We start from the raw sequence: 72,089 nt of genomic DNA, 5'->3' as shown, positions 1-72,089 counted from the left end.
ACACCCAGGACATCAAAGATGACATCAGAAGATCCAACCAGGGAAAAACAACAGCGAACGACTGCACTGCAACAGTTTGCTTTTTTTTAAAAGTTCAAATTTTAATTCTATAATCTTTACAATAAAAAATGGCTTCCCAGTGGCAGGGAGGCTAGCTAATGCGTTTCGGCACACACCTGTGGCTTGTTCAAAGTAACTCTGCCCTGTTCTGGGAGTTCTTTTAACCCATGACACCTCAATGAACACAGAAAAGGTGACTTACACAGATGCTATTGTTTACATTCCGCCATCTTGGAAAGTGCAAGGTGCAAAATATCTCATATTACCTTCATGGATAACATTCATATGGAGCTCTATTACTTTTCACAAGAGAATCTTTAACTGATATGCAATACAAGTTTAGTTGCAATTTCATCAAGAAGATATTTTTAAATGATTTAAAACTACCGTGCGGTCAGCATGGACAATTCGAACAGTAGTTATACTATTAACGTCGCAGTGACGCTACATATGATGATATAAACATGACTAAAATCCTGTGACTTTAATTATAAACAAGACAGTTAAGTCAGAAAATTAATTATGTAATAGTATAGGGCAACGGTGTGACGTTTTGTAGTTTTATATGCAGAAACAATGTTATAATAAAGTGCTAGTGCTTGGTGCAAACATTATAGCAGCATAATGCGATGGCCAAAATTACATTATAGTCATCAGTTAAAGTGCAAGTGCTTTACTAAAACCATGTTTCTGCATAGCCATATATATATATATATATATATATATATATATATATATATATATATATATATATATATATATATATAGTGATATAGTGACCTGGAGTGTGTTGCCGTGTGGGACCTCTGCTTTTCGAGTCTACTTTGGCTTTCTATTGCCTGGAGGCAGTCTAACTCCATCAAAAACCCTTTCCCCAAGCAGAGTCACACTGAGTGACCTGGAGTGTGTTTCCGTGGGCTCCTGGAGCTTGGGAGTGTGGGCAGACTGTGATTGCCGAGTGTCGGGTGCAGAATAAACTGTGGTAAGAGCCTTCTATTCGTACGACTTGCACGACTTGTATGACTTGTATCGTTGCATGCCTGCATGAGACGAGAGTTTGGGCCTCATTACGACCCAGGCGTTAAGGGTTAACGCCGTCGTTAACCCTTAACGCCTATTCTGATTTTAACAGCTGCTTTTAGCAGCCGTTAAAATCCATGGCGCTAACCTGCCATGATGCTAATTACGCCACCGTAATTTACGGTGGCGTAATTAGCGCCTTCCCCACTCCCATTATGCCCTATGGGGCAAAAATGAGAATGGGGAAGGGAAAATGGGAAATGGGGATTTACCGCCCCACTCACCTTGGAATGGGGCGGTAAATCCGCCATACACCATGGTGTAAACATAGTTTACACCATGGTGGTAAAGTTGGCGCAATTAGTGCCTGGGTTGTAATGACCCCCTTTGTCTATTTGGTTTGTCGCGTTTACTTCTTTGCATACTTTTTTTAAAACTCAACTTTCGAAGTTTCTACTCCCATTGCAACCAAAACCCTTTTATTTTATTTGAACTTCCAAAATATTTTCAAAATCAATATCAACTCCGGCCCGTCGGCATAATGAGTGGCACACAAACAACAATACCGGCAACACTGTGACTTAACACACGTCCTGCTAGGATTAGGGCCGGTGCCAGTATGTTAAGAGACTGACCCTTTTGTCTTCTTTTGGATCGAGTGCAATTAAGTGAATCAGTCAGTGAATCGGGAGCAGAGGCTTTCTTCAACCACATTTCCCTCGCCTCGATCTTATTCAGAACCTTTCCATCGAACGGTTGTAAAAACAAGTAAAATCTGCAAACCTGCTGCAACTTGCCGCAATCATCCCAAACCCTTTCTTCACATAGGACTGATTGCCTGACTCTAAAGCGCCAAGCGGAGACTGCGGGGCTAGGCCCTTTAATCTGCTTCTGATCTGCCGTACGCACCTCTTGTGCACACACAGCAGCAGAATGAGATATTAAAAAAACTTCACAGTGTTTTGCAACTGCTACCTTAATTTGGAGCAACTGTGCTCCTTCAACAAAGCGCCAAGTGTAAACTGTGAGGCTAAGCCCTTTGATCCACCCACGCACATCTGAACGCCTTTACTGTGGCCAATTAACCTCTGATCATCAGTACATATGGCCTCATTAACCTCAGACAAAAATGATGGTCAGGGTGATTCTAGCCAATTGCCCTCAGAAGAGATTACCTTCTGCCCGATCCACGTGCACGTAGAAATTGGACAGAAAACCATCTCCCCCATAAACATCCTGGAAAGCCAGCAGGAAAAGGACTGCTGCCTTGACCCAGCAAGCACAACAGTAACATACACATCAGAGATTAGTTTACATCCTGCGCCCACACTGGAGATCCTAGCCATTTTATCAAATCCTACAGACCTCATTAACGCCAGTAATCCGAAACCAATCTCAGCGACCGATGATACCCCCCTTCCTGATGCTATTGAAAACCTGACTTCTCCTTCTCAATCTTACATGTTTGGTCACTCTATCCCGATGGCCTGCAATACTTCAAACAGCACGCCTTCAAGCCGCATACCATGGAAACCGAGAGGCCCTAGTTTCAGCCCCCTTCAAGGGGAGCAACATCCGACTTACAGTGGCATACGTCTCTGCTCATCAATGAGCCTGCAAATCACCACCATGGACAGCATCCCCCAACTAAATGGCAGTAAACAAAGTCAGCAGGCAAAGTCTTTGTCAAACCACTTACATCGGTCTCCAACGCACGTGGCTTGCCCTGTTCAATCAAGACAAACCACGATTTTACAGCACACAGTGCCCAACAGTCTGAAGATTAAAATAAGAAGCCCTAGAACACATAAAATCAGGGCCATGGTGATGCCAAACGATAACAAAAGGAGTGCGGAAGGCAAAAGCATGGATCTTGGCCCTAATATAGGGGCTATCCAGGTCCCCGATAACAGCGAAGTAGAGGGACTGTGTCCAACTGACAGAAGCACCTCTATCCATCTGAGGGCCCCTTCATGACCCATAACCACTCAAACAGATCCTGTGGTTCACTCAGGCTTCTCTCGTAAACGCTGAAGACTGTCCACACATGATCACGAAGAAATGAGAGCTAATTTGGCACTATCAGACGAAGATCTGTTATTGGATCTGGTGGCGGCACAGGTTGAGGAAAAATACTCCCTCGGATCTCTGTTAGATGCTAATGTGATTACAGCCTTCTCAGTTACTATGACTCCATTCATGAAGCTCTACGAGAACATTGCAGACAAATTAAAAGATCAATCAACTCTCATAGCAATGTTACACTCAAAAATGGTCTTCATTGAAGGGTTCATTTTGTCACTTAAGGACAACACGAATTAGCAGGAAGAAAACATAGCTATGTTTCTAAACTTCCATTTTGGACCCAATAATAAAAGATAAAGAAAAAAGAAGACTATCCATGTCAAGTAACAATCAGAATGGCCCAGTACTGAGCACAAATCTAACAGAGCACAGTGAAAGCTCTAAACCAAATAAGGACTTCTTGGGAAATGTCAAAAGTCCTATTGATCCAGCCGTCCATACAATTACACCAGCAGAAGATATGGACAACGAGTAAACGTCTTTACCTGAAGTTAACACTGTAACCCTAAGACTGGTAACTTGCTCACGAAGTAAAGACTCCTTAAATGTAACATTCCCTTCATCTGGAGAGTGGGGTAGAAACAGGGTGGAAGACAACCTGGCACCAGGAACTTCCAAGGAAATCCGTGCTCACAATCTGAAGGGATTAGGCAGCAAAGATCAGAGGGTAACACTTGGGCCTGATGGACTGGGAACATTTTTCAAAAAACCTCTGACTACTTCTGCTACCGAAAGACTGAAGCACTTTACATTACCACCCACAAAATCTTATGATATCTTTTAAAATGCCTCTGTCTCCCCTTTTGAAACTTGGGAGAGAAGAAAAGCCTTAACAGTGAGTAAAATACCTAGGATCGATAAGCTACCATAGCAAGTATTTTTTGCCTTAAAATCTGCGCTGCAGAACCAAAGACATCAAGTCACTGTGATAAAGAACATCAGGGAACCGGTCCAGCAGCCTATAAATAAGCAACATAAGGAGTTGGCACCTCAGATACCAAGAAAGTCCACTGAGTACTTTCATATAAGTCTGGATTCCGAAAATGACTCACAGAGTGCCATGAATACCTCAGATGCGGCTCACAAAACAGAGCATCAAAATAAAATACGTTCAACAGATTCCATAAGTGACACAGAGGATCTGATGAACCTTTCAACCTACTCCGACGATTAGGAAAAAGTTTTACAAGTTGAAACTTCATTAGAAGATCGCTTGAAAGCCTTGCAAACTAATAACATCACCAATACCCCTCCCGGCTTCATATTAGAAGCGGTGAATTTCGAGATATTGACAACGACATTATGAGTTTGTCTGAATATGAGGAGCAGGTTGAAATGTCGCCACCTGGTACTTCACCTCAGACCCCAAATCTTCGATTAAGAACACAGGTTGTATCCCGGGTCCATAAGGGTAAATCTCCTTGGCATGACAAATCTCCCAGCCCACTGAGAAACTTCAAGACACTTGAAGAAAAAAGCAGGGCCAAATGTGAGCAGGTCTGTTGGTCTTATCAACACCCTGACTTGACGGCTCACAAACAAGATAAGTCAAATCACTTGAAGGGAGCCCCAGAAGAAAGAAATAAAGAGGTTATCTGTTTGCAATTGGAGAGAACCTTATATATTCAAGACAATCTTATCCTTAACAGGGCGAATATCTTAAGACTCTTTCAGAGAATCAACACACTCCATGGCATAGATTCTAGGGACTTGCTCTTAGTAGACTTCCCGGAGGATTATAGGAAAGATCTGGTGGTACCCCATCTTGCTTCTGCGAAAATGAAATAGCTGCTGGTGCAGGAAACCAGTCAGCTGAAAACCATGGGGTTCTCATTAAAAGCAGTAACCATCCTTAACTTCGGTAATAGCAAAGAAGATGACAACCCAGCACACATTCCCTGCAAAACTCAGTAAATACACTAAAACTAATAAGAACACGGAAGGATCAAGACCATCCTGAAGTGCTTACACCACAAGTGGAAACAGAGATGAAGCTGGGCCTTATAAACTCAACCAACTTAAAAGGGACGAACTAGGCCTCAGCAACTTAACAAATTCAAAGTAGTGATAGATAATTTGAATCCAATCATAAATAAAACCTGCCCTACAAGGGGTAAACAGGTAATGAAGGTTGACGGAAATTGGGATTGGCTGGCTGGAGTGCTTGCATCAAAATCATAATGCCAAAATTTGGGAACCAAGACTATCTCACCCTATGTCATTTAGGATGCTGGAATACACAAGGTTATAAACATTTACTGGGGAAGGGAGCCTGCAATTTGAAGAATTTGACATGTTATATTGTTGGGTGTCCTGACCCATGTTTGAGCTATCATGCTGCAACATCTGGTGCTGTGGGCTTAGAAAATCCAAGATGGCCAAAAAGCCCACATGTGCGCCAGAATCCAGGAGAACCACGCAGTTTGTGCGCACACCAAAATGGTTACCTAACTTGCCACCCACCAGTGTAAAGACAGTTCTTTGTTAACAAAATCCACTGTTACGGATGTCAAAAAGTTGCTGAAATCGTGGCTCATCGGACCACTTTAAAGATTCAACCCTTTTGTGGGGTTCCACATAACCATTTTACTGTAAGGAGCCCCATCAAAACAATGTTAAGCAAGGATTATTTACTACCATGTAAGAACCATTCCTGTTTAGAATGCATTAATCCAAGAAAGATCCCGAAAATGCATGCAGTACCCTCTTTTGACTGAGGGCGGCGCTAGCGGTCTAAATTCTGACAGGGAAACTGCATGTCAGGAGTTGCAGGAGAGGCCTTTACATCAAAGGCTGGGAGTTAATTAAAATCTTAACCACATGCTGTTCCCAGAAGACAATCTGATTTAATTAACAGGTCAAAGGCTGGGAAACCTCTCACCTCCAGAGATTCACACCAGGAGTTAGAATCTCACATGACCTCTTGATTGATAGAAGGCAGACTGGCTGGGAGCCTCCTGGAGACCACACAATAGGCTCTTGCACTTGAATAGGATATGTTGATTTTGACTGTTTCCTGTCAACAAAGGCCTGCCTGCCAGAAGACACATGTGATCACTGACCCACCCAAGTCATGGAGGCGGACTCCAACACTCTGAGAACTGAATTGAAAGCAAAATATATATTTTACAGAAACACTGATAACTCTTTGTAATCAAATGACAGGAATGTATAACTTTGAGAGCCTTCATTTAAAAAATTTACCTTCGATTCAAGCCCAAACTCCAATTTGTGTGATGTTCTGGGGCAAAACCCTGCTTTCTATGTATACTACAGACTCTGTGTTTAAGCTAGAGACATGGGAATTTACTGGAGTATGTATGGACAGGCCGTGTATATGTGTATAATTTGTAATGAAGAACCAATGTTGCATAACCCACTAAAATCAAAAATAAGTTTCCTTTTCTGAATGCAAGCTCTTAGAAACATCAGAGTTTGAACAGAGTATACCTCATGCGATAGGTAATATGTACATGCAATGACAAACCACTATGTATTTGAGAAATGTGTATTTTGGGTCAAATATAAATTTGTGTGCAATTTGACAGGGGAGTATCCTTTCTGAAAGCCATTAAATGACATCATTCTGACACACAATCCTGCTCTCCAGTGAGAACGCAAAGAATTCCCCAACCTATCAGAACTCTGAAGGGGTTGGGCCTAGAAAGCTAGCCTCTCCACCCACTTTCAAAACACATAAAAAGAGACTGCTGGGACAGGTAGAGACATTCAAATCCTGTTGCTGCAACACGCTCTGCTGGACCATACACCATCCAGAAGATACCAGATTCAACACTTAGACTTTAAAACTCCAAAGAACTTGATTCAGAACTCAAAGCAAGGGCCTAAACCCACAAACTGAGAACTTTTCTCAGTAGGCCTCAGCATCCAGCAAACCTAACAGCGGTAGCAGCATCCAGGAGCCGTGCAGATCAGCGCTGGGTCCAGAGAAAGCCGTGCAGAAAGACCCAGAAGCAGTGCTGTACCCAGAGAAAGCAGAGCAGTATCCAGAACCAGAGGCCAGAGATCCAGAGTGACCCAGACCGCTGTTAGCAGAACCAGAGAGCTGGCCCAGATCACTGTGAAGTGCCGAGACCAGAACCGGAGTCCAGTCCAAAACCTGACCAGATCTGTGGGGAGGCCTATTTCAAAATATATTGTGAGTACCTAGCAGAACTGTGCAGAACCAATCTCTTAGTTAAAATAATATAATTCAATCTATTTTAATCTAACCAGAACTGCCTCCTAACTTTCACCTGTCATTTGCAAAGCTGTCACCTGTCATTTTCTAGCTGCAAGCTGTAACCTGTCGCTTTGAACTTTTAAAATGTTAAATCCGAAAAACTACCTTTATTTAATCGTCCGTATCTCTGGAACCGTTTGGGCTAGGAACTTGGTTTAACTTTCCCCTGAACCGACTTGCTACTCCTCATACTTTTGCCCTAATCGTGATTCACGCATTCGCAAATTTTGCCGCGATTTGGTTAAAAATCCAGCCACGTGTGAAAACAGCAGCTTCCTTGCTTTCCTTTGCCAAAAATTAGTTTAACCTGCTAGTTACTCCTAGATCCTTGCTAAAGTGAGCCTGAACTCATCCCAAGTATATTTCACTCACCCTGAACCTCCTGAAGGGAATTAAAAGCATTTTCAGCATATTTCTCACTGCATTATCACCATATTCAAGCATTTTTCCTGTGTTTCAAAACTCCTATCTGTTGTATAAGCTGCTGGGGGGGAATTGTCCAAGAAAGTGATTACATTGTCTTTTGCTGAAACCCTATCAAGTTATTTTCTGTACTGCATTTTCATTCCACCTTGCATCTGTTTGAAACCATAAAAGTATTGTTGCTATCTTATCCATCCTATAACCACTCATCATTGATTATAAAGAAGTGTGCTAGTGCCAGACTATCCATTATTGATTAGTGCTCAGATTAAGTGTGATATTCAATTATTAATTTATTATAAAGTGTGATATATATATATATATATATATATATATATATATATATATATATATATATATATATTGTTTAAATTCTCAAATAAACCTTTTAACTTGCAAAACAGAACTACTTCTTGGCTCAGTGGGGTCAGGGGGATTCCAAGAGAGGGGTGTTATATAGGGGTAGTCATCCAGAACTCATGAACTGGACATAAAGATATATCAATAAGGGTTTCCATCCCAGACTAGGCATTGACTTAGCTGTAGTATTGAATTGAATCCTATTACAAGTGGGGGCTCGAGCCGGACGTTTGGGTTAGATCTATCACTTGTGCAGATTAATACAGTGTGCCAGCTGACCAGATACACATATCCGGTCGGATCACCACGCTGTGTTACGCTGTAAAGCACTCCTCAAAGGAACGCTCTAAGGAAAAGGTCTGTTTTGCAAAAATAAAATACAAACTTCTGTAAGTCAGGAAGGAACTCAAATTCCAGAATGACGACCTTGGTAGATATGAAAATAGCCAGAGAACACTTCTTACATAAGCTATTAGTGAGAGGTGAGTGGACTCATCAGGACCAAACGGTCTGGTTGCAGGCAATCGCACAACAGGTCACTGAAACAGGGTCAGATACATGGGGAGATCAGGGTCCCCTACATGTGGCCCTGAGTGAACTATATATGGCCCCTAAGGCCAAGGATGAGCACCACAAGATTGCAAGGGTAGCGGCATATTTATATTTACATATGGGAGCCATGCAGGACAAATGTGCTGAAGGCCAAGATCTGGTGAGTAGGCAACTGCTGGCACTACAGAAGGCCCAATCTGATCTGGACTCTTCTGAGCAGAGGCTGCTCAGGAGCCAGGAGTCAGAAAATGACAGCAGACGGTACATCACTAAAGTAAAGGAGGATATGGATGTGCAGCAACAGGAAAAGGCGGACCAGGATACCAGATTTTTGGCCTTGCAGAAGGAGTACCAAGAAGGTTTGGACTCCCTACTGCAGAGCCAGAAAAAGCTGGAGCAACAGTTAGACTTCAATAGGGCATGTGCTGAGCAGGTAGTCACCCTGCAAAGCCACCTAGATAGGGAGAAGGCAGAGAGCAATAAACTGATTTTGAAAGACCTGGATACCCAGGCAGAGTTTGACCAGGAGCGCCAGAAAGCTGGTGCCTTCCAAAGGCAAAGGGACGACCTGGCAGCACAGATGCAGGCTCTTAGTCAGGAAAGGGATACCTTAGGCCAGGAAGTCTGCCACTTAAAAAGGAAAATGGAAGAAAATCACCTGGCCCTCCAGGGACTGGGTGACCTCCAAAAAGAACACCAGAACTTATTAGAGGACACCAGGAGGGTGGAGGATGCTCTGGCAAGAAAGGAGCAGGCCAATAGGGACACAGCTCAGGAGGTAACGCTCCTGCAGCAGAGACTGGCCCAGTACTCCAGGACCAATCAGGAGGCACAGAGAGAAAATGAGGCTCTCTGTCAGCACAATGATAGGCTCCAACAACAGGTAGCGATGCAGGAGTGACTGATAGAGTCCAGTAAGGCCTTAACTGAGGAACTGAAAGCGCAGGCTCTTGCATTACAACAGGGAGCAGGGGCGGATAGAGACCAGGTTCGCTGGGAAAGGGAAACTCCTGAGCATAACCTCAGGAGCCCTAGTACCAGAGGCCTTTATCTCTCTCAGTCCCTGGACTCTGCCACCCCCATGTCCCCTGGCGCACATGAGCACCGGGCCACAGGGATGGCAGATTACTATCCAGCCAGAAGCATGGGGCTCATAGGTCAGTACCTCCCAGGAATGGATGGGCGGGCATCCGGGTATGGGCACCCAAGCACAGTGCAATTTAGTGGGGAACCCCAGGAGAATAGGCCCATTAAGGGCATCCTGAAAACTTCTGCCCAGTTAGGTCAGTGGGGGGGTACCCATCAAATCCTGGCAGCAAGGAGGAATCTGAAGACTCCTCTGAACGGCGCAGGACACAGGAGACCAGGTCCCCACATTCTGCCAGCCAATCCCAGGCTCGCAGAATCCGGGAAAACCTGGAAGATCAGACAGGAACCTCTGGGAGCAGTGCCTCTGAGTCAGAGGATGAATGGACCAGGATTACCCGAACCAAAAAGGCCAATAAGGCAAAAAGGGCCTTGCTTAAGGACCCATTGAAGCAAATAAAGGCAATAAGGAGTGTCATCACGCCTTATCACAAGAACGCCAAGTATTCTGTTTGGGAACACTTGGAGCTTTACGAGCAAATGATGGAGACTTTCCATTTGAAGGACCACAAAGCTGTATTCAATATGTAAAGTGGACCTTCTCACCAGAATACTCCAGTTTCTTTTCGGGACTGGAGGACCAAAATCATTTAAGATGGTCCACCTACAAGGCGGCCATCTTGAAACATTTTTCTGTTCACAGAAATCCTCAAGAGGCTCGCAAGGCAGCCTACAATTTGCAATGTGGGGAGGATCAGGCCCCACAAGAATTCGTGCAAGAACTGAAACGTGCCTTTGCACAGTCCACCAGAAGGGTGCGCACAGACAGCAGAGAATTTGTCAATACATTTTTCCATGCCTTGCCCAAATATATAATGACCCAGCTCGTGAGAGATTTTCATGAGAAAAGATCTTTAGACTGGGTCATCGAACAGGCTACCCGGATCTATGAGGTGCAGAAGCCCATAGAAAATAAAAGCAATACCCAGAAAAATCCTAAAACCAACAGCACCCCGGCTGCTGCCAAGGTGGCAGAGGTAAAGGTCACCCCCGTTTTGGATTTGGAGATGGGGGGGCCTAAAAACCTACCTGCACCTAATAATTCACAGCCCAGAAGGCCCTCGGGCCAGTCACAGACAGGGAGTCAAGGAGGTAGTCCCACAAATGGGGTCCCCCGCTCCCCTGGCTATGTAAGTCCCCACTATAAGGGAAACCAACCAATCCTGGGTTATGTGTGGACTCCTCCCACCCAAGGGGGGGGGGATCCGGCCATACACCTAACCCAGGGAACGTCCCTCCCAACTTCCCACAAGAGGGCAGAAATTCTCCAAATCCTGGGCAGAACTTTTTCCCCAGGTATCCGCCCAATTTCCAGCCCCAAAATCATCCATCCTTCTTTCCCCAATTCCCTGAGCCCAGACAACCTAATCCGGGAGAGGGGAGGCCAAGGGTGGAGGGGTACCAAAATCTTCCCAACCAGGGGTACTACCAGAGAAGGGATAGCTACCCTTCCTGGGATCAGCCCAGGGGAGAAAATAGAGCCCCGTATCAGCCTGAGCGGGTTTCCCAGTTAGAGCGCCAGGTCCAAAATATGGCACGGGATCTGGGTCACATCCTGAGGGCTCAACAGAACCCTCTGATGAGCATGCCACAGCCGAATGCCCCAAACTCTGGACCTGGTGCTCCAGAACAATGACGGGGCAGCACCCCGATAACCCACCGGCTCCCAGGGAGGAGGCACAAGGGGAAGGGGGGTGTAAAGCCTTGGAGGAAGCTTCCTTCCCAACTTGTAAACAGCCCCTGGAAAACCAGGAACCGGAAACAAAATCTCCTACCCCTGAAAGCCTGCCTCCCAAGGAGCAGAGGGGGGGTAGGAGAAAAAAAGGACCCAAACAGACCCACTTTGTGGAGGAGGTACAGGTCTTCTAATTTGAGGGAGAGGGATCCTCAGAAGATCCTGGGAAAAGGATCTTCTCCTTCAGAGATGGGGGAACTCCTCCCAAAGAAAAATGGGTCCCAAGGGATGCCAATTCAGACTGGGGAGATATGGAGACTGAGCTATCGCCGCCCATCATCTCATCCCAGAACCCACAATACCAAAATCCCCTGGTTCAAACCCATCCTGGTCACTGCCTCCAAAAAGGGGGGGGGCGGCCCAGAACCAGAACCAGGGGAACCCACAATGGCTCTGATCTCCAGTTGCCAACTTTTTCTTTCAGATTCCCAAGGTTCTCCACAGAAGTCTGCCCAAATCTCTTCACTAGCAATGTCCAAAAACAAGAAAGTTAGCCCACCAGTTGTCCAAAAATGTGCATTATCTGTGCCCCCTTGAGGAGAAGGAGGGAAGATACTATGCCCCAGTACAAGTACAGGGGCAGGGTACAATTTTGGCACTGGTGGACACTGGATCCCAAGCTACCCTTCTGTCCAAAAGGGCCTTTAAGGGACTAAATGCAGGAAGGGGGGAGAATTACCGTATTCCTCTCACCTCTCTTCCTGGACAACTGCAGAACTTTGACGGGAAGGAAATTCCTGTCGAGGGGACTGCAGACTTGGACATTAAAATTGGGCGACACAAGGTGAAATACCCGGTCATAGTAGTGACTCCAGAGGGCACCCCTTGTTTACTAGGGAATGACCTCCTGAGAAGGTTGCCACCCCTAATAGATTGTGTAATCAAGGTCCTCTGGACCCAGACTAGCCGACCAATAAAATTAAAACAGAGTGTCAACCATGTTAGTTTAAACGGCACCTGCCACATGGTTGAACAAAAATCTGACCAAGTAGAATTTCACTTCCAGAACAACCAAACTTCAGACGTGACAGTAATAGCAGTAGGACAACAGACTGGTGATGGGGGGTCCTCTCTATTTCTGAAAATCAACCTTCCTTCCAGTTTAAAGTGGTACTCCACGCTGGAAGGAAACACTTTGAAATTCTTTACTAATTCACAATCAGAAACTCCCACTCCTATAGTCCAGAAAGATGTGAAATCAGCTCAGAGCCTAGCTGATATTCAGCAAATTGGAGAGCAGTTGTTCATCCCTGTTCAGTTAAATAATGGGAAGGACTCTGTTCTCGCTCGAGTGTGTGTGAACAACGGTAAGAGCTTCATCAGCGAAGCCATGTTCCGCCAACTCCCAAAAGATCTAGCCATTCCCACATTCAAACTGATAGACAAATGGGAAATGGACCTGGAAGCACCTAATTCCAAACATCTCCTGCCAAGCAGGTGTATGCTCAAAATCTCCATTGGCAACAAGAGCATAGTCCATAATTGTTGGGTCGTGCGAGACGTTACTGCTGCCTTTTACTTAGGCAGTGACATTCTCAATCGCTTTGCCATTAGTTTGGACCTAATAAACTTCAAAGCTTGGTCCCGATTAGCGGATAACCCCATGGGCTTTGATGATCCAGAAAAAGCATTTAGGTCAGCTCAATTGCTACCTTATGCAGTTGAAATTCAGATCAAAGAGGAAGTCACCATCCCAGAAAGGACCCGACAATTCTCCCTGGAAGTGAAAGTTAAAAGAGGACAATATTTGCAAAACCCTGATGCTTATATACATTTAAATGCTTCTCTCCAACAGCAAGGGTTGGGGGTAAACCCAACTCCATTTGTCAACATAGAACATGACACCATTCCAATAGAGGTGGATAACAGCGACTTAAAGAGTATTACTCTAGCCGCAGGCACCATTATTGGAATGGCGGTTGATGACCGACATTTTTCCATTGATTTAGGAAATGAACTGTTAGGACCAATCCCCAAGGACTGCTTTGACAGTGACAGTGATTACAATACAACACCAGACAGGATTTTTACCCGCATGGGGGGAACTTCCTGGTGTACACTTCTTGCCCTTATGGTAAGGAAGATGTGACTTGTGACTTCATGAGGGATGAGGTGATTTTCCAGGTCCATGAGGGCTGCCTTTCCCACCTGAAGCCTCCAGTCCAAATCAGCACTCTGACCAGGGACTTCTCCACCCAGCTGGAGGAGGCCGCTGAAATAGCCAAACCAGAAGTCTTTCCAGGCTTCAGGCAGATGGTGGAAGAGAGAGTCAACCTAGCTGATGCCTGTGTGACTCTGGAACAAAAGCAAAAGTTGAAACAAGTTTTCTTGGATTTCCAAGATCTCTTTGCGGTAGACTCATATGACTGTGGTCGCACCGACATCCACACAACAACAATCCCCACAGACCCTGGCATGACTCCAGTGTTTGTGAAGCAATATTGCTTGCCTGTCGCATCCATGGAGTCCCTTACTGAAATAATTAAGAACCTTGAGTCCCGGGGAATAATCTGTCCAGTCCACAGCACTTTCAATAATCCGGTGCTGGGAATATTGAAGCCAAACGGCCAGTGGAGACTTTGCGCCGACCTCAGGGAACTCAACAAACGGGTCCATACTTCTCTATGGCCTCTGCCCTACATTGACCAAGGGCTGGCCCAGATCCAGGAGTCACAGGTATTCACTGCAATAGACCTGACCAATGGATACTGGACTGTGCCTGTCAGTAGGGAGGACCAATACAGGCTGGCTTTTACCTTTGGGGGCTGTTAAGACGGATTTCTGAACTCTGTCCTGGTGGCGCAGAAGTTCAGAAGGCCAACCTAATTACTTAGAACAGGGTAACCTCTGGACGAGCCAGACCAATCAAGGTAGCGATCGCGGCGGTCAAGACTAGGTCTCAAGAGGGGTGAGGGTGACTGAAAGCCCGCAATGAGCACACAAAGCAAGATCACTTACAAACTACTCCAAACAGTTGTTATATCAAAAATATATACACATTTATTTTAAGGCCTTTAAAACAATGACCGTAGCGAGAAAATCACAGTATCACAATATTAAGCCAACACATACCATATCAACACAATATATAAACAAATACGACAGTCGCGAGCGTTATGTGCACGAAATGTGTAGTCCACCTGCAAGGGAAGGAAAACAGGCAGTGCGATACAATGCTTTAGACTCAGTTCGCCTTCAGAGGCACCTAACTAGATGGAAGTCCGAGCCCTGCGAAGAGTGGAGCCTTGTGCTCAAAAGTACCTGCACACGCTGGTGCCAACGGGCAAAAGGAGAGTCTCTTCTAAGGAAATCAGGCAGTTCAGTTCAGTGCACAAATGAAGGAGAACAAGTTCCGCGACTCAAGCGCAGCCTCCACAGTGGGCAGAAGCAGAGCGCGAGTACGGCAAAATTGTGCTGTTTTACACAGCGGGGAAAAGCAATGGGCTCCTGCAGGAGGGCGACTAGATCCTAGCTAAACTACTCACCGGTCCCCGATGCAAGCAGACCCAGGCTTCTCCGCGTCAGTTTCAGCAGCTGGCAGGTTCAGAAGAGCCGGGAATGCCTCGTCGTCGTGTAGAGAAAAAAGACGTCCCAATCGAAGAAACCTGCACAGTTTTGTCACCACAGCAGGGCAACGGAGCGGCCGTGTGTATCTGAGCCAAATGTACACTACTCACTTCCGACTTGGGAACCCCAAGTGTACGAAGCGTGTGAGAGTGACCAGGACTCGAAATACAACACAACCTGGCGGCGGTTACAGAGCAGGACTCCCGTGTAAGCTGGTCAGTCAACTGGATGGCCCAGAGACGCTTCCGAAGGCTTACTGGCAGGAGAGGATGAAGTCGCCGAGAATAGCTGTTCCCGCTATTCCAAAGGTCGAAGCACCAGTACAGGCCTTCTAGTTCGATCAAAGGAGGAAAGGGTTTCACAGGACGACAGCAGTGCAAAGGAGGAGTCTTTCAGCGGGTCACCAGCGATTCCTCGGTCCAGCCTCTTGGTTGCAGGATACTTGGCTTCTGTATTCCTTCGTTCGTGAGAACTCAGGAGATCGACTTGGTAGTGGTGTTTCCAGCCCCCTCTTATCCACGGTTCCCTTCGCGCCAAAACGGAGGGGACCCAATGGGAGATCCGCTCATCAACACTCACACCATTTGTGGACCAATCACGGACCACGATGGTCCCAGGCATTCACACCACCCTAGACTCTCTGGCACCCAGGATGTGTTTTGGGACCAGACATCCCAGCCCACACCCTGGAGGCACACAAAAGACATGTAGAAGTCCGCGAAAGCATCCGCGTTTCGCGGGAAAGTACATGCCCAAATAAGGAAGGCCCCGGGTCGGCTCGACCTGGGGAAGGTGAAGGGAGCAAGACGGTCAGCGGACAGGACAAAGGAGCCTCGTGGTCTGGCCATTTTGGGAGCCGGGCCACCATTTTGGGTTAGGCGCAGAAAACGCGCTTAGAACGCCAAAAGGAGCTCAAAATACAAAGAAACGATCGCTGCCACCATTCCCGTCCCTGAATCACTTGCACCGATCAAATACAATCCTAAACGAGTATCTAGGGCCTGTAGAAGGCTAGAGACACAAGAGAGCTGTAACTTAGCTTACAGTGCCCTCTTGTGTCATGTTGCACTAAAGCCGCAACATGATAAAAGAAACTACGGGAAACAGCGTTCCCCGGTACTGACTGTCTTAAGGGCATGTCAGTTTCCCCATAAGAAAAGGAGCGAAAGCCCAGAGGAGTGCAGCGGAAGGCTGCACTTCTCTGGCAAAGTCAAGAACAGGGTGAAAAACAAGAGCAAAAAGTTTAGGGGTTGCCACATGGAAGGAAAATTACCTACAATTACGAAATCTTTCCTAACAGGGGCCAGCAGTACACATGGACCCGGACTCCCTTCGGATACCTCAACTCCGGCAATGAATTCAACATTTTCCTACACAAGGCCATGCCTGACCTGGGTGCAAGGGGTAACCTGGCTTATGTAGATGATGTCCTCATCAAAAGTTCATCTGTGGAGGAACACATAGCGGAGATCCGTTATGTTTTGACCCAGTTGAGGGCCGCCGGAGCAAAACTTTCCTTTCAGAAAGCACAGTGATGTAGAACCCGTGTTAATGTCTTGGGGCATGAGATTACTCCTCAGGGTCTCTGTCCCCAGGAAAAGAAAGTGGAAGCACTTCAGAAACTGAAAGACGCCACAACTCTGCGGGAACTAAGGAGCCTCCTTGGACTGACTAATTACAGCAGAAAGTTCATTGAGGGCTACGCAGAGAGCACTAGACCCCTGATTCATCTCCTGAAGGGGGGTCAAGTGGGAATGGGGTCCAGAACAGCCGAGGCAGTAAGACAACTCAAAAGAAGCCTCTCACAAGCGCCCTGCCTAGCTTACCCTGTCAGAAACAAGGAGTTCTTCCTGGTTATGGGGTTCTCTAATACGTGCTTGACGGCAGTATTATACCAAAAGCATGACAAGGTCAATAAAGTAATCTCCTATGCGAGCAAAACTTTATCCTCTGTGGAGGAAAAATTCAACGATTGTGAGAAGGCACTCCTGGCAACGGTGTGGGCATTGAAGAATTACCGCCCGTTTATCCAGGGGGAACACATCATAGTGGAGACTCCACACCAGCCTCTGCAATATCCCCAAAGTGATAGAATCCGGGCCGGAAATGTGAGTAATTCCAAAATTACTTCCTGGATTCTGTCAATGCAAGGCTTTCCTGTGGAGGTTAGATATGGCCAAAACAAGAAGAGTCCCCTCGCGCAAGGTCTGGCTGACTTGCATGATTGTGCCAGAGAAAACTGTCTCGAGGACGAAAGTCTAAAAATCAAGGACAACACAGAGGCATACCGTAATTCCCCACACAAAGTCTTTGAAGAGGACAAGTGTGAGGGAATGCCCACTGTCTATGTGGATGGATGCTCTTACCATGTTGACAACGATGGGGAGAAAGAACTGGTGGCTGGCGTAGGGAATGCATGGGTGAAGGAGTTTCCAGAACCCTCCGTTGGATACAAAATTGGTCCCCGAAGTAGTCAGGTGGCAGAATTGATGGCTGTGCATCAAGCCATCCTCACTGCTGTCCAACATCAACTCCACGAACTGGTCATAATCACAGATTCGGATTATGTACGGAACGGGTTCGTGGAGCACCTAGTTAATTGGAAAACCAGAGGCATATTATGTGCTAACAACAAACCCTTGAAACATGGGAAGTTGATCCAAAACATTGATGACCTAGTCACATCGAATGGGATGACCATCTACTGGAAAAAGATCAAGGGTCATTCCAAAGTAGAGGGACCAGACAAAACTGGAAATGACTTAGCTGATCAGCTGGCCAAAACCGGGGCCATCCAAGGGGATATAATAGAAATAGAGTCCCTGTTGGGGGAAATCCAGGTCATTGCTATCACTAGGTCCCAGACAAATGCTCACAATGATCTTTCAACTGCCCAATGGAGCAAGGAGACCCCTGATGCTGATTTGATTACAGCTCAGAAGGGGGATCCAATTATTGGTAAGTTTTACCAACACTTTGAGGACCCTGAGAACTTTCCCCTGACGGATACCGAGTACATTGGGAAAGAGGACCTAAGAGTGTTGATGAAATGTCCAAAAATGTTCCGGATCGAAGACGGTTTGTTGATAAGGAAATCCAAAGCTGGCCATGATCAGTGGGTGGTTCCTGCCTCCTTCCGAAGCCTGATGTTAAGTCACGCCCATGATGCGGCCACCGCCGGTCATAGGGGGTTTCACACAACACTGGAAATCTTAAGAGAGGTTGCATACTGGCCACACATGGGGCAGGACCTTGACCAATACTTGAAGGGGTGTCTTGTGTGTGCACAATTTCAGCCATCATCCCTCACGCACCGTGCACCCCTCCAAAAGAGGGGGATGACACTGCCATGGTCAGATTTGCAAATCGACTTTGTAGGCCCTGTGATTCGCTCGTCTAGAGGAAACAAGTACATGTAGACCGTTACATGGTTGTTTACCAAGTGGGTGGAATGTCTCCCAGCCCCAAACTGCAAGGCAGAAACGGCAGCTGCCTTGATGATTAACCACATCTTTTCCCGTTTTGGTCTACCTCAAAGGATTGAGTCAGACAGAGGTAGCCACTTCACCAGTGAAGTGATGACAAAGATGTGGGAGATACTGGGGGTCAAAAGGAAATTGCATATTGCTTACCGGCCAGCTTCTTCTGGGGCAGTAGAGAGATATAACCGAACCATTGTGAGCATATTAAAGAAGTTTGTGGCAGATTCTGGGCCAAGTTGGGATATCCGATTACCTCTGGTCCTAATGGCCGTCAGATCTACCCCTTCATCTGCAACCAAAATGTCACCATTTGAGTTGATGACTGGACGCAAGATGGTGCTTCCTCACCATTTGCTCTACAGAGCCCAAGAGCAAACGTTGATAAATGCCACCACAACTAATGAGTATGTGGAGAATTTAAGGAAACACCTTCAACATGCTTTTGCCTATGCTCAGCGGAATCTAGAAAGATCAGCCGAGAGTATGAAGACCCACTATGACCTGAAAACCTCCAGGAAGGAATATCAGGTGGGGGACCGGGTCTATCTATACAATTTCCAAAGGAACCAGGCCAAACAGCGAAAATGTTTGCCTACATGGAAGGGACCCTATGAGATTATAGGCAAGATCTCCCCTGTGGCCTACAAGATCCGCATCCCCAAAGGCGGTTTGGCAGAGGGGGAAGACAAGTGGGTCCACATAAACCAGTTCAAGTGTTGCCATCCCAGGCACACTCTGCAACAACTGGAGAAGTCCTCTGCAATCCCAGAGGGTACCGCTCCAGAGTAATTCAATTCCAACCCTAAAAGATCCTACATATAGCCTATCAAATTCTGTGTTTCTCAAGTTTATGTGTTCCTGTCTCTTAATTTAAAAAAAATGTGCATGTTCATATCTGTTGAGTTCTAAAATATATATGCCACCCCACTATATCAATGGTGGGGGAGAAATGTCCATGAATAGGTATTGTCGCTCTTCCTTTGTCGTCCTAGGAGAAAGAAAACGTGGAGACTGGCCAAGGAGGATGATCCGGAGACCGGGAGCAGAGATGCAAGGGGCCCGAGGTACCGCCCAATATTCCCACGAGGACCGGCGAGGAGAACCGATCGATCAATACCAGATGGAGGAAAAGATGCTGAACTGTGCCATTTGCAGAATTGGAAGAAGACTATGCGGACATACCAGTGCGTGGGTCATCACCTTTTGTGCACCCGACTCCCCATCGACTCAAATTTAAAGTGCAGTCGGGTGGGGGGGCTTTGTTGGGTGTCCTGACCCACGTTTGAGCTATCATGCTGCAACATTTGGTGCTGTGGGCTTAGAAAATCCAAGATGGCCAAAAAGCGCACATGTGCGCCAGAATCCAGGAGAACCACGCAGTTTGTGCGCACACCAAAATGGTTACCTAACTTGCCACCCTCCAGTGTAAAGAAAGATCTTTGTTAACAAAATCCACTGTTACGGATGTTAAAAAGTTGCTGAAATCGTGGCTCATCGGACCACTTTAAAGATTCAACCCTTTTGTGGGGTTCCACATAACCATTTTACTGTAAGGAGCCCCATAAAAACAATGTTAAGCAAGGATTATTTACTACCATGTAAGAACCATTCCTGTTTAGAATGCATGAATCCAAGAAAGATCCCAAAAATGCATGCAGTACCCGCTTTTGACTGAGGGCGGTGCTAGCGGTCTAAACTCTGACAGGGAAACTGCATGTCAGGAGTTGCAGGAGAGGCCTTTACATCAAAGGCTGGGAGTTAATTAAAATCTCAACCACATGCTGTTCCCAGAAGACAATCTGATTTAATTAACAGGTCAAAGGCTGGGAAACCTCTCACCTCCAGAGATTCACACCAGGAGTTAGAATCTCACATGACCTCTTGATTGATAGAAGGCAGACTGGCTGGGAGCCTCCTGGAGACCACACAATAGGCTCTTGCACTTGAATAGGATATGTTGATTTTGACTGTTTCCTGTCAACAAAGGCCTGCCTGCCAGAAGACACATGTGATCACTGGCCCACCCAAGTCTTGGAGGTGGACTCCAACACTCTGAGAACTGAATTGAAAGCAAAATATATATTTTACAGAAACACTGATAACTCTTTGTAATCAAATGACAGGAATGTATAACTTTGAGAGCCTTCATTTAAAAAATGTACCTTCGATTCAAACCCAAATTCCAATTTGTGTGATGTTCTGGGGCAAAACCCTGCTATTTATGTATACTACAGACTATGTGTTTAAGCTAGAGACATGGGAATTTACTGGAGTATGTATGGACATGCCGTGTATATGTGTATAATTTTTAATGAAGAACCAAGGTTGCATAACCCACTAAAATTGAAAATAAGTTGCCTTTTCTGAATGCAAGCTCTTAGAAACATCAGAGTTTGAACAGAGTATACCTCATGCAATGACAAACCACTATGTATTTGAGAAATGTGTATTTTGGGTCAAATATAAATTTGTGTGCAATTTGACAGGGGAGTATCCTTTCTGCAAGCCATTAAATGACATCATTGTGACACACAATCCTGCTCTCCAGTGAGAACGCAAAGAATTCCCCAACCTATCAGAACTCTGAAGAGGTTGGGCCTAGAAAGCTAGCCTCTCCACCCACTTTCAAAACACATAAAAAGAGACTGCTGGGACAGGTAGAGACATTCAAATCCCGTTGCTGCAACGCGCTCTGCCGGACCATACACCATCCAGAAGATACCAGATTCAACACTTAGACTTTAAAACTCCAAAGAACTTGATTCAGAACTCAAAGCAAGGGCCTAAACCCACAAACTGAGAACTCTTCTCAGTAGGCCTCAGCATCCAGCAAACCTAACAGCGGTAGCAGCATCCAGGAGCCATGCAGATCAGCGCTGGGTCGAGAGAAAGCCGCGCAGAAAGACCCAGAAGCAGTGCTGTACCCAGAGAAAGCAGAGCAGTATCCAGAACCAGAGGCCAGAGATCCAGAGTTACCCAGACCGCTGTTAGCAGAACCTAGCAGAACTGTGCAGAACCAATCTCTTAGTTAAAATAATATAATTCAATCTATTTTAATCTAACCAGAACTGCCTCCTAACTGTCACCTGTCATTTGCAAAGCTGTCACCTGTCATTTTCTAGCTGCAAGCTGTAACCTGTCTCTTTGAACTTTTAAAATTTCAAATCCGAAAAACTACCTTTATTTAATCGTCCGTATCTCTTTAACCGTTTGGGCTAGGAACTTGGTTTAACTTTCCTCTGAAAGCTTAGAATCTCAGCTTTTCAACAAGCTTAGAACTTGCTACTCCTCATTCGCGAATTTTGCCGCGATTCGCGATTTGGTTAAAAATCCAGCCACGTGTGAAAACAGCAGCTTCCTTGCTTTCCTCTGCCAAAAATTTGTTTAACCTGCTAGTTACTCCTAGATCCTTGCTAAAGTGAGCCTGAACTCATCCCAAGTATATTTCACTCACCCTGAACCTCCTGAAGGGAATTAAAAGCATTTTCAGCATATTTCTCACTGCATTGTCACCATATTCAAAGCATTTTTCCTGTGTTTCAAAACTCCTATCTGTTGTATAAGCTGCTGGGGGGGAATTGTCCAAGAAAGTGATTACATTGTCTTTTGCTGAAACCCTATCAAGTTATTTTCTGTACTGCATTTTCATTCCACCTTGCATCCATTTGAAACCATAAAAGTATTGTTGCTATCTTATCCATCCTATAACCACTCATCATTGATTATAAAGAAGTGTGCTAGTGCCAGACTATCCATTATTGATTACTGCTCAGATTAAGTGTGATATTCAATTATTAATTTATTATAAAGTGTGATATATATATATCTATATATTGTTTCAATTCTCAAATAAACCTTTTAACTTGCAAAACAGAACTACTTCTTGGCTCAGTGGGGTCAGGGGGATTCCAAGAGAGGTGTGTTATATAGGGGTAGTCATCCAGAACTCATGAACTGGACATAAAGATATATCAATAAGGGTTTCCATTCAGTATCCCAGACTAGGCATTGACTTAGCTGTAGTATTGAATTGAATCCTCTTACAATATCTCCAGGAGACGTGGCTAAGAGAACAGCCTGTCCTGGAAGGGTTTTCCACCATCCTCAATCCGGCAATTAAAGGGAGGATGGGTAGACCCATGGCTGGCCTACTTACTCTTGTAAAACACAACAGTGGGACAAGAGATACATGGCCAAAGAACATCTCCACCCTAATCCAAGTCATATTACTGGAACATCACAGCTCCAAAGATGACCATACCAGGCCAATTCTACTCTGTAACCTGTAATGAAACTCGAGGGCTACAACATCAAAGTACTTCACAGAACAGGTCATAGCAGAGATTGACAGCGCAATAATTTCCACACCAAACTTGAACATAATTATATGTGGAGACTTAAATATTCATTGTTTCAACAATATTAAGACCCTTATTGAGCACCCAATAAGTACACTGCATGAAGCTGAACTAAGAGGCCTGTCATAGAGAAGAGAATTGCTATCAAGAAACATCTTCTTACTGAACGGGGCGGTAGCAGGGTACAAACTACCTAGAGCCACATGGACGAGATGGTAAGATCTCCAAATACTGGATTATTTCTTCATCTCAGAGAATCTACATTTAGACATCGTGGATATGATGGTCATCGGCACAATACAGAGTGACCATAATATCCTGAAGCTACGCCTCTTACTAGTAACTAAGAAAGATCAAGTGACGGAAATGGACACCTTAGAACTGTAACCTGGAAGAAACAAGCTAAGGTTGTCCAGTGACAATGTTATCAAGTTATCCAAAAATCTGAGCTACAGCAGGAAACCTGATGATCTAAATTATACAAAACATGTATCCATATACACTGGAAAAACAGGCCTGGGCAGGAAGAAATTTTAGTCATAGCCACAAATTTGACCCAGCAGTTTCTCATTGAAAAGGGAATTAAATCGCCTAATAAGATTTTACAACAAAAAAACCCTCACATTAATCTTTGGACGGTATTAAGAAAAGCAGGTCCGCCTACAATAACTGGCTGAAACAATGACGATAAACATGTTGGAGCTTGTTGTTTATGCGTCTAAAAATTCAAGAGAGATGTGGCAAATCTTCAACTCAATGGATGCTCCGAAGCAGGTTACAATGATCAACTCAGAACATTTTTACACTGTTTTTTCCAACATGACAGCACATCAAACAATGGAGCCAGACATGACTCTGCACAATTTTGATTTTGAAACAGATAGAGACGATATCCTCACCCTGATAAAAAAAACTATAGCAACTCTAGAGCGGCTGGCCCGAACGGCCTAACGAATTTGACACTCACGAAGAACCCGGAGGAATGGGCATCATTCATATATGATCTATTCTCATTGGTGAAATCAAGAAGAAAAATACCGACTACATTGACTACTTCCGTCATCGTCCTAATTTTTAAGAAGGGTGATAGGTCTCTGCCAACAAACTATAAACCTATCGTCCTTCTGGACGTAATTGGTAAACTCTTTGCAACCATGATCTTTAGCCATCTGACTGACTGGAGCAGGGAATCGAATAATCGCGACTGTTGGCAAGCAGGCTTTGAAAAAGGCATTGGCACATCATTGAACCTGTTTCTAATCAATAACCCGAAACTGAGAACTGTGCAAAGGAACAGCAAGAAACTATATCTAGCCTCAATGGATCTATCACAAGCTTTTGATTTAGTAAACAGGCAGAGGTTATAGTCTAAACTAAATGTTTGGGGATGCACTGCTGGCTTGCTTGAAGCAATTGAAGCACTGAATTCCGGTACAACAATCCAAACCAAGCTAAATAAACAGGGGGTCTTGACAAACCCCATAAAGACAGCAGTTGGGCTTAAACAAGGATGTCATTTAGAACCCGCCATCTTTAATGTGTACACATCAGATATGGGAGATTCTTTCAATGAAATCACGTGCTTTCCACTGATAATTTCTATAGGCCTCCTGCGCCAACTGGATGCTTTGGCCCGTTTTCTACTTGCAAATGACCTACGGATAAATACATCCAATTCCATTGTGTTCATTTTGGAAAGAAAATGGGCAAAGTCACTAAATTTAAGGGCTGGAATATTAGTGGAGAGAGAATCCAAGAAACCACTGAAATGACACCTTGGGACATCCATAAATGTGAGCACCAATGACACCCCCAGAGAACCAGCTCTGAGACGAAAAGTAAAGATGCTATCAGCACAGGCGAAATTTATCAAAACTAGATATTGTAAATTTTCCCTTGCTCCATTAATAACATTTTACCATATGAAAACAGTCCCTTTTCTGACCTAAGGGGCTGAATCTGCACTTCAGTTCAGTTGGAAGGTCTGGCAAGTCCTAAAGGGACTCTTCCGCAGATCAGCTCTTTGGCTACTGACCTGCATGCCAATTGCCGTGATCCGAAAGGAACTAGGTCTTACTTCATTAACTACAATCACGACCTGGAAGACGCTATCCTTTTACCGGAAGTGTTTGTTGTCTCGCCCTTTAAGTAGATTTACCTTACTTGGGCCCTCAAGACGAAAAAGGAGTGGCTGCTGGTAGAATGGGGTGAGAAATGTATGGGATTACGAAAATCGATCTGGGCAACAGAGAAACTGCTTATTGAAAATCCAGAGCAGGTAAAAAGGCTATGGATTGAGACCATAGACCTGGTGTCTTCATCAAAACTTTATGCAAAGTACTGTACAGTACTAAGTAAATGATGAACTATTCCCCCATATTTCAGTAAGTTCCCTTCTGCAATTTTACAACAGCAATTTCTAAGACTGTGCTTCAATTTATTTCCCACCAAAGAGATTTTGGAAGTAAGGAAAGCTAAAGAAGCAAGAAATTATGACTTCAGGTTGTGCGGTCATAAACTAGAATTGCTACACCACCTGATTATAAACTGTCAGGCAGTGGAAGACATTCAATTCAACTTGCTACGGAAATTCTTTGTTGAAATTCGAACTTTAACCAAAGAAGACATTTGGCAGCTGCTCTTGCAAGGGACCAGGCTGTCATTAACATTTGCCTTGCTAGAACTGGTGTCAATCATATTCGCAAAGCTTGAGGAGAAAAATAAAGACTAAATCATTTTCACACTTGTAAAAATGAGAAGAAAAAGATAGATCAACTTTTAATGCCTCTTTCTCTCTTCTTCTCATAGGAACTTAATAATGTTAAGTTTAAACTTATACGTTCTGCTAGAAGGACTTTACTCTCAATTTCTTTCTTCTTGTATTTTTTTCTTTTCTTAATTTCTCTTTATTCTAAATTTTTCCATTCCTCCTAATTTCCTAATTCTTGATTTCTTGACAACATATTTCTCTTCTGTACCTTCTTTTATAATCCTTGCTGATTAGAATAAGCACTACCTAACAGCAAAAAAGTTTCTATGGAATCTAACAGCTTAAAAAATATATATAATATATATATATATATATGTATATATATATATATTGCATGGCCACGGTAGTGGCCATGTAGTTATGGTTAAGTTGCTGTTTCCATAGGAAGAGCACTTTTTGGGCGGCTTATAACTTCGCTCTCCCTGGACGGATCCTCACCAAACTTTGCAAAAAAAGTAGTTGGGTCACTCTGCAATTTTTTGCAAAGTTTGGTGAGGATTCGTCCAGGGGGAGCAAAGTTATAGGGGGGGTCCCAAAACTTTTTTTTTTTCCCATAGACTGAATGGGAAAAAACTTTGCGCACGGCTACAGCCCGAACCGCTGGACGGATTTACACCAAATTTGCGGCAGGAGCGGCGGCCTGGTCCCAAAAGCGTGCTTTTGTAAATTTGGTGTAAATCCGTCCAGTAGTTTTTTTAAAAATGACTAAAATGTAAGGCAAAAAAATTAGTGATATCTGTGTTCGCTTCGCGGACGGACTTCCCTGTTCGCTCCGCGGACAGCACCCCGATTGGCCCGTGGGCTTGCGTCATGTCCGCGGACATGCAACGTGTTCGCTGATTGGACGGCGAGGGGCGTGGATCGCGTCAGATTTTCTGTGGCGCCCGCCATCTTGTATTCGCAGTCGACCGCGTACAGCGCAGTGAAACGTGGATAAAAAATTGTATTTAGTGCCGTGTGTTGGTGTGTAAGAGTGTTTGGGGAGGGTGGGGGAGTATGAGATAGGTTCAATGCTTTGTTTTTTTATGCGCTAGACATTTTTGTTGCGTTCGATTTGTCCGCGGAGAACACGGCTGTTCTGACATTTTGTAAATAAACTAAATGGTGGGGTGTTTAGAGTACGGAGTATGTGTCATTTTTGTTCGCAAGGAAGGTAAAAATGAGCTATGAACACTTGCGCTGAACTTAATTGTTTGTAAATACACAAACTGGGGGTGTCCTCAGGACGCTGTCCGTATTGTAATTTGTCTAGTTGAATGTGTTCTAAGAACACTCGCAGTGTCCTGAAATGGTTGCAATTACACAAAATGTGGGGTGTTCTGAGAACGTTGTTTGTATTGTTCGTTGTCAGGGTGAAAGTGTTTTAAGAGCACTCCTTTTGTCTGCTAATAGTACAATTTTCTAGGGGCGTCAACCGACTTTTTGTCCACTAAAGAAACGATAAATCCCGCTGGTGTGCGTCGACATTATGTGATAATCCTATGACTGGCGCTATTGACCTGGCTGACTTGCTTTTGCGACACTAAATCATATCTCCCGCCACTAAGCCTGATATTATCAAAGCATTCATATTCCCCGCCTCTCTCCGTGACGTTACAGGGTGCGTAATGAAACGCACCCAGTCGTCTCCAGTACTACGTGACTTTACACAGAACCCGGAAGACAACACACATTATGTCACAACACAGCACGCCACAATTCAGAATATGAAACTGTGATTTAAAAGCAAAGAGCAAGATTGTAAATGTTGTAAAGTACATTTATTTGACATCAAATGTTTAGAGAATATTCAGCAATTTGCATTTGTCTTTGTTGTCGATCCGCAAAAGTTCATGTTGAGACACGCGATGTTCCTTTGCGGTACAGAGAGTGTTAGATCAGGTTACAACTCAGTGCGTCACAATTCGGAATATGAAACTGTGGTTTAAAAGTAAACAGCAGGATTGTACACTTGGTAAAGTACATTTATTTCACATGAAATGTTTAGTGAATATTCAGCGATTTGCTATTGTCTTTGCTGTCGATCAGCAAAAGTTTATTTGGAGCCGCGCGTTGTTCCTTTGCGGTAGATAGGCTGTTGGTTTATGATAAAAGCAGTAAATGGTCTCTCTGATAATCGGAAGGTTGCTCCAACAACGAGCCATTAGACCACCCTATTAGTTGGTATGTTGTTTGTAGCCGCTAGTACTGCGTAAGGGCATATTGGTCCTTGGCGATTGTCCCATAAAATGGTGAGGGTCATGAAGTTGCATATTTGGACTTGCAAATGGCAGTTGAAGAGCCCATCCGCTGGAGTCTGGAAATTGTGACATAGACAAAATGGGGCCACGTACCTGTTTTAAAAAACATAAATTAGTCTCACCAGCCGATCTTCATTAAAAATCATCATTTTATTTATTAGGGCGTGAAACTATTTGCTATCGAAGATAGTGCAACAGAGTATGTTAATAATAAAAAAATAATATTTTCCCATTCATATAGCGCTAAGAACTGTGAGGTATCTAAGCGGTGCTTATTATTAACCACGGTGTGTGGTGCTCATTTATCGACCACGGAAGGATGAAAGGCTGAGTTTGGGCTTGCCTGGATTCGAACTTGCGTTAGCAAGCTGTGCACGGATGTCAACGCGAGCGCTGTACTCGCTGTGCCACTTGACAGGCTACAGTAAAGTGGCACAGCGAGTAGAGCATTTGACCGCCTATAGACCGGTTAAATTATTTCTATTAACCCACTCTGTGTCGTCTGCCTTTTTCAGAGCCCTCTAAACGACAGGGGATCAATTTGGCGGTGATAGTACGCGGTAGAAAACATTATGCCACTTTCAACGGACAAGTTCAACTTCAGCGGTCTTTATTGCTACGCTATTGTAATTATATTTGGTATAAAGTAATGTAAAGGGTTACTTACAGTGCAATTGCAATTTCCATTGTCTACGAGTGGTGCAGTCCGAAAATACGACTCTGCGTGTGCCAACGATCTTTCGCATAGTGATATAATATGTAAAAGTGGTTTCGTTTCAGAAATTTCATCTTTATCTTCTCTTACGTTTTAGCAACACTCCTTCAAGAGAAGTCTTTCATCACAATCTCTGTCTGTCAAGGTCAAAACACAATACAACCTTATAGTCTGCTTCGTGAGCCTCTCCGGGGCCTGAGAAAAAAATGAAGCAGCTGACCTTCACTGTGAACAAGCATAAATTCTTACTTTGCAACATTCTGTGTAAAGCCATCTGTAGAAGTTGGTTTTTGCACGCCATGTTTGTATATTGTTTGCGTGATATTAAAACAAGTTTGTTTAAAGGACGTTATGATTCTAAGTACAGCCGAAAGACCCCTGAAAATAGCAAGTTATGGTAAGCTATGAAAAATAACTCGCGCCAACACCATGCACTGCTAAGACTAACACCCAGGACATCAAAGATGACATCGCAAATGTCATTGATGAAATCACTGATGACATCACATGTGTATGTACTTTTCATGGAATTTGTGTACTAGGGATTTTCATTATAATGTTCCGAAAAAAGTGTCCAGGATATTGCAATAAATATCATACCGTTATTAGTGCTTTGCACGATGCATTTATATCAATAAATAGCATTGTATTATGGGATTCCATGTAGTATACTGAGCTGCTAATGGAGAAAGATAGCATTGTGTGCAGATTACAAGATAAAAGTATAATATTTGTAATGTTAATATGTAGAATAATGAAATGATAATTGTCCTGAAATGTTGGAAAATTCACAAAATGGGGGTGTTCTGAGGACGTTATTCGTATTGTGTGATTGCTTAGCTGTATGCAATGAGGGAATGGTACAGAGAGTAAAGTGGACGCCGTCCGTGGACACCGCGGCTGTTCGTTCACAGGGCGTGGTAAATCTGGGTTTTTCCAGGAAATCCAACATGGAAAGAAGACTGTACGGATCAGCCAATCAGATGTCGAGGTTGTGGATTTGTGTTGAAAGAAACTGTGTGTGGTGAAGATGGCAGAAGTGGAGAAAGTCAGGGTGTTGGTGCTTGGAGATATGTTTGTGTATGGTTTACAGCAGTACGCTGAATGCAGGCATGTTGCAAAGAACTTTGATGTCAAAGGAGTGGTGGTGGTGTGGAGCACTGTGCCTGATTGCAATGTACAGGGAATTGTACAAGTTTGTGCGGATATGGCCACGGTGAACACTCCGCATGTGGTAGTTTTGCACTATGGTGCTTTCCATTTGGGCAACGTCAGTGCCCCTACTTTGTTGGCTGATTTGGAATGCTTGGTTCAAGCCGTAGTGAAGATCCTTCCAAATGCGAAAGTAATTTATTCTGGATTACCTCTTAGGGCAATATGGGACAATAGTTCAGTTTTTTGTCCTCAGCAAAACATTGCTAGGTGTGTCATCAACCGAGGCATGTGTGCCTTCATGCTTAGAGCTGGTATGTTCTTCTGTAACAATGAGAATATTGATGCCAGTAATGCTGTTAATTTTAAAGAAGATGGCATTTCTTTATCTTTTACCGGAAATGCCTTTTTATTTTGGAATGTAAGGGTTGCTTTGGAGAAGGTTATGTGAAGATTTTAGGAGTAAAGTAAGAAAAAAAAAACAAGAAAAAAAAATATAAAATAACAGGTGTCTGTCAAGCATCTGTAAAAAAAAAACGTCTCTTTTCAGAGCCAACTTCAAAGGGGAAATGGGGCACACTATTTAAATTTACATTCACCACGCTCAGATTTTCGATGTGCCCGCGGACATGGCGGTAGTCCGCGGACATGAAAATCACTACGAGGGGGTTAGTATGTTCTATGTTACATGTCAGGGATATTATGGTTAAGTTGTGTTACTAAAAACCTATGAAATTCAGTGAAAAAACTTTGTTAAAGGGATGTTATGGTTGCAAGTAAAACCGAAAAACCCTTGAAATTCACCAGTTATGGTAACATAAGCAACCATAACTCGCGCCACCTAACTAACACTAACACCCAGGACATCGAAGATGACATCACAAATGTCATTGATGACATAACTGATGACATCACATGGCTGGCTTTCCCTTTTTATCCTTTACTGACATATCGAAGCCACATAGTTTTCTGCAGTGACAGTCAGGAAGTAAAAGTTGAAAAGGTACTATATTTTGTAGACTTGGGTTCCTGTCACATCATATATGAAACATGTACTTAGCGGAGGCTTGAAAGAGAGGAATCCTTTCTGTGCATGAAGATAATCATTATGGTATCAGCACTTTGTCATAGTTTTAGTTTTTATTACTCTACCTTCCCTCTATATGCTCATATTTGTATACATTATAGTCACTCTCCATAGAGTGAATGGGAAAAAAATGTTGCTCGCGTCTACAGCCCAAACCGCTGGACCGATTTCCACCAAATTTGGACCAGGATCAGCGGCTTGCTCCCGAAAGCGTGCTTTTGCAAATTTGGTGAAAATTGGTCCAGTAGTTTTTTTTAAAATGACCAAAAAGTAGGTAAAAAAAATAGTGATATCTGTGTTCGGTTTGCGGATACACTTCCCTGTTCGCTCCGCGGAAAGTGTCCTGATTGGCCAATCGTCATGCGTGATGTTCGAGGACATGCAAAGTGTTCGCTGATTGGACGGCGTGGAGCGTGAAGCGCGTCAGATTTTTCGGTAGCGCCCGCTATATTGGATTTGCGGACGTCCCGGACAGCGCGGTGAAACTTTGTTCAAAATGTGTATTTTGTAGAATGTGTTGGTGTGTAGGAGTGTTTGGGAAGGGTGGGAGTGTGTGAGATTTGGCCATGCACCCAAGACTCTATGCCCTGGCAACAACCACCGCAGCATATCACATTCATATTTGTTTATAAGTTTGGGTGAAAAACAAATGTATAAGGAACAAAGGTATTAGATACTATGGATGTGATGTGCTCCTATGGTTGTCCTTATTATTGTATACTTACTGTTTGGTCTAGTAATGGGAGTCCATGTTTTTTTCTTCATTTCTGTGATAAAAGAAAATAGCATGTTAGTATTAGTATTTTGTAATGACTTATTACATTGTATAAGCAATATACTTTTATTTTTTTTTCGACCCTCATATTTAGTAGAGTACAAATCAGAGTACTGTGCAATTTGCTCCGTTTCTGTATTTGTTGCTAAAATCATTGGGTCTGTGGGAGAAAAAAAAATCCATGTTGGATTTAAAAAAAACCCTTTTTCTGTTATGCTACAGTTTATTTGTTTGTTTGTTTTCAGTGTTCACTTGTTGTTTCTGGCTAATGCTTTATACTTTGCTTTGTTGTATTTCTTTTGGAACAGTAACAGATTCTTCATTTGTTTTGATATTATAAAATTTTGGAGCAGTTAGATACCAATTGGCGTATTCTAACTGTGTATTTTTTGGCCTAATTTAGTGGTATTCATTTATCTGATTAGTTGTTGTAGAATCTTTGAGTGTTAGATAGCTTTTGGAGTATTCTAACAGTTTATATTTTTGTAACACAAATATACTGAAAGGTTTAAATACAGTTTATTTATCAAATTTTAGTTTTAAGAACATCAAATAAGCATTTGTAAGATTTGCTGGTAATCTCTGCTTTAGAGTAATGGTACTATCATTACATTCAAACCATCCGCATTTCTTTTTTATGTATGCAGTGTAGTGCCCTGAATTGGTTGTGGCTCCTGCGTGGTAGATTATACCTATTGTTGTGAAGGTTTTCTTACCAAGTGATATTTGACCATGTGTGAATCTAGTCAGCTTGCAGTTGTTTTTGGTACCATCTGCATTGTAACGTAGAAGCATTAGTATTACGTATTTACTATGTGTTTGTATTACTAACGTGGAGCGATTATCTGAATTGCAGGTAGAGCATAATCTACCATGGTTTGCATTTTGTACAAGTTGCTGAAATGGAATGGATTCACAATTTGGTATTGATATATATATGAACCGTTCATTGGGGCTTTCTTCTTGTGTCACATTGTTGCAGAGAGTGCATGTATGTTTCCACATGTATGAAATCTGAAAGATTTCATTTATAGGTACGTTTTTGTTTTCCAGTACTTGTTGTAAGTACATTAGAAATTCTTTTGGATCTTCCTGTGAGTTTATAGTGAATTTCACCATTCTAGCACAGTAGTCCAATTGTCGTCTTTTTCCAAAAACACTATATGTGTTGTCAGGATTGTTTGCTGCATTTCTGTGAAGTACTAACATTTGCAAACACAATGGGTTTGTACTGTGTGAGTAAATGTTGTCAACAATTGGTGGTAATTGAAATAGAATATTCATTGCTACATTTGCATAGCAACTTACACCAACTATATTTGAGAATTTAAATGGTCCAGGTAGTTCTGTATCTAACTGCTTTTTTGGAGTTTGTCTTCCTTCTTTAAAGAAGTACCTGGTTTACTTTCTCTAATTGATTCTTTTTTGTTTGTGGTACTTGATGGAGTATTAGTTTCTTTTACTCTCTTTGGAGGATTTCCAGTGACGTCCTGTTGCATTTCAGTTTGATTTAGTTTTCTTTTACAACGTTTTAGTTTTTGTGGAACAGAATATCAGGGTAATTCATAGAATTTCGCAGAAAAGTGTCGCAAGCGGCTGGCGCAGAGTGTCCGCGTGAGATTGTCTGCGCCAGGCACGTGCGCTAAAACCGATTTCCGCGCACAGCGTATTCATGGATTTTAGGCTCCCAAACCAGCCGTGGCGCAGAGAATCGCAGCGACCCTGCAGCAGCGCCAGTAACTCCCCCAAGAACGCCCTCACGCAAGGAAAAGCCATCAAAATTGTTAAATCATCGCAAAGGGCTGCGCTAACCCTGGACCAGTTCACCGGGCTGGCAAACAGCAAACGCCAAGCGGGGAACGTGTATTTCATGGGTGCGCGGGAAGTTCCACACGTGATTGGCCCCGTGCAAGCAGGGTACGTGTATTTCAGGGGTGCGCGGGAAGTTCCACATGCGATTTCATCAGGGTACGTGTATTTCAGGGGTGCGCGGGAAGTTCCACACGCGATTGTCCCAGTGCGAGCAGGGTACGTGTTTTCCATGGGTGCGCGGGAAGTTCCACACGCGATTTCAGCAGGGTGCATGTATTTCAGGGGTGCGCGGGAAGTTCCACACGCGAATGGGCCAGTGCGAGCAGGGTACGTGTATTCCATGGGTGTGCGGGAAGTTCCACACGGGATTTCATCAGGGTACGTGTATTTCAGGGGTGCGCGGGAAGTTCCACACGCGATTGTCCCAGTGCGAGCAGGGTACGTGTATTTCAGGGGTGCGCGGGAAGTTCCACACGCGGTTGGCCCCGTGCAAGCAGGGTACGTGTATTTCAGGGGTGCGCGGGAAGTTCCACACGCGATTTCAGCAGGGTACGTGTATTCCAGGGGTGCGCGGGAAGTTCCACACGCGATTTCAGCAGGGTACGTGTATTCCAGGGGTGCGCGGGAAGTTCCACACGCGATTTCAGCAGGGTACGTGTATTTCAGGGGTGCGCGGGAAGTTCCACACGCGATTTCAGCAGGGTATGTGTATTTCAGGGGTTCTGGGGAGAATTGGCCGTGTGGGTCCTCCCAGGTGTACGCTCCACAACCTCCACGGCCACTGCAGGCAGCCCACACCACGGGGGACTACCCTGCACCCCTGCTCATGTCCCGCAGGCAGCCCATCCACCATGGCATGCCCCCCAGCCAACCCACATGTCACCTTGCACTACTGATCAACAATGCATGTCTCCCACCACCCCCACCCCCCAGCAGTGCAGGGGCACCCTCCACCAGGCCCCCACCCATGTCTCCCACCCACCCCCACCCCCCAGGCACCATGGGCAGCCCCCGCCAGGCCCCCACTCATGTCTCCCACCACCCCCACCCCCCAGCAACCATGGGCAGCCTCCACCAGGCCTCCACTCATGTCTTCCACCCACCCCCATCCCCCAGCCACCATGGGCAGCCCCCACCAGGCCCCCACTCATGTCTCCCACCCCCACACCACCCAGCATCCAGGGGCAGTCTCCACCAGGCCCCCACTCATGTCTCCCAGCCACCCCACCCCCCAGCCACCATGGGCACCCTCCACCAGGCCCCCACTCATGTCTCCCACCACCCCCACCCCCAAGCATCCAGGGGCAGCCTCCACCAGGCCCCCACTCATGTCGACCACCCACCGCCACCCCCCAGACACCATGGGCACCCTCCACCAGGCCCCCACTCATGTCTCCCACCACCCCCACCCCCCAGCAGTGCAGGGGCACCCTCCACCAGGCCCCCACTCATGTCTCCCACCCTCCCACCCCCCAGCAGTGCAGGGGCAGCACCACCAGGCCCCCACTCATGTCCCCCTGCACCCCCACCCCCCAGCATCCAGGGGCAGCCTCCACCAGGCCCCCACTCATGTCCCCCTGCACCCCCACCCCCCAGCAGTGCAGGGGCAGCACCACCAGGCCCCCACTCATGTCCCCCTGCACCCCCACCCCCCAGCCACCATGGGCACCCTCCACCAGGCCCCCACTCATGTCTCCCACCACCCCCACCGCCCAGCAGTGCAGGGGCACCCTCCACCAGGCCCCCACCCATGTCTCCCACCCACCCCCACCCCCCAGCCACCATGGGCAGCCCCCACCAGGCCCCCACTCATGTCTGCCACCACCCCCACCCCCCAGCCACCATGGGCAGCCTCCACCAGGCCTCCACTCATGTCTCCCACCCACCCCACCCCCCAGCCACCATGGGCAGCCCCTACCAGGCCCCCACTCATGTCTCCCACCCCCCCACCCCCCCAGCATCCAGGGGCAGCCTCCACCAGGCCCCCACTCATGTCTCCCACCCACCCCCACCCCCCAGCCACCATGGGCACCCTCCACCAGGCCCCCACTCATGTCTCCCACCACCCCCACCCCCCACCATCCAGGGGCAGCCTCCACCAGGCCCCCACTCATGTCTCCCACCCACCCCCACCCCCCAGCCACCATGGGCAGCCCCACCAGGCCCCCACTCATGTCCCCCTGCACCCCCACCCCCCAGCAGTGCAGGGGCAGCACCACCAGGCCCCCACTCATGTCCGCCTGCACCCCCACCCCCAGCCACCATGGGCACCCTCCACCAGGCCCCCACTCATGTCTCCCACCACCCCCACCCCCCAGCATCCAGGGGCAGCCTCCACCAGGCCTCCACTCATGTCTCCCACCCACCCCCACCCCCCAGCCACCATGGGCAGCCCCCACCAGGCCCCCAGTCATGTCTCCCACCCCCCACCCCCCAGCATCCAGGGGCAGCCTCCACCAGGCCCCCACTCATGTCTCCCACCCACCCCCACCCCCCAGCCACCATGGGCACCCTCCACCAGGCCCCCACTCATGTCTCCCACCACCCCCACCCCCCAGCAGTGCAGGGGCACCCTCCACCAGGCCCCCACTCATGTCTCCCACCCCCCAGCAGTGCAGGGGCAGCACCACCAGGCCCCACTCATGTCCCCCTACACCCCCACCCCCCAGCCACCATGGGCACCCTCCACCAGGCCCCCACTCATGTCTCCCACCACCCCCACACCCCAGCAGTGCAGGCGCACCCTCCACCAGGCCCCCACCCATGTCTCCCACCACCCCCACCCCCCAGCCACCATGGGCAGCCTCCACCAGGCCTCCACTCATGTCTCCCACCCACCCCCACCCCCACCCACCATGGGCAGCCCCCACCAGGCCCCCACTCATATCTCCCACCCCCCCACCCCCCAGCATCCAGGGGCAGCCTCCACCAGGCCCCCACTCATGTCTCCCACCCACCCCCACCCCCCAGCCCCCATGGGCAGCCCCCACCAGGCCCCCACTCATGTCCCCCTGCACCCCCACCCCCCAGCAGTGCAGGGGCAGCACCACCAGGCCCCCACTCATGTCCCCCTGCACCCCCACCCCCCAGCCACCATGGGCAGCCCCCACCAGGCCCCACTCATGTCTCCCACCACCCCCACCCCCCAGCCACCATGGGCAGCCTCCACCAGGTCTCCACTCATGTCTCCCACCCACCCCCACCCCCCAGCCACCATGGGCAGCCCCCACCAGGCCCCCACTCATGTCTCCCACCCCCCCACCCCCCAGCATCCAGGGGCAGCCTCCACCAGGCCCCCACTCATGTCTCCCACCCACCCCCACACCCCAGCCACCATGGGCAGCCCCCACCAGGCCCCCACTCATGTCTCCCACCACCCCCACCCCCCAGCATCCAGGGGCAGCCTCCACCAGGCCTCCACTCATGTCTCCCACCCACCCCCACCCCCCAGCCACCATGGGCAGCCCCCACCAAGCCCCCACTCATGTCTCCCACCAACCCCCACCCCCCAGCCACCATGGGCACCCTCCACCAGGCCCCCACTCATGTCTCCCACCACCCCCACCCCCCAGCAGTGCAGGGGCACCCTCCACCAGGCCCCCACTCATGTCTCCCACCCACCCCCACCCCCCAGCAGTCCAAGGGCACCCTCCACCTGGCCCCCACTCATGTCTCCCACCCCCCACCCCCCAGCATCCAGGGGCAGCCTCCACCAGGCCCCCACTCATGTCTCCCACCCACCCCCACCCCCCAGCCACCATGGGCAGCCCCCACCAGGCCCCCACTCATGTCTCCCACCACCCCACCCCCCAGCCACCATGGGCACCCTCCACCAGGCCCCCACTCATGTCTCCCACCACCCCCACCCCCCAGGAGTGCAGGGGCACACTCCACCAGGCCCCCACTCATGTCTCCCACCCCCCACCCCCCAGCATCCAGGGGCACCCTCCACCAGGCCCCCACTCATGTCTCTCACCCCCACCTATCCCCCAGCAGTGCACGGGCAGCACCACCAGGCCCCCACTCATGTCCCCCTGCACCCCCACCCCCCAGCATCCAGGGGCAATCTCTACCAGGCCCCCACTCATGTCTCCCACCCCCCACCCCCCAGCAGTGCAGGGGCAGCACCACCAGGCCCCCACTCATGTCCCCCTGCACCCCCCCCCAGCATCCAGGGGCAGCCTCCACCAGGCCCCCACTCATGTCCCCCTGCACCCCCACCCCCCAGCAGTGCAGGGGCAGCACCACCAGACCCCCACTCATGTCTCCCACCACCCCCACCCCCCAGCAGTGCAGGGGCACCCTCCACCAGGCCCCCACTCATATCTCCCACCACCCCCACCCCCCAGCAGTGCAGGGGCACCCTCCACCAGGCCCCCACTCATGTCTCCCACCACCCCCACCCCCAGCCACCATGGGCAGCCTCCACCAGGCCTCAACTCATGTCTCCCACCCACCCCCACCCCCCAGCCACCATGGTCAGCCCCCACCAGGCCCCACTCATGTCTCCCACCCCCCCGCCCCCCAGCATCCAGGGGCAGCCTCCACCAGGCCCCCACTCATGTCTCCCACCCACCCCCAGCCACCATGGGTGGCCCCCACCAGGCCCCCAATCATGTCTCCCACCACCCCCACCCCCCAGCATCCAGGGGCAGCCTCCACCAGGCCTCCACTCATGTCTCCCACCCACCCCCACCCCCCAGCCACCATGGGCAGCCCCCACCAGGCCCCCACTCATGTCTCCCACCCCCCACCCCCCAGCATCCAGGGGCAGCCCTCACCAGGCCCCCACTCATGTCTCCCACCCACCCCCACCCCCCAGCCACCATGGGCACCCTCCACCAGGCCCCCACTCATGTCTCCCACCACCCCCACCCCCCAGCAGTGTAGGGGCACCCTCCACCAGGCCCCCACTCATGTCTCCCACCCACCCCCACCCCCCAGCAGGCAGGGGCACCCTCCACCAGGCCCCCACTCATGTCTCCCACCCCCCCCACCCCCCAGCATCCAGGGGCAGCCTCCACCAGGCCCCCACTCATGTCTCCCACCCACCCCCACCCCCCAGCCACCATGGGCAGCCCCCACCAGGCCCCCACTCATGTCTCACACCCCCCACCCCCCAGCATCCAGGGGCAGCTTCCACCAGGCCCCCACTCATGTCTCCCACCCACCCCCACCCCCCAGCCACCATGGGCACCCTCCACCAGGCCCCCACTCATGTCTCCCACCACCCCCACCCCCCAGCAGTGCAGGGGCACCCTCCACCAGCCCCCCACTCATGTCTCCCACCCACCCCCACCCCTCAGCAGTGCAGGGGCACTCTCCACCAGGCCCCCACTCATGTCTCCCACCCTCCCTACCCCCCAGCATCCAGGGGCAGCCTCCACCAGGCCCCCACTCATGTCTCCCACCCCCCAGCCACCATGGGCAGCCCCCACCAGGCCCCCACTCATGTCTCCCACCCCCCCACCCCCCAGCATCCAGGGGCAGCCTCCACCAGGCCCCCACTCATGTCTCCCACCACCCCCACCCACCAGCAGTGCAGGGGCACCCTCCACCAGGCCCCCACTCATGTCTCCCACCACCCCCACCCCCCAGCCAGCAGGGGCACCCTCCACCAGGCCACCACTCATGTCTCCCACCCAACCCCACCCCCCAGCCACCATGGGCAGCCCCCACCAGGTCCTCACAATCCCCAATCATGTGCGTTATGGTCAGCCTCCACAGCCAAAAAGCCCTACCAAGTAACCCATTCACCCACATGGAAATGGAAATTACATGTTACACCCCCAATGTTCATAAAGCTAATGAACCCATGTCTGTCACACACAATGGTTGCAATTGAATGGGAAAACACCCAACATGACATGCATAAAACCAATGAGATGATACCACACAGTGAAGTATGAAAACAAAATTGTATTTTAAAAAAAAGAATGCAAAAGAAATGAAACAAACTACAATGGGAATGAAAAAAGATAAGCTGCATGTCCGTTTAAAAAAATAAAACCACCAAATCCTAATCCAAAAAAATGTTGTCCAAAGTCAAATGAAAAATATAATCATTCCAATGAAGAACTATGTACAAAACATCCAAGGGTCCATGAGCCCAACTGAACAAAGGAAACCTACAAAAAACCCTAACTCATGTCCCCCTGCAACCCCATCCCTCAGCAGTGTGGGGCACCCGCCATCAGGCCCCCACTCATGTCCCACTCATGTCCCCCTGCACCCCACCCCCCAGCAGTAAGGGGCACCTGCCAGCAGGCCCCCACTCATGTCCCACTCATGTCCCTTTTCAACCCGACCCCCCAGCAGTCAGGGGCACCTGCCAGCAGGCCCCCACTCATGTCCCACTCATGTCCCCCTGCACTCCCACCCCCAGCAGTCAGGGGAACCTGCCATCAGGCCCCCACTCATGTGCCCCTGCACCCCCACCCCCCAGCAGTCAGGGGCACCTGCCAGCAGGCCCCCACTCATTTCCCACTTATGTCCCTTTGCACCCTCACCCCCCAGCAGTCAGGGGCACCTGCCAGCAGGCCCCCACTCATGTCCCTTTGCACCCCACCCCCCAGCAGTCAGGGGCACCTGCCATCAGGCCCCACTCATGTCCCCCTGCACCCCCATCCCCCAGCAGTGCGGGGCACCTGCCAGCAGGCCCCCACTCATGTCCCACTCATGTCCCTTTGCAGATCAACCACCCAGCAGTCAGGGGCACCAGCCAGCAGGCCCCCACTCATGTCCCACTCATGTCCCCCTGTACCCCCACCCCCCAGCAGTCAGGGGCACCTGCCATCAGGCCCCCACTCATGTCCCCCTGCACCCTCACCCCCCAGCAGTCAGGGGCAACTGCCAGCAGGCCCCCACTCATGTCCCACTCATGTCCCTTTGCACCCCCATCCCCCAGCAGTCAGGGGCACCTGCCAGCAGGCCCCCACTCATGTCCCTTTGCACCCCCACCCCCCAGCAGTCAGGGGCACCTGCCAGCAGGCCCCCACTCATGTCCCACTCATGTCCCCCCCTATACAAAATAAAGATGCACAGTCATGGCCCACTTCTACACCAAAAAATACCACATCACGCCACCCCCTTCTTGAGACGCAATGATTTCCCAATCCACCCCACACTAACATGCCTATCTCAAGACACAAACCAAACAAAACTCAACTATTTACATAATCACATGTCCATCACACACATACACTGGTTGGCATTGCTTGTGTAAACCCACAATTTCACATGCATCAACCCAATGAGCAAATCCCACACATGGAACTAAAATATGAAAATGAATTATGTACATAAATAAATAAATGAAATGAAAGCATACCAAAATATCAAACATCAAATGAAAAGCATGTGAAAAAGATGAGTGAACGAAAATGATAAGCAATGCAAAAAATTGGAAAGAAAAACAGTCCAAACTCTCCCTCCACCAACGCAAATCCAAAAAAGGTAAAAATAAAGATATCCATTGTTTCATGTTCATAATGATAAATAAAAATGCGAAATCAATCCATAGTCCAACTATTTACAATACATTGTCCTGAAAAAAAAAACATTACTCCATGTCCATAATGAAAAATAAAAATCCAAATGAATCCATGATGTAACTATATACAATCCATTGTCCAAAATAAAAATCCATTAATCCATGTGCAAAAATCCCAAAAATAAATCAATCCATTGTCAAACGATGGAAAGGGTCCATGAGCCCAACTAAACAAATGAAACCTACCTAAGAAACTACCTAAAAATATAACTATATACAAATGTGTGTGGCATTGTCCATTGACCACAAATAAAAGGAAAACGAAAAGGAAACCTAACTCTAAAACTATTTACAATGGCAGCTGGCTAGTCCGACGGCTCACTTTTGGGTGTCCCAGGCCAGGGCATCATCGAACTCCTGCTCAATGTCCTGGAGGTGGTCCTCTTCCATGGCCAAGAGGGTTTGCAGGGACGACAACATGTTCTCCTCCAATTCCCTGCGAATTGCCTCGAGGCACTCGGCCCGCTTCAGGGCCCTCTGCATGGAGTTCTCCACCCTGACCATTGTGAGCCGTGCCTCTTCTGCCCGCTGCCGCTCCGCATCTATAGCATGGCCTAACCGATGCCACACAGAAGACACTTCCAGTCCTGGGTCCTCCTGCCCTCTGGCCGATGCCTGCCCCTCCGATGACAAAGGCCCCAAGCCATCATGGCTCCCACCTTGTTGCTGCTGCTGTGCCTCTGCCTGTGCCCTGGCTCTTGCTGCCTGCACATCCTCCTCCGGCTGGGGTGCAGTTGTTGATGTGGTCACCCCTGCTGGACGTCCAACTCCCAACTGTGGCAGGGATGTGTCCTCCACCAGCCTGGCCGCAGGGTCAGAGGCAGCTCCACAGGGTACCCAGGTGATACATGGGTGGGAAGATGAAATGGAGTACGACTGGCGCATAGGGGGTTCAGTTGTGGAGGGGGTCGGAACAAGGTCCAGCAAACAGAGGAATCCGGCCCTGGTGAGCTGTCCCAGTAGGTCAACGCGGTCAACGAGCCATTCGAGATGACGTGCAGTCTCCTCATGAAAGACTGCAGGTCACCTCGCATGGCCCGTCAACGCCACGCGACCCCACCGAGGACAGGCTCAACCCGGTCCCAGATAGCCACGTCTGCAGGGAGAGGAAGACTAGTTGTTGTAAGCGGATCCCCTGCCTGAAAACGGGTCTGGATGTAGGCATCCCTGCTGGTGCGGGATGATGCAGTCACAGGATCGGAACAGGATTACACACAGGCACCTCCACGGTGGCCTGTGCTGCCTCCTGCCCGTGCCCCTGCACTGCACCACTAGCACCAGTGGAATCCCCACCTCCAGACCCTGTGTCTGTCCCTTGCATGGCCTCCTCCTCCATCAAACCCCCCACCAACCTGGATGACTCCGTGCCATCTTCCTCGGTCGGACCCTGTGGGGTCTCAGCTGCCCCTTCTGCTGCCGAGGAGTCCAACTCCGACCTGCTCCTCTTGGACTTTCCCTCGGCAGCTGCAGCCTGGGATGCGGCACCGGACTCCTCACTCCCCGACAAGATAACAACTTGGGAGGGGAGCTGGGCCTTGCGTCTCCGGCTGGCGGGATGATCCCTGCCGCTGTGCTCCACAGCAACCTCTCCGTCCTCTTCTTCAGTTGACACTGCAGACAGGGAGAGATAAAACACAGGCATCAGGGCACTGTACAATGGACTGATACACACATGACAGTTGCACATGAGTGGCATTGTTTAACTACAGACACGGCATCACACTCCACGACACATATGTAATTTTAACTCACACCTATGAACATTTCAACAACAATATTGCACCAGGCAGCACCATCCATACACATACAGCAGCATGAACAGCCAAAGGTGAGCCTGACATCACATGAAACACAAGGAGTGCACTAGACATGCACACACGCCACCACACTTACATGCATGTCTGCATCTCCTCCAAATGTTGCAGTGATGAGATCGCCATACATGTCACATCTGCCATTCATCCTTCTACATATCAGTATCACGTGCATCCATGTTGCATCACAGTTGCACACTTGTCAGATACACATACATGCACATGTACACAGTGCAGATGCATGCATTATGAACCACCTTCCATGCCACAACCATGTACATACACAGAAATTTAAACATGTGTGCTCCCACACCTGCATTTGTCCAGCATACTTACCAACACATACACCATCAATGTGTCTCACAACTGAGAGGACTCACATGTGGCAGCCTCACGTCCATGTTCATACACATCCCTACATGGCCCTACATAAACACATGTGCAACCTGCACACTACTGGCACACCATGACACACACAGCATACTATCAACATGCATGTACACTTACCGCTCGACTCCAGACAGGTCTGCCTCTCAAGGATCTGGATGTAGAGCGCTGAGCATATGCGTTCCAGGACCCTCATTTGATGGTTTGACAGCGTCGAGCCTTGTTGAGGGTCCTGGACCTGAAGTCCTCCCAGCGCTTCTTGACATGATGTAAATCACGGACTGCCACCCCCTCCGCGTAGATGGCAGTCACGATGTCCATCCAGATCCTGGTCCGTCCTTCATTTTCGGGGCGCAAACTTCCAAAGAGGGCATCATACTGCCCCAGGACTTGCTCCACCAGGACACCAACTTCGGTGGCAGTGAAGCTGGTGGCCCTCTGCCTCGCTGGCTGGGGGTTGGCAGTGCTGCCAGAAGGTGTTGTGCTGGACAGGGCAACCCCAGAGGCAGGAGTGGGTGGGCAACTGGGTCCTGGGGCTGGGCTGTGGAGCGATGGAATCGCAGTCGGGAGTCTTCGGTTCCAGCAGGGGTGGTCACAGCAACTACATCCCTGGCTGACGTGCAGGCAGCAAATGGCAGGGCACGTGGGCAGTAGGCAGTCAGGCAGCAGCAGATGGCAGGTGGGAGCATGCTCGGTGCTCTGGGGGGCAGTAATTCGGCTTTGTGGGCAGGAACGTGGTCTTCCGTGTGTTTTCGCATGGCCAGCTTGATACGGAGTGATTTGGCACTTGATAAAATTGCACGTCAGCATGTAATTCGAGGAAAGGGCCTTAGCATGTAAGCACATCAGCACACGCACACAATTTCATTGGACCAAAGGCCCTTAGCGCATAAGCGCGTAAGTTACATTCCGCGTCTGGCCGTTTCCCTCATAGCACGTGATGACAGAGCACACGTGGAAAAACTGCACGTCCGAGTGTCATCGCGTGTAATTGGAGGAAAGGGCCCGCATACACACGTATCTGACGTGTACATGTGGGCCGGTTTAGAAGCTACGTGTAGGACGCCATTTCCTTGTACATGCTTTTCGTGGCGAGCGAGTGGGTGAAATCTGTACTTCTTGTCGGTTCACATGCGATTACTTCACAGCGTTTCTAGTTCATACTCCCTGTTACCTCTGACAGCTCTTTTCTGATTTTTTGTTGGGCCTGTTTCCTCAAACAGAGTTCACTTCTCCTTTTGTCCTGTCTCCTCAGACAGCGTACAATTTTTGTTTTGGCGGGGGTGTTGCCAACGCGCACACATGCACATTTTTCACGTTCTTTTTCCAGACAGACGGTGAGTTCCGCACGTACTTAGCAACTGTGCTTGCCCCGTGTGTCGCGTTTCCCTTCAGAGGTCATTGTAGGCTGCGTGTATTACGCGTACGCTTATTTTTGTATTTATGGGTGCCACAGCGTAGTGCGGGTTCATTTTTTCACGCACGTGGTCTACGAGGGGTTGCGTGCACGTTCATTTTTGATTTTGGGCTGCCTGTGCGTTGCGTGACCCGTCATCTTCCCCCAGGGGTCACAGACAGCCTTGTTAGAGCACTAGGGTATGAATTCCATCTAGTATCCTACCCCTTTGACCCCCAATTGCCCAGGACAATAGTTTACTGCAACTCCCATACGCACAACAGCATCAGTGCCATGGTTGGGAGGCGACCAAGCAGAGGCAAAGGTGGCCGACCTTCAAAAGGTGGGTGTGGTGGGTGCGGTAGGGGACGTGGCCGGGATTTGCAGGGTGCCCCTATACCCCCATGTGTGGAGGAACAATCAGGGACACCCATGCCCCCCCCCATGGTTGAGGGAAACGTGGCTGACACCATCCCAGCTCAGCCCCTGTTGGACCAGCCCATTGTGGCACCTGACCTGGCACAGGATGACTCCCAGGCTGACTTCCAGGTCAGCAAGTCTAGGCCACGTGTAGCGGTGCAAGTTGTTGTCACCAAGCCACGTGGATCTGGGGCAGCTATGTCATCTGCTGCCCCAAGTATGCAGGGCGGGGAGGCTGCAGGGGCAGCTGCAGCTCTATCCGCCCCATCTCTGACTCTCCCAGCCAGGACAGTGTCAGTCCAGGTCCATCAAACTGACGTTCCCCCTGACAACATTACCCTGCAACCAATGCCGGCATCAAGACCTATGGTCATTGTGCATTCCCACACTCCTACTACCCAGTCCACCGGTGATTCTGCCCCTACTGACCAGAGCGGCATAAGCCACTCTGGCTCCGCTCCACCTTTAAAGGAGAGGATGAAGGGTGCTCTGGCATGACAGGCTGAGACCCCAGACACGGCTACACTCTCCGGCACGTCAAGGAAACCTTGCTTTAATGACGCGGAACTTGATGCATTGTGTCCTATGTGTCGGCACATAGCCACGAAATGCTGGTGACTGCAGGGTCCAAGACCACAACTGGTCAACGTAAAGCACACTGGCAGATCATCGCCGACCGCATAAGTGCCCTTGGATTTGTGAGACGCACAGCTGATGATTGCTACAAGCGGTGGAATGACCTGAAACGCAGAGCAAAGAACAAGCTGGCCTCAAATCATGCCGCTACTCTGGTGACTGGCAGTGGGTCTCCACAGGAGGACAAAGAACTCACTGAACATGAGTCTGTTGCTGGGGCCTTCGTCACAGAGGAACAGATCCAAGGTGTGGGAGAACTACCTGATTATGATGCATTGTCCGGTGAGTACCCATGCATGTGTGTGTAATGCATGTGTATGTTGTTTGGGTGACGGGTTCTGATTGAGTGCTAGGTGAGGGTGTGTGTGCCTGAGTGGTATGGGTCACCCATGTGCTTCATCCAAAACATTCAGCGGCCTTGGATTTGGGTGTGACAGTATCCCTTCTGACCACAGTAGTAATTTAGCGCAACATTACGGCAGTTGCCCTTGAAGTGGCATCTTGCAACAACATTGTTTGTATTTTTCAGTGTTCGTTCAGGCTGATTGTTTCAATTCTCCCACTTTTGCTACGCATTCCTCAGCCCTATTGTCACATTTGTGACATGCTTCTGTCATTGATGAACCCCACATTGGCCCACATGTGTTACCTTGTTAGGTGAATGATTTGACCATTCAGGCTGATTGAGTATTGGCCTGATCACATTCATTTTTGGGGCCTGTTTGAATGTGGAACATTGTAGTTGTTTCCTGTCATGTTGAAGTGCACAACCATTGATGTGTACATCGGCCTGCAATCACTGTATTTTTGTACACTGGATGTGTTGCAGTGTGTGGCACATGTGTATTTTGTCACACTATGTAGCATTTTTTACCTCATCATGTCCATCTCACATGGATGGCTGACAGTACTCATTCACTGACATATGGATGCACTTGTGGAATGTACCATGGCCATGGTACATGCCATCTGTGTGATGGCATATGTCATGTATGTGTATTGGACATGCCACTCACAGGCCAATGTGTGATGGCAGTGCTACCCATCATGCAGCAAATGTGTTGCTCTTCCATCTTGGTGTCATCAGTGTCTGCCTTTTGCCTCCCCTTCCAACTCAGTGACAGTGCATGCATGGGAGGGTTATAGTCAAGTGGGACATGTGTAAATCATGTACTGGTTCTGTAGCTTGTCAGGCCTATCTGTGTGCTATGGTGCTAATGCCTGTTTCCATTTTTTGCATTTCATGTTTTTGCAGGGGATGACGCACTTGATGCTGTTGAGGTTGAGGAGATGGTGCAGACCCAGGAGGAATCTCAGGCATGACCGGGCACCAGTGGGGGACGTGGTGTGGTGGTGGGTGAGAACCCAATCTTGCTGCAGACCATTCTGTCCAGGGGTGTCTATGGGTGCACCTCCCCAGACCTCTATACAGGTGCTGATTTGGATGATGAGACCTATGTGCCGTCGCAGGTAAGTGTTTCTGGCAGGGATTCTGTTCTGTCCAACCAACCTGCACCAGGGGTAGAACCCTCTATGGGGATGTCAGCGTTGGTAAGTCTGCCTTGTTGGCGGTTACGGATGCAGGGTCACACTCCACAACATCTGATCCTGTTCCTGGGCCAGCAGATCAGAGGGGGAATGCAGTCCTGCAGCCTCAGGCAGTGCCGGGACAGCAAGACGTAGATCGCCTTGCTCCAAACAGGTGTGATGCCCGCCGATGCGGTGGCCGTACGCCACCAGGCAATACTGTATGGGAACAATCCATGTATGGTATGGCAACCCAACAGGCAGCATCAGTTGAGATGATGGCTCAAGCAATGGAGACGGTGGCCACTTCCATTGTCCCCCCTGAAAGGCAGATGGAGCAACTACAGCAGGCAACAGACTGAAAGGCAGATGGAGCAACTACAGCAGGCAACAGACTCCATTTGCCAATCACACAGGGAGGACATGTTGGCGTCCAACAGGGACCGACGGGCAGCACCGGAGACTCTACGCCAATCGATATCAATAGAGTCCCAGGGCCACAGGGAAGCCCTGAGAGTAGAACTCCATCACCTCAGGGAGACTCTTGTTGACCTTGAGGCTTCCACTAACTTGAGGACAGAACAGCAGCTGAAGCAGCTCACACGTTCGCTCTCAGCTGAGATGCAGGCAACTCGGGAGGTGATCCGGGCATCACGTCAGGTGCTGCATGGGGATCTCCGCACTATAATCCTCCAGAACGAGACCTTCCACACCCGCATGCTTGCTGCCATGGAAGACCATACCAGGGCTTTGCGTGGGCTGCCCCTCACAGCACCACCACCTCCTGTGGCAGCAGCAGAGGGTGATGAGAGCGACAGCAGCAGTTCTCCCACAATGGCATAGCCGTGCAGGCCATGAGCCCATGGAGGTGTTTTCTTTTTCAACATCCACACAGGTGGCTGTTGGTGCGCACCCTGTCCTCGGACCTCCTGGGTTGCCTTCCCCCCCTGGCCCCCACATGACCATTTTTGATTTTTGAATTTAGATTTTTGATTTTTGATTTTTTTTTACAGTGTGTTGCCTTGTGTGGCTCCCGTGGGCATCCACTGTATTCCGGCTGGGCACATGCAGGCTTGTCCTGAGTTTGGGTTAGATGCTTGGGTTTGTGAGACACATACCCCTCTTGCTTCCCGTTTCCATGGGCTTGCAAAGGGTGTGCCCAAGTGACAGTGAATTACACAGTGACATTGGACTCCCATGAGCGGTGTGGGCAGTCTGCAGTCAATACTGTGTATACATTCCTAGTGGAAATTGTTGTTGTATTGTACACTGCATGGTGTATTGATATGTGCTTGTGCATCCATGTCTTCCTCCTAATTTGCAGGTTCATTCCTAATGTCTTCACAAGGCCGTCTACTTTTGAGATGGAGTTCATGTTGTAAGCAGTGCACTTACACATTTGCGTGGCAGCAACACTGTACAGTTGGAAGGGGTCGATGTGCTGGCATAATCAGGTTGTAGGACTACCACTACTTTAACTTAGTACTGTCATGTTTTTGCTATGTTTGAGGTTGTGTAGCTGCATTGTATTGTTGGTAAGTATTTGGTCATATGTGTTGTTAGTTCTACATTACTGGGAGCATATTGTGTGTGGCCAGTTTCCATTAGGGACACTGTACTTTGTGACACTTGTGTCAGGTTTTGGGGATTACTTTGTTTGCTCTCACATAGCATGACATGCCATGGTGTGTTGGGTGGCGGTGTTGGGGAGGGGTTGGGTGACATGGCACTGTTGTCATGTTGTATTTTGCAAGGGGATAATGAATTTAGCAGCATAGAAGTGTGTCTTTTGATGACACAGCATTGGTGGTGTTTGTGTAGGTAGGGATGCACACAATGTAACACTTCCAGGTGAGCAATCTCAGGCTGGTATGGTTGTGACAGTTGACTATCCCTTATTGCATCATCATTGATTGTCAGCTGGTATGTGCCAGGGCTGTGTGCACTCCACAGGGGTGTGATTTTAGGTGAAGTAATTAGCCACCAGCAGCGTACGGGCTGCCTCACCCCATGCCCTTTCCCCTCCCATGCACAGCGGCCGTGCATGTGGTTGGGGATGTGGGGGCACCACCATGTCCACCGGGAGGCCCCGGCGTGTTGCAACGTTATGCAGTACACATGCTGCCACTATGATCCTGCACACTACTGGGCGAGCGTATAACAGCTGCCTGCCATAACGGTCAAGGGAGCGAAAGCGTGACTTGAGCACTCCGAATGTGTGCTCCACTATGCCCCGGGTTGCAATGTGGGCTGTGTTGTATCTTACCTCCGGTGGCGTGGTGGGGTTCCGAATTGGCGTCATCATGTGGGTGCTCAGAGGGTAGGCCCTGTCCCCTGGGGAGGTGGTGATGGGTATCATTAGTGGGGTTGTGACATTACTCAGTATCTGACATGCATGCATGTGCTGTGGCATTTATACTCACCGAGCAGCCATGTATCGCCATGCCGCCCAGCTTCTAGGTCCCGGTTTAGGGTTGACATTCTGTAAATAAAACTGTTGTGGGTGGACCCTGGATAGTGGGCATATACTGAGGTGATGATTCCCTTGGCATCACATACTACCTGCACGTTGATGGAATGCCAGTGCTTGCGGTTTCTATAGATGTGCTCTGATGCCCTGGGGGGACGTAGAGCACATGGGTGCAATCAATGGCACCTAGAACTTTGGGGAATTGTGCCACCCCGTAGAAATCCTGGACGGCAGCCTGCCTTTCTGCAGGTGTTCTGGGCAGGTATATGTGCCTGCGGACTGATGGGTGTGCAGTCATGATGGCCAAGACTTGGTGTAGGCAGCGTGATTGCGTGCCCTGTGACATCCCCCCACTATAGCACTTGTCCGCTGAAATGATCCAGTGGCCAAGAAGTGCAGTACATTGAGGGCCTTCTGCAGGGGGCTGAGTGCTTGGGAGCACAGGGTGGGTGATGTGAGGTCATCCTCCCACTCACTCACCAGGCCGAGTATTATGTGAGGTGGAAACCTGTACCTCCCATACACCTGGTCATCAGGCATCCCAAAAAGGCAAGTTCTGTGTGTGAACATTCTGGGCCTGACTATCCTCCTCCTCCTTCTGCAGTATCCCACGACCACTGCTGCTAGGAACGGTATATTCATCCTGGCGTCTGAGCTTGTTTGTTGTTTGCGTGCACTTTTATGCTGCGCGGGTCCACGTACGCCTGCTTCCTGCTGGCATACGTGTTTCCGGATTAACACGTCTTTTTTGGCGCACGCGTTAGCCCCGTTCGATTCCATGAATACGTGTTTTGAACGTGCATGTGGGCGTTCCGCGCATTTGCCTTCTGTACTTCCCCCGTGACGTCCACATTTTCACGCGTTGTTCCCCATTCCACGTGTCACGCCTCCTGTTCCTCCCACTTTTGTTGTGTGCGCCGCGCTATGTGCGATTTCGCTGTGCGCGTAGCACACGCTGTTTGGAGACGTGTGCGCCAGCGTGCGCCACGCAGAATTTTGGCACACATCCTGGGATTTAAACGCGCATGTACTTCCATGAATCGCTGTGCGTGGGTTTCACTGCGATTTTCACACTGGCACTGCTATTTGCATGCTTTCGCACGCTTTCGCACGCTTTTGCACGCTTGTGCCGAAAATTTCAGTTCACATTAATTCCATGAATCAGCCTGTGTATGTGTTGTCAGGATTGTTTGTTGCATTTCTATGAAGGACTAAAATTTGCAAACACAATTGGTCTGTAGTGTGTAAGTAAATATTGTTAACAATTGGTGGCAATTCAAATAGAATTTTCATTGCTACATTTGCATAGCAACTTACACCAGTCTCATCTTAAAATTTGAATGGAGCACCTAGTTCTGTCTCTGAGTCATTGTTTCTGAGTTTCTGTTCCTTCTTTAAAGAAGTACCTGATTTACTTTCCTTAATAGGTTCTTCTTTGCTTGTGGTAATTGATGAAGTTTTAGCTTCTTTTGTTTTCTTTGAAGGATTTGCCGTCAGAATCTGTTGCATTTCTGTTTGAATTAGTTTCCTTTTACCACGTTTTACTTTTTCCGGAACAGGATATAGTTTCAGATGGGGGGTGTGCAGTGAACATAGTCTATTGTATTCTAAAATGCAAGGAATATCAGCGTTCAGTTTACTTGCATCAAAGTTGATTAGAAATAGACCGTCAAGTGTACGTAAGCGTAACAGTGCTACGTAGCTCATGCCTTCTTTAAAGACTGTGTTTCCTATATCTATCAATGCTTTGTCTAGGGTAAGACCTTGGGTTTATGAATGGTGACTGCATATGCAAGAGTTAGAGAAAATTGTTATCTATGTACATACATGTCTTTGAAGAGAAGGAATCGAGCAGTTGAGCGCCCTATCCTTTTCACTTCTGAAAGTTTGTCAAAGCGAATATTGACAAACTGAATGTTGTTGTCACGTGGGTATGTTTGAAAGCCAACAACTCTATCCAGTTCCCCATTAACTAGCCCTTGCTCCACAGAGTGCACAGAAAATCATAAATCACCAATGCAATTACAGAGCCAATACTTTGAACGCAGAAAGACGCAATAACTTGCAACCAAACACTCTTAGAGAATAATGAGCACTTATACGGCTATTTATTCAAAGCTTAGACGCAACCAGTGATAACATAGAAATAAATCACAGAAGAAACATAGACATAGATCACAGAAGAAGCAAAGAATTCAAAAGAAAATACATCACCGTGAGCGTAACTGGATTCCTCATCACGCCAGAAGTGGCTGGAAGACCCCGATAACAGCCAGGCCGAGAGCACAACAGCTCACAGGAATGCCGGACGAAAGCGTCCCCCTCCGGCTGAAGTCTCACCTGACCACCCCTGGGGTTCCGCATATATGCACACTCCGAAAAGGGGTGGCGATTTCTCAAACCTTCTCGCAACGCACTTGCGCATTGATGAGCAGCCGTTGGTTGCCAGCTGGGTCAACCGACAGTACCCTCAAGGAGCAGAGTGCCTCCCTCCTCTAAAAACAAGCACCGCGAAAAACAGTCCCATAGCTCAGAACAAGACATAACAAAGTTAGCTTTCCCAGCAGAAATGTCCTTGACTGCATACCAGGTTTGGAAAGCATGTTTTCTTCAGCACCGTGAATCTAACTCTCTGCAAAAGGTGTGCAGCTTTTCACTGCGGCATGAAGTAAATATCCATCATGGCTCCGAGCGCTCCCAGAATGCACTGCGCACCAGTGCCATTTTAGTTCAAGCATAACACACGTCAAGGTTACGCTTAAGCATTACTCTACAATTTAAGGATCATTTTAATATTTTTTCCAACCCAGCTGTGTTGGAGATTACATTTTTTTAAGGTATTTAGTCTTGTTGTGGCTTGCTCACACATAGGTAGTGTCATACCATGTACGCAGAGTTTGTCTGTGGTGCAAATTTCCATTATTGGTTGCATTTCTTTTTTTAACCTTGTTTCATTGAATTCGAAACAGCTTGCTAGACTTGGCATTAAGGCCATACAATTGACATATTTGTGCGCTAATTGTTCCATAACATCAGTAGCGCATGCTTTATTGCCATAAAGTTCATGAATGTGCAGGTTTTTCAATATCGCTTGTGCTTCTTGAGATAGTACGCCAACGCTAATACTTTTTAAAATGTTGCCGTAAGTGAGATCTGCAGATTGTCACATGTTTTCTGTTAATTCTCTGTATTGGAAATGTTGAAAAAGGTTGACATTTCCTATGCTGCCAACAGTTTTACGGCAGAGTTTGTGTCCTAAGGTTTTAAAAATAGGTTCACCTTTCACTGGTGTCAATTGTAGAAGATCTCTGAAAACGATAATGTGTTTCCTTGCAAAGAGTTCTTCGTAATTTGTTTTAAGTACTTCTTGCAATCTGAGGTGAATCACAGCCAACATTACGTTCGAGACCAGGCTCACTTCATCTATTAGTAGCATTTTCATTTGTTTTAATACTCTGCGTAGTTCCATTGCAGCTTCTGCTGAAAGTTTATAATAGTCTAATTTGTTTTGGTGTACTACTGGAAGGAGTAGTAATCAGTGTAAAGTGACACCGCCTATGTTGTAGGCAGCTAAATCTGTTGGGGCAGTTACAACAGCTGACAGTTTTCTGTTTGTCAATTGTTGAAGGAACTTGCTGATGATTTTGATTAAGAATGTTTTTCCTGAACCAGCTTCACCACTGGCGTACAGCAGTATAGGTTTGTCATTTAGGCAGGTACATTCTTTATTTTCATGTTGTACACCATGTGCAATTTGTTTTGTTACTTCTTCAAAAATGGTGCGCTGATCTTTGTTAACTTGTGCTTGCTGTACAGTTAAGTCTTCTATTTGTTCTTGATAGTGACACATGGTGTTTTCCACTTCTGTCATAGCTAATTCTGCCTCATTTGCTATTAGTGGCTGTCCTAGTAGTTCTTGGCTTCCAGTTACAGAAGGTTGACCACTGTTGGAAGTGTCCTTACCTAGTTGGGCCTGAAGTTCTTCTTCGTGTTGCTGTTCATTGTGCAACATTGTTTTGTACTGTGTAAAGTTCACATCGGTGATGGCGCTTTCATTTGCTTTGAAAGCATCTTCATAGCAGTCATAGTTATCTAGTATCTCTTCCTCTTTTCTCCATGGTTTAAAAAGTTGTAGCAGAGAAATGTAATGTAGTTCTTTCTGTTGAGGAGTTTATAATGACAATTGACATGATTAATTAAGCTTCGTTTGGTAAGTTTCACTAAGCTGCCTTCACAATCTGTCACTCTATATCTACCTTTGCTTTCATCAGGTTTTATATTATTTTTGTATGCAAAGTTTTAAGCTATGTGGTATAGACAGATGCTTCCCAAAGTGCTACACTTGTTCGGATAGTATGTGTCCAGTAAATTGTTTTTTAAAATGTCTTGGCTGTTGGGATCATGTCTGACAATTGTTTCTATGTCCTCATATGATTTTAGAACTCGTTTTCTAGATTTAGCAGGACCAAGACATAGCCATACTACATTGTCTGATTTTCCATACAAAGCAGTACCAGTTAAATGATCTGCCGCTTCATAGGTACCACATTCTCTATGAGAGAGCATTTTTATGCCTAGGCTGTACAATTTCTGAGATAGTGTTTTGTCTGATGATAAGTCATTCCAGAGGTCGTGAAGCTCTGTTTTATCTGCTTTTGATAAGTAGGCTGTAACATATCGTGCAACTGCAGTGGAATTGTCTGCAATGTACTGCACATCTATGTTTGCATTCCATAAGAGGGCAATGATTGCATTGTAATCATTGATATATTTTGATTCTTCTGTTCTTTTTATGTAATACGTGTTCTTAGGTGATTTACCTTTAACACTATGTCGAACTGAAGACATGGAGTTGTTCACTTCAACTGTTTCTGTAACTGGTTTAGGGAAACCAAAGTGGCATTTGGTGTAGTATTTCCCTTTGCTTTTGTATTTGTGACAACAATATTTGTCAGATTTGTGGCTTTGAAATTGTAAAATCTGTCCATGCAGGTCACTATTTGTCCGTTGTGAAGGGATTTCACAAGTGACATATTTTTGGATGAACTGCAAAACAGTGCCATCACTGTCGTGACTAAATTTAGGTGCACCTTTGATCCATAAAAGCATGTGAATATGTGGTGCTCCTCTCGCTTGGTATTCTTTTCTCTAAAAGAAGTGTTGCACTTCTCCGAGGGGAGGAACAGTTTTATTGAAAATAAAGTGTAGCATAGCAATGAAACTATGATGGAAATATCTTGACACATCAACTTGATCTAGAGAGCAAAGTTCTCCAGGTGTTAATATATCTATGTTGGTTTTATTGTTGTTTGATATGCGTAGGAACCAATGTAAATCTTCCCATGCATATTCTGCACAACTTAGTGTAACAAACCAACAGGGTAATTCATAGAATTTCGCAGAAAAGTGTCGCAAGCGGCTGGCGCAGAGTGTCCGCGTGCGATTGTCTGCGCCAGGCACGTGCGCTAAAACCGATTTCCGCGCACAGCGTATTCATGGATTTTAGGCTCCCAAACCAGCCGTGGCGCAGAGAATCGCAGCGACCCTGCAGCAGCGCCAGTAACGCCCCAAGAACGCCCTCGCGCAAGGAAAAGCCATCAAAATCGCTAAATCATCGCAAAGGGCTGCGCTAACCCTGGACCAGTTCACCGGGCTGGCAAACAGCAAACGCCAAGCGGGGAACGTGTATTTCAGGGGTGCGCGGGAAGTTCCACACGCGTTTGGCCCTGTGCAAGCAGGGTACGTGTATTCCATGGGTGCGCGGGAAGTTCCACACGCGATTACAGCAGGGTACGTGTATTTCAGGGGTGCGCGGGAAGTTCCACACGCGATTGGCCCAGTGCGAGCAGGGTACATGTATTCCATGGGTGCGCGGGAAGTACCACACGCGATTTCAGCAGGGCACGTGTATTCGAGGGGTGCGCGGGAAGTTCCACACGCGATTGGGCCAGTGCGAGCAGGGTACGTGTATTCCATGGGTGCGCGGGAAGTACCACACGTGATTTCAGCAGGGTACGTGTATTCCAGGGGTGCGCAGGAAGCTCCACACGCGATTCCAGCAGGGTACGTGTATTTCAGGGGTGCGCGGGAAGTTCCACACGTGATTGGCCCAGTGCGAGCAGGGTACGTGTATTCCATGGGTGCGCGGGAAGATCCACACGCGATTCCAGCAGGGTACGTGTATTCCAGGGGTGCGCGGGAAGTTCCACACGCGATTTCAGCAGGGTACGTGTATTTCAGGGGTGCGCAGGAAGTTCCACACGCGAATGGGCCAGTGCGAGCAGGGTACGTGTATTCCATGGGTGCGCGGGAAGTACCACACGCAATTTCAGCAGGGTACGTGTATTCCAGGGGTGCGCGGGAAGTTCCACACGTGATTGGGCCAGTGCGAGCAGGGTACGTGTATTCCATGGGTGCGCGGGAAGTACCACACGCGATTTTAGCAGGGTACGTGTATTCCAGGGGTGCGCGGGAAGTTCCACACGCGATTCCAGCAGGGTACGTGTATTTCAGGGGTGCGCGGGAAGTTCCACACGCGATTTCAGCAGGGTATGTGTATTTCAGGGGTTCTGGGGAGTACTACACGTGAATTGGCCGTGTGGGTCCTCCCAGGTGTACGCTCCACAACCTCCACGGCCCCTGCAGGCAACCCACACCACGGGGGACTACCCTGCACCCCTGCTCATGTCCCGCAGGCATCCCATCCACCATGGGCATGCCCCCCAGCCAACCCACATGTCACCTTGCACTACTGATCAACAATGCATGTCTCCCACCACCCCCACCCCCCAGCAGTGCAGGGGCAGCCTCCACCAGGCACCCACTCATGTCTCCCACCACCCCCACCCCCCAGCCACCAGGGGCAGCCTCCAACAGGCCCCCACTCATGTCTCCCACCACCCCCACCCCCCAGCAGTGCAGGGGCAGCCTCCACCAGGCCCCTACTCATGTCTCCCACCACCCCCACCCCCCAGCAGTGCAGGGGCACCCTCCACCAGGCCCCCACTCATGTCTCCTACCACCCCCACCCCCCAGCAGTGCAGGCGCACCCTCCACCAGGCCCCCACCCATGTCTCCCACACCCACACCCCCCAGCCACCAGGGGCAGCCTCCACCAGGCCCCCACTCATGTCGCCCACCACCCCCACCCCCCAGCAGTGCAGGGGCAGCCTCCACCAGGCCCCCACTCATGTCTCCCACCACCCCCACCCCCCAGCAGTGCAGGGGCAGCCTCCACCAGGCCCCCACTCATGTCTCCCACCACCCCCACCCCCCAGCAGTGCAGGGGCAGCCTCCACCAGGCCCCCATTCATGTCTCCCACCACCCCCATGCCCCAGCAGTGCAGGGGCACCCTCCACCAGGCCCCCACTCATGTCTCCCGCCACCCCACCCCCCAGCAGTGCAGGGGCACCCTCCACCAGGCCCCCACCCATGTCTCCCACCACCCACACCCCCCAACCACCATGAGCAGCCCCCACCAGGCCCCCACTCATGTCCCCTATCACCCCCACCCCCCAGCCACCAGGGGCACCCTCCACCAGGCCCCCACTCATGTCTCCCACCAACCCCATCCCCCAGCCACCAGGGGCAGCCTCCACCAGGCCCCCACTCATGTCTCCCACCACCCCCACCCCCCAGCCACCAAGGGCACCCTCCACCAGGCCCCCACTCATGTCTCCGACCACCCCCACCCCCCAGCAGTGCAGGGGCACCCTCCACCAGGCCCCCACTCATGTCTCCCACCACCCCCACCCCCCAGCAGTGCAGGGGCAGCCTCCACCAGGCCCCCACTCATGGCCCCTATCACCCCCACCCCCCCCGCCACCAGGGGCAGCCTCCACCAGGCCCCCACTCATGTCTCCCACCCACCCCCACCCCCCAGCCACCAGGGGCACCCTCCACCAGGCCCCCACTCATGTCTCTCACCACCCCCACCCCCCAGCCACCAGGGGCAGCCTCCACCAGTCCCCCACTCATGTCTCCCACCACCCCCACCCCCCAGCAGTGCAGGGGCACACTCCACCAGGCCCCCACTCATGTCTCCCACCACCCCCACCTCCCAGCAGTGCAGGGGCACCCTCCACCAGGCCCCCACTCATATCTCCCACCACCCCCACCCCCCAACAGTGCAGGGGCAGCCTCCACCAGGCCCCCACTCATGGCCCCTATCACCCCCACCCCCCCGCCACCAGGGGCAGCCTCCACCAGGCCCCCACTCATGTTTCCCACCCACCCCCACCCCCCCAACCACCAGGGACACCCTCCACCAGGCCCCCACTCATGTCTCCCACCACCCCCACCCCCCAGCAGTGCAGGGGCACCCTCCACCAGGCCCCCACTCATGTCTCCCACCACCCCCACCCCCCAGCAGTGCAGGGGCACCCTCCACCAGGCCCCCACTCATGTCTCCCACCACCCCCACCCCCCAGCAGTGCAGGGGCACCCTCCACCAGGCCCACACCCATGTCTCCCACCACCCACACCCCCCAGCCACCATGGGCAGCCCCCACCAGGCCCCCACTCATGGCCCCTATCACACCCACCCCCCCGCCACCAGGGGCAGCCTCCACCAGGCCCCCACTCATGTCTCCCACCCACCCCCACCCCCCAGCCACCAGGGGCACCCTCCACCAGGCCCCCACTCATGTCTCCCACCACCCCCACCCCCCAGCCACCAGGGGCACCCTCCACCAGGCCCCCACTCATGTCTCCCACCACCCCCACCCCCCAGCAGTGCAGGGGCACCCTCCACCAGGCCCCCACTCATATCTCCCACCACCCCCACCCCCCAACAGTGCAGGGGCAGCCTCCACCTGGCCCCCACTCATGGCCCCTATCACCCCCACCCCCCCGCCACCAGGGGCAGCCTCCACCAGGCCCCCACTCATGTCTCCCACCCACCCCCACCCCCCAGCCACCAGGGACACCCTCCACCAGGCCCCCACTCATGTCTCCCACCACCCCCACCCCCCAGCAGTGCAGGGGCACCCTCCACCAGGCCCCCACTCATGTCTCCCACCACCCCCACCCCCCAGCAGTGCAGGGGCACCCTCCACCAGGCCCCCACTCATGTCTCCCACCACCCCCACCCACCAGCAGTGCAGGGGCACCCTCTACCAGGCCCACACCCATGTCTCCCACCACCCACACCCCCCAGCCACCATGGGCAGCCCCCACCAGGCCCCCACTCATGGCCCCTATCACCCCCACCCCCCCGCCACCAGGGACACCCTCCACCAGGCCCCCACTCATGTCTCCCACCACCCCCACCCCCCAGCAGTGCAGGGGCACCCTCCACCAGGCCCCCACTCATGTCTCCCACCACCCCCACCCCCCAGCAGTGCAGGGGCACCCTCCACCAGGCCCCCACTCATGTCTCCCACCACCCCCACCCCCCAGCAGTGCAGGGGCACCCTCCACCAGGCCCCCACCCATGTCTCCCACCACCCACACCCCCAGCCACCATGGGCAGCCCCCACCAGGCCCCCACTCATGGCCCCTATCACCCCCACCCCCCCGCCACCAGGGGCAGCCTCCACCAGGCCCCCACTCATGTCTCCCACCACCCCCACCCCCCAGCAGTGCAGGGGCACCCTCCACCAGGCCCCCACTCATGTCTCCCACCACCCCCACCCCCCAGCAGTGCAGGGGCAGCCTCCACCAGGCCCCCACTCATGGCCCCTCTCACCCCCACCCCCAGCCACCAGGGGCACCCTCCACCAGGCCCCCACTCATGTCCCCCTGCACCCCCACTCCCCAGCCACCAGGGGCACCCTCCACGAGGCCCCACTCATGTCTCCCACCACCCCCACCCCCCAGCAGTGCAGGGACACCCTCCACCAGGCCCCCACTCATGTCTCCCACCACCCCCACCCCCCAGCAGTGCAGGGGCACCCTCCACCAGGCCCCCACTCATGTCTCCCACCACCCCCACCCCCCAGTAGTGCAGGGGCACCCTCCACCAGGCCCACACTCATGTCTCCCACCACCCCCACCCCCCAGCCACCAGGGGCACCCTCCACCAGGCCCCCACTCATGTCTCCCACCACCCCCACCCCCCAGCAGTGCAGTTACATCCTCCACCAGGCCCCCACTCATGTCTCCCACCACCCACACCCCCAGCCACCAGGGGCAGCCTCCACCAGGCCCCCACTCATGTCTCCCACCACCCCCACCCCCCAGCCACCAGGGGCAGCCTCCACCAGGCCCTCACTCATGTCTCCCACCACCCCCACCCCCCAGCCACTAGGGGCACCCTCCACCAGGCCCCCACTCATGTCTCCCACCACCCCCACCCCCCAGCAGTGCAGGGGCACCCTCCACCAGGCCCCCACTCATGTCTCCCACCACCCCCACCACCCAGCCACCAGGGGCACCCTCCACCAGGCCCCAACTCATGTCCCCCTGCACCCCCACCCCCTAGCCACCATGGGCACCCTCCACCAGGCCCCCACTCATGTCTCCCACCACCCCCACCCCCCAGCAGTGCAGGGGCACCCTCCACCAGGCCCCCACTCATGTCTCCCACCCCCCAGCAGTGCAGGGGCACCCTCCACCAGGCCCACACTCATGTCTCCCACCACACCCACCCCCAGCCACCAGGGGCACCCTCCACCAGGCCCCCACTCATGTCTCCCACCCCCCCACCCCCCAGCAGTGCAGTTACACCCTCCACCAGGCCCCCACTCATGTCTCCCACCACCAACACCCCCCAGCCACCAGGGGCAGCCTCCACCAGGCCCCCACTCATGTCTCCCACCACCCCCACCCCCAGCAGTGCAGGGGCAGCCTCCACCAGGCCCCCACTCATGTCTCCCACCACCCCCACCCCCCAGCAGTGCAGGGGCAGCCTCCACCAGGCCCCCACTCATGTCTCCCACCACCCCCACCCCCAGCAGTGCAGGGGCACCCTCCACCAGGCCCCCACTCATGTCTCCCACCACCCCCACCCCCCAGCAGTGCAGGGGCACCCTCCACCAGGCCCCCACCCATGTCTCCCACCACCCACACCCCCCAGCCACCATGGGCAGCCGCCAACCAGGCCCCCACTCATGTCCCCTATCACCCCCACCCCCCAGCCACCAGGGGCACCCTCCACCAGGCCCCCACTCATGTCTCCCACCACCCCCACCCCCCAGCCACCAGGGGCAGCCTCCACCAGGCCCCCACTCATGTGCCCCACCACCCCCACCCCCCAGCCACCAGGGGCACCCTCCACCAGGCCCCCACTCATGTCTCCCACCAACCCCACCCCCCAGCAGTGCAGGGGCACCCTCCACCAGGCCCCCACTCATGGCCCCTATCACCCCCACCCCCCCGCCACCAGGGGCAGCCTCCACCAGGCCCCCACTCATGTCTCTCACCCACCCCCACCCCCCAGCCACCAGGGGCACCCTCCACCAGGCCCCCACTCATGTCTCCCACCACCCCCACCCCCCAGCAGTGCAGGGGCACCCTCCACCAGGCCCCCACTCATGTCTCCCACCACCCCCACCCCCAGCAGTGCAGGGGCACCCTCCACCAGGCCCCCACTCATGTCTCCCACCACCCCCACCCCCCAGCAGTGCAGGGGCACCCTCCACCAGGCCCACACTCATGTCTCCAACCACCCCCACCCCCCTACCACCAGGGGCACCCTCCACCAGGCCCCCACTCATGTCTCCCACCACCCCCACCCCCCAGCAGTGCAGGGGCACCCTCCACCAGGCCCCCACTCATGTCTCCCACCACCCCCACCCCCCAGCCACCAGGGGCACCCTCCACCAGGCCCCCACTCATGTCTCCCACCACCCCCACCACCCAGCCACCAGGGGCACCCTCCACCCGGCCCCCACTCATGTCCCCCTGCACCCCCACCCCCCAGCCACCAGGGGCACCCTCCACCAGGCCCCCACTCATGTCTCCCACCACCCCAACCCCCCAGCAGTGCAGGGGCACCCTCTACCAGGCCCCCACTCATGTCTCCCACCACCCCCACCCCCCAGCAGTGCAGGGGCACCCTCCACCAGGCCCCCACTCATGTCTCCCACCACCCCCACCCCCCAGCAGTGCAGGGGCAACCTCCACCAGGCCCACACTCATGTCTCCCACCACCCCCACCCTCCAGCCACCAGGGGCACCATCCACCAGGCCCCCACTCATGTCTCCCACCACCCCCACCCTCCAGCAGTGCAGGGGCACCCTCCACCAGGCCCCCACTCATGTCTCCCACCACCCCCACCCCCTAGCCACCAGGGGCACCCTCCACCAGGCCCCCACTCATGTCTCCCACCACCCCCACCACCCAGCCACCAGGGGCACCCTCCACCAGGCCCCCACTCATGTCCCCCTGCACCCCCACCCCCCAGCCACCAGGGGCACCGTCCACCAGGCCCCCACTCATGTCGACCACCACACCCACCCCCCAGCAGTGCAGGGGCACCCTCCACCAGGCCCCCACTCATGTCTCCCACCACCCCCACCCTCCAGCAGTGCTGGGGCACCCTCCACCAGGCCCCCACTCATGTCTCCCACCACCCCCACCCCCCAGCAGTGCAGGGGCACCCTCCACCAGGCCCCCACTCATGTCTCCCACCCCCCCACCCCCCAGCAGTGCAGGGGCACCCTCCACCAGGCCCCCACTCATGTCTCCCACCACCCCCACCCCCCAGCCACCAGGGGCACCCTCCACCAGGCCCCCACTCATGTCTCCCACCACCCCCACCCCCCAGCAGTGCAGGGGCACCCTCCACCAGGCCCCCACTCATGTCTCCCACCACCCCACCCCCCAGCAGTGCAGGGGCACCCTCCACCAGGCCCCCACTCATGTCTCCCACCACCCCCACCCCCCAGCAGTGCAGGGGCAGCCTCCACCAGGCCCCCACTCATGTCCCCTATCACCCCCACCCCCCAGCCACCAGGGGCACCCTCCACCAGGCCCCCACTCATGTCTCCCACCACCCCCACCCCCAGCAGTGCAGGGGCACCCTCCACCAGGCCCCCACTCATGTCCCCCTGCACCCCCACCCCCCAGCAGTGCAGGGGCACCCTCCACCAGGCCCCCACTCATGTCTCCCACCACCCCCACCCTCCAGCAGTGCTGGGGCACCCTCCACCAGGCCCCCACTCATGTCTCCCACCACCCCCACCCCCCAGCAGTGCAGGGGCACCCTCCACCAGGCCCCCACTCATGTCTCCCACCCCCCCACCCCCCAGCAGTGCAGGGGCACCCTCCACCAGGCCCCCACTCATGTCTCCCACCACCCCCACCCCCCAGCCACCAGGGGCACCCTCCACCAGGCCCCCACTCATGTCTCCCACCACCCCCACCCCCCAGCAGTGCAGGGGCACCCTCCACCAGGCCCCCACTCATGTCTCCCACCCCACCCCCCAGCAGTGCAGGGGCACCCTCCACCAGGCCCCCACTCATGTCTCCCACCACCCCCACCCCCCAGCAGTGCAGGGGCAGCCTCCACCAGGCCCCCACTCATGTCCCCTATCACCCCCACCCCCCAGCCACCAGGGGCACCCTCCACCAGGCCCCCACTCATGTCTCCCACCACCCCCACCCCCAGCAGTGCAGGGGCACCCTCAACCAGGCCCCCACTCATGTCTCCCACCACCCCCACCCCCCAGCCACCATGGGCAGCCTCCACCAGGTCCTCACAATCCCCAATCATGTGAGTTATGGTCAGCCTCCACAGCCAAAAAGCCCTACCAAGTAACCCATTCACCCACATGGAAATGGAAATTACATGTTACACCCACAATGTTCATAAAGCTAATGAACCCATGTCTGTCACACACAATGGTTGCAATTGAATGGGAAAACACCCAACATGACATGCATGAAACCAATGAGATGATACCACACAGTGAAGTATGAAAACAAAATTGTATTAAAAAAAATAAGAATGCAAAAGAAGTGAAACAAACTACAATGGCAATGAAAAAAAGATAAGCTGCATGTCCGTTTAAAAAAATAAAAACACCAAATCCTAATCCAAAAAAATGTTGTCCAAAGTCAAATGAAAAATAAAATCAATCCAATGAAGAACTATGTGCAAAACTTCCAAGGGTCCATGAGCCCAACTGAACAAAGGAAACCTACAAAAAACATTAACTAAAATGCAACTATATACAAAAAGTAGAGCAGTGTCCGTCGACTCCAAATCATAAGAACAAACAAAGGAAACCTAAAACTAAAGAACTATATACAAAGGCGGCGGGCAAGTCCAGCGGCTCACTCCGTGGTGTTCCGGGCCAGGGCATCATCGAACTCCTGTTCGATGTCCCGGAGGCGGTCCTGTTCCATGGCCCGAGGGTCCGCAGGGACGACGCCGTGTCCTCCTTCAACCCCCTGCGGATTGCCTCGAGGCACTCGGCCCGCCTCAGGGCCCTCCGCATGGAGTTCTCTGCCCTGACCATTGTGAGCCGCGCCTCTTCCACCCGCCGCCGCTCCGCATCTATGGTGTGGCCCAACCGCTGCCACACGGAAGACACTCTCTGTCCTGGGTCCTCCTGCCCTCCGGCCGATGCCTGCCCCTCCGATGTCGAAGGCCCCGAGCCTTCATGGCTCCCACCATGTTGCTGCTGCTGCTCTGCCTCTGCCCGTGCACTGCCTCCTGCTGCCTGCACATCCTCCGCCGGCTGGGGTGCAGTCGTAGATGTGGCCACCCCTGCTGGACGTCCGACTCCCGACTGTGGCAGGGATGCCTCCTCCACCAGCCTGGCCGCACCGTCAGAGGCAGCTCCACAGGGCTCCCAGGTGACTGATGGGTGGGAAGATGGCACAGAGGATGACTGGAGCGTAGGGGGTCCAGTTGAGGAGGGGGTCGGAGCAAGCCCCACCAGACGGAGGAATCCGGCCTGGGTGACCTGTCCCAGCAGGCTGACGTGGTCAACGAGCCATTCGAGATGACGTGCAGTCTCTCCATGAAAAGACTGCAGGTCACCTCGCATGGCCCGTTGACGCAACGCCACACCAGCCAGGACAGGCTCAACCCGGACCTGGATAGCCACGTCCGCAGGCAGAGGAAGGCCAGTTGACGTCAGCTCATCCCCTGCCTGAAAACGGGTCTGGACGTAGGCATCCCTGCTGGTGCAAGATGATGCAGGGACCGGATCGGGGACAGGATTGCACACAGGCACCTCCGCGGCAGCCTGTGCTGCCTCCTGTCCCTGGTCCTGCACTGCACCACTAGCACCAGTGGGATCCCAACCTCCAGACCCCGTCTCTGGTGCTTGCACGGCCTCCTCCTCCACCAAAACCCCCACCAACCTGGATGACTCCGTGCCATCTTCCCCTGTTGGGCCCTGTGGGGTCCCAGCTGCCCCTTCTGCTGCCGAGGAGTCCAACTCCAACCTCCGCCTCTTGGCCCTCCCCCCGGCAGCTGCGGCCTGGGACGCGGCACCGGACTCCTCACTCCCCGACGAGATGACAACCTTGGAAGGCAGCCGGGCCTTGCGTCTCCGGCTGGCGGTCGGATCCCCGCCGCTGTGCTCCACAGCACCTTCTCCGCCCTCTTCATCAGTTGACGCTGCAGACACGGAGAAACAAAACACAGGCATCAGGGCACTGTACAATGGACACATACACACATGACAGTTGCACATGAGTGGCATTGGCAAACCTCAGACATGTCATCACAATCCCCAACACACATGTCATTACACGTCGCACACATGAGCCATACCACAGCCATATCGCAACTGCCACCACCATCCCTACACATACAACAGCATGAGCAGCCAAAGGTGAGCCCGACATCACATGCAACACAGGAAGTGCACCACACATGTACACACACCAGCACACTTGCATGCATGTGTACACCTCTGCCAAGTGTCGCACTGTTCAGACGGGCATCCATGTACATCTGCCAATCAGGCTTCCACATACCGCTGTCACATGCATCCATGTTGCATCACTGTTGCACCCTTGTCAAATACACACACATGCACATGTACACAGTGCTGATACATGCAGCCGAAAACAACATACATGCGTGACATCACGGACATGTCTACTTACATACACATTCATCCAAACATGTGTGCCCACACAACTGCATTTGGCATGCAAGCCTACACACACAAGCACCATCCATGTCTCACACATTACAGCCCTCGCATGTGTCAGCCCCACGGCCCTGTACACCCCCAGCCATACTCGACCCCATACAAACAGATGTGCAACCTGCACACTACCGAATAATCACCACATGCACTGCTCACAATCAGGATGCATGTACACTCACCGCTGGACTCCAGACGGGTCTGCTTCTCTAGGACCTGGACGTGGAGCGCTGGGGATATGCGTTCCAGGACCCTCATCTGTTCTTCCGACAAGTGGCCCCGGCGCCCCTTGGCATCCGCTGCCTTCAAGAGGCGCCGGGCCTTGTTCAGGGTCCTGGACCTGAAGTCCTCCCAGCGCTTCCTGACATGTTGTAAGTCGCCGACTGCCACCCCCTCCGCGTTGATGGCAGTCACGATGTCAGTCCAGATCCGAGTCCGTCCTTCCTTGTCGGCGCGGGAACTTCCGAAGAGGGCATCATACTGCCCCAGGACTTGCCCCACCAGGACACCAACTTCGGTGGCACTGAAGCTGGTGCCCCTCTGCCTCTCTGGCCGGGGGTTGTCAGTGGTCACAGACGGTGCAACTCGGCCAGGCCCCGGCGTGTTGCAACGTTGTGCAGGACACATGCTGCCACTATGATCCTGCACACTACTGGGGGATCGTACAACAGCTGGCCGCCAGAACGGTCAAGGGAGCGAAAGCGTGACTTTAGCACTCCGAATGTGCGCTCCACTATGCCCCGGGTTGTGATGTGGGCTGTGTTATATCTTACCTGGGGTGGCGTGGTGGGGTTCCGAATTGGCGTCATCATGTGGGGGCTGAGAGGGTAGGCACTGTCCCCTGTGGAGGTGGTGATTGGTATCATTGGTGGGGTTGTGACCTTGCTCAGTATCTGACATGCATGCATGTGCAGTGGCATTCATACTCACCAAGCAGCCATGTATCGCCATGCCGCCCAGCTTCTAGGTCCCGGCTTATTGTGGACATTCGGTAAATGAAGCTGTCGTGGGTGGACCCGGGATAGTTGGCATATACTGAGGTGATGATTCCCTTGGCATTACATACTACCTGCACGTTGATGGAATGCCAGTGCTTGCGGTTCCTATAGATGTGTTCTGATGCCCTGGGGGGACGTAGAGCCACATGGGTGCAGGCGATGGCACCTAGCACTTTGGGGAATCGTGCCACACCGTAAAAATCCAGGGCGGCAGCATGCCTTTCTGCAGGTGTTCTGGGCAGGTATATGTGCCTGCGGACTGATGGGCGTGCAGTGATGATGTTCAAGACCTGGTGTAGGCAGCGTGACTGGGTGGCCTGTGATACCCCACCCACTATGGCACTTGTCCGCTGAAATGATCCAGTGGCTAAGAAGTGCAGTACATTGAGGACCTTCTCCAGGGGGCTGAGTGCTTGGGAGCACAGGGTGGGTGATGTGAGGTCATCCTCCCACTCACTCACCAGGTCCAGTATTATGTGTGGTGGAAACCTGTACCTCCCATACACCTGGTCATCAGGCATCCCGAAAAGGCTGGTTCTGGGTGTGAATATTCTGGCCCTGACTATCCTCCTCCTCCTCCTTTGGTAGCCCACGCCCACTGCTGCTAGGAGCGGTATGTTCATCCTGAGTCTGAGTTTGTTATTTTGTTAGCGCGCAAATTTATGCGTTGCGCGTGTTGTAGGCGAGCGTGTGACCCGCGCACCCCTGAAATCCAGTACCCAGTCCAATAGCGTGTGGAAATTCCCGCGCACCCCGGGATACAGGTGCGCTGACGTACTTGCGTGTGTAAGTGCCCGTGCACCCCTGATATACACGTACATAGGCCAATCGCGTGTACGCGCACTTTTGTCCAATTACACGCGATGACACTCTGACGTGCTGTCCAATTACACGCGATGACACTCTGACGTGCAGTCTTTCCACGTGTGCTCTGTCATCACGTGCTGTGTGGGAAACACCCGTGCGGGTCACGTCACAGACGCGCTTACGCGCTGAGGGCCTTTGGTGCAATAGAATCGCGTATGCGTGCTGACGCGCTTACGCGCTAAGGGCCTTTCCTCAAATTTCTCGCTGACGTGCAGGATTTTCACGTGTCAAATCACTCCGTATCAAGCTGGCCACGCGAAAACACACGGAAGACCACGCTCCTGCCCAGAAGGCCGAATTACTGCCCCCCAGTGCCCCGAGCAGCCTCCCACGTGCCATCTGCTGCTGCCTGCCTGCCTGCGTGCCTGCTGCCACCGTGCCCTGCCATTTGGTGCCTGCACATCAGCCATCTGCAGGGGTCCAGTTGCTGTGTCCACCCCTGCTGGAACTGAAGACTCCCGACTGGGATTACATCGCTCCACAGCCCAGCCCCAGGACCCAGTTGCTCAGCCACACCTGCCTCTGGGGTTGCCATGTCGGGCACTTCCACATCTGGCACCAGTGGCAACCCCAGGCCAGAGGGGCAGAGGGGCACCAGCTTCACTGCCACCGAAGTTGGTGTCCTGGTGGAGCATGTCCTGGGGCAGTATGATGCCCTCTTTGGATCGTCCCGCGCCAGCAAGGAAGGACGGGAGAGGATCTGGGCCGACTGTGTGGTTGCCATCAACGCGGAGGGGGTGGCAACCCGCGACGTCCAGAAGATCAAGAAGCGCTGGGAGAACTTGAGGTCCAGGACCCTCCTGAAGGGCCGGCGCCTCGTGGAGGGGGGCCGGGGCCGCATGAGTTCCATCCAGATGAGGGTCCTGGAATGCGTACGCCCAGCGCTCCACGCCCAGATCCTTGAGAGGGAGACCCGTCTGGAGTTGAGCGGTAAGTGTCCAAGCATTGCTGTGTGAGACAGGGCATGTTGCAGTGTGCTGGTTCTCTGATACTTGCCTGTATGTGTGACATAGGCCATGTATGCATGTATGTGTGCAGGGACATCATGGTAATGCATGTGCGACCAGTGATGTGTGAACCACATGGTTGTTGCATGTGTTTAAATGCCACATGGGGAGCCCTATGCAGATTTTAGACATGAGAGCATGCCAGTCTCTGTTCCTGGACATGGGTGGGGGTGAGGGATGGGTGCTGATGGCAGGTACATATATGGTAGCCATGTCTGTGTGCCTGACCTGCGTGTCTGTGACTTGTGCATGCCATGGATGCATGACACATGTGTGTGACAATGCACAGATTCACTGATACAGCCTAGATACCCTTGTATCCACTGTGTTTGGGGTGTATGGGGCCAGATGGATGTGACTGAGTTGAAGTGTGTGCATGTGATAGGCATGACCCATGATGCATGTGAGTTCCATATCATTGTATATTTCAAGAGTCCATTGGACATGTATGGAAATGTCATTGGCATGCACCATGCCTGTTACTGTGTGTGTTTTGCCTTGGCTGACCCATGTGTTGTGGAGGGACATGATGGAAGTGTACTTTGAAAGTGGTACTCATCTGCTATTGCTTCCTGTCTAGGGGACCATTGTACAGTACCCTGATGCTTGTGTTCTTTGTCTCCCTCTACGCAGCGGCTAGTGAAGAAGAGGGCGGAGACGGCGCTGTGGAGCAAGGCGGCGGGGATGCCCCCACGGCTGCAGCGGAAGGGGTGGGTGAGCCCCCACAGGGGCCTGCTACGGTGGAAGACGGTGAGGAGCCATCCAGGTTGGTGGTTTCCACAGAGGAGGAGGAGGCCGCCACAGGGGCACACATGGGGCCTGGTGGGGGCATTACTGCTGGTGCAAATGTTGCAGTCCAGGGCCAGGGGCAGGAGGCAGCACAGGTCACCGTGGAGGGGCCTGTGCATGTCGCTGTCCCTGACCCTGTGAGTGCACCACCATGCACCAGCAGGGTTGCCCCGTCCCAGGCCCGTCCGCAGGTAGAGGGGATGTCCATGTCACCTACCTCCCCTCCACCTGCGGACGAGGGGATCCGTGTCCGTATGGAGAAGGTCCTGATTGGGGTTGCGATGCGCGCGGGTGCAATTCGTGATGACGTGTGTGCTTCCCGGGAGGAGCACGCACATCATCACGAAGAGCACCGTGCCGACATGGCCCAATTGGGATCTTACATGTTCGGGGGTTTCCTGCATGTGTCGGCCAATCTGGCGGCCCTCTCCTCCTCTGTGGAGGCTATACGCCAGTCGTTCTCCTTGCCGTCTTCCGGCCCAGATGCCACCAGGGCCCCCTGTGGACCTGCCCTGACCTATGCAGCCAGCTCGATGGGGATCCCATCCCTGCCACAGTCGGGAGTCGGAGGTCAAGCAGGGGTGGACACCACAGCAACTGTACCCCAGCAGATGGAGGATGTGCCGGCATCATCAGGCAGGGCACGTGCACGACGGCGTCGGTGGATTCCATCAGCCTGGATGCCGTCGTGCTGGCAGAGGCAGTTGCGTCGGAGGCAGCAGCAGAGTCAACGTGGGAGGCATCATGGCTCGGGGCCATCAACATCGGAGGGGCAGGCATCGGCCGGAGGGCAGGAGGACCCAGGACAGGAAGTGTCTTCCGTGTGGCTGCGGTTGGGCCAGCAGATAGGTGGGGAGCGGCGGCGGGCGGAAGAGGAGCGGCTCACGATGGTCAGGGCGGAGAACTCCATGCGGAGGGCCCTGAGGCGGCCCGAGTGCCTCGAGGCAATCCGCAGGGGGTTGGAGGAGCAGATGGCATCGTCCCTGCGGACCCTCGGGGCCATGGAACAGGACCGCCTCCGGGACATAGACGAGGAGTTTGATGATGCCCTGGCCCGGAACACTACGGAGTGAGCCGCTGGAGTTGCCCGCCGCCTTTGTATATAGTTCTTTAGTTTTAGGTTTCATTTGTTCATTCTTATGATTTGGAGTCGACGGACACAGCTTCACTTTTTGTATATAGTTGCTTTTTTGTTAGGGTTTTAATAGGTTTCCTTTGTTCAGTTGGGCTCATGGACCCTTGGATATTTTGTACATAGTTCTTCATTGGATTGTTTTATATTTAAATTTTATTTTTTCTTCTCCATGGAGCCATGGTGTTTGGATTTTATTTTTTTTCTTTCGGATTGATTTCATTTTTAATGTGACTTTGAAGTACATTTTTTTGGGTTTTGGTGTTTTTCATTTTTTGGGACGGACGTGCACCTTTTCTTTTTTCCATTTGCATTGTAGTTTGTTTCATTTCATTTGCATTCATATTTTTTTAATACATTTTTGTTTTCATACTTCACTGTGTGGTATCATCTCATTGGTTTCATGCATGTCATGTTGGGTGTTTTCAAATTCATTTGCAACCATTGTGTGTGACAGACATGGGTTAATTTGCTTTATGTACGTTGGGGGTGTAACATGTAATTTTCATTTCCATGTGGGTGAATGGGTTACTTGGTAGGGCCTTTTGGCTGTGGAGGCTGACCATTACGCACATGGTTGGTGATTGTGAGGACCTGGGTGCAGGGGGACATGAGTGGGGGCCTGGTGGAGGGTGCCTCTGGATGCTGGGGGGTGGGGGTGCAGGGGGACATGAGTGGGGGCCTGGTGGGGGCTGCCCCTGGTGGCTGGGGGGTGGGGGTGGTGGGAGACATGAGTGGGGGCCTGGTGGAGGGTGCCCCTGGATGCTGGGGGGTGGGGGTGGTGGGAGACATGAGTGGGGGCCTGGTGGAGGCTGCCCCTGCACTGCTGGGGGGTGGGGGTGGTGGGAGACATGAGTGGGGGCTTGGTGGGGGCTGCCCCTGGTGGCTGGGGGGTGGGGGTGGTGGGAGACATGAGTGGGGGCCTGGTGGGGGCTGCCCCTGGTGGCTGGGGGGTGGGGGTGGTGGGAGACATGAGTGGGGGCCTGGTGGAGGGTGCCCCTGCACTGCTGGGGGGTGAGGGTGGTGGGAGACATGAGTGGGGGCCTGGTGGAGGGTGCCCCTGCACTGCTGGGGGGTGGGGGTGATAGGGGACATGGGTGGGGGCCTGGTGGAGGGTGCCCCTGGTGGCTGGGGGGTGGGGGTGCAGGGGGACATGAGTCGGGCCTGGTGGAGGGTGCCCCTGGTGGCTGGGGGGTGGGGGTGATAGGGGCCATGGGTGGGGGCCTGGTGGAGGGTGCCCCTGGTGGCTGGGGGGTGGGGGTGATAGGGGCCATGGGTGGGGGCCTGGTGGAGGGTGCCCCTGGATGCTGGGGATGGGGGTGCAGGGGGACATGAGTGGGGGCCTGGTGGAGGGTCCCCCGCACTGCTGGGGGGTGGGGGTGGTGGGAGACATGGGTGGGGGCCTGGTGGAGGGTGCCCCTGCACTGCTGGGAGGTGGGGGTGGTGGGAGACATG

Source organism: Ambystoma mexicanum, chromosome 13 (genome assembly GCF_040938575.1).
Source record: "Ambystoma mexicanum isolate Mex_15411 chromosome 13, UKY_AmexF1_1, whole genome shotgun sequence".
Classification (NCBI taxonomy): domain Eukaryota; kingdom Metazoa; phylum Chordata; class Amphibia; order Caudata; family Ambystomatidae; genus Ambystoma; species Ambystoma mexicanum.
This window is presented reverse-complemented; position numbering follows the sequence as displayed.